This window comes from Nelusetta ayraudi, unplaced genomic scaffold (genome assembly GCF_046127955.1).
Source record: "Nelusetta ayraudi isolate G7.1 ecotype Tasmania unplaced genomic scaffold, CSIRO-AGI_Nayr_v1 ptg000028l, whole genome shotgun sequence".
Lineage (NCBI taxonomy): Eukaryota > Metazoa > Chordata > Actinopteri > Tetraodontiformes > Monacanthidae > Nelusetta > Nelusetta ayraudi.
Window position 1 is genome coordinate 2,980,368 of NW_027466078.1, and position 64,633 is coordinate 3,045,000.

The following is a 64,633-nucleotide window of genomic DNA, read 5'->3' on the forward strand; positions in this document are numbered from 1 at the left end:
AAAAAAATACAAAATGAGATGAATGAAATATACTCAGAAGAGGTTAAAAAGAAACTGGTTTTCCTGAAACAGAGGCACTATGAGGCTGGAAGTAAGGCAATGAAACTGTTGTCATATAAACTGAGGAAACAACAGGCAGATGCCACAATTAAGAAGATAAGATGCCCCCAAACTAAAAAAAGAAAATCCAATTTGGACCAGACCAAATTAAACAAACTTTTGAAAATTATTGTAAGGAATTATATTCTGATCCAATTTTGGATAATGAAGAAGAGATGAGGAGTTTTCTGGACTCTTTAAATCTTCCCACAATCACACAGGAACAAAATAAAACCCTGACTGCGGACATCACGGAAAAAGAAGTCAAGGCAGCAATATCAAGACTCAAACCATGTAAGAGCCCAGGCTCAGACGGCTTCACTGCCGAGTGGTACAAGTCTTTCCAGGAACAGTTAACTCCAAGACTTTGCCAGTTATGTAATGGAGCACTTAAAGATGGGGAAATTCCCCCCTCATGGAAACAAGCCATAATCTCAGTAATCCCAAAGGAAGGTAAAGACTCATTAGATTGTAAACAATTTTGACCGATATCAGTGTTAAATATAGACTATAAAATTTATATGTCAATATTGGCCAGGAGAGTTGAAGGACTTTTGCCATCTCATATCCATTTGGACCAGACTGGATTTATCCACGAGAGACAGACCCAAGACAGTTTGAGAAGGACACTACATATTATGTGGCATATCCATGCCATTATTATTATTATGTTGAAAAAGATCTGCTATGCGACCAGTGGAAGACAAAGAATTCTTAATCTCAGTTCTAATATCTTCTACTTTTTGCTGGAAAAAATTCATGAAGTCATTGCTTGACAGACTGTGAGCGATCTCCGCCTCCCCTTCTCACTGTCTCCCCCACGAGGGCGTGGCGTTGCCCACGCGGCAGAGCGAGCGAAAGAGACGCTGTTTTACGCGTACGCACGCGCCCGCACACACACACACACACACACATACACACACACACACACACACACAGGGTTGTGTAGGGGATTTTTATTTTGTATTAAATACTGTTTTTCTGCCCAGCCGTGCTTTGGGGCGGAGGAACGTGTGCCGTGAGCAGGGTGTCGGCGTCGGGAGTAGCCCATTGCCGTAAGGGGGGGTGTTGGTTTTTGGTTTGAATATATAATTAAGTGGAAAATGTGGGGTTTATTTGTATTTAAGGGTTTGTATGTTTAGGGGGGGATTGTGTCTGTTTATTGAAGGGTGTATTTCTTTGTGTTATTGTTTTGTTTTGAAATGTTCATTATGGTCGATGTCACCACGGTTAGTGGGGTGGCCCAATTGGCCATATGCTGCTGCCCTCTATAAAGAGCGCTCATTTTGGTGTGGGAAGGGAGAGCTGACTAGTCTGTTGTGAGACTAGGGGAATGTGAAGCTGTCTCCTGCTGCTTTACTTATGGGGTTTTTTTGGGTTAAAAGAATAAATGTTATTTCTTCCTGCAATTGACGCTGCCTGCCTCCTCCTTCAACTCCACCACCTCAACCCGGTCGGTCCAGATCCCCTTTTTCGTGGGGAGGCCACTTTGCCCCTCCACACAGACCAATAGGGACACAAGGCTCAACACAATTATGGCTCCTCGTCAGCTTAGCAACTGTACTAAATAGAAATTCTGGGTTATTTTTGTTGGCATCAATAAGAGCAGAATAGTAGGAAGTTCTACTCATACGCAGGGCCTTTTATAGGACCTAAAGCATTCCTGCCAAGTTGTTAAGGATGAAGCTGTTTTTGACCAAAGCCAAATTCTCTCCAGCCTTCGCAAATTTTGTTTTAATTTGCGAATAGAGGAGTTAAACCAAGGGGCTGATCTATCCTGCTTTTTCAATCTTACTTTATAAGGGGCCAGATCATCCAATGTTGATTTTAAAATACCAGAAAAATGATCTGTCCAGGAGTCAAGATCAAAATCAGTCAAGTGGGTAGGGGGAGAGGCCGAAAGCATGCCTAAAGGTACAACAGCATCTAACAAAGCAGGAAGCCTCTCTGTAAATTTAGCAACAACAGAGTCCGAAATGTTTCTACTCATTATAGACTTTGCTTGGGGAATGTAATCAGCCAGTGATCAAAAAGTGGTCAGATAAAAGGTCATTTTGGGGAAAGATTGTTAACTGCTCTATACTAAGGCCAAAGGTGAGAACAAGATCTAAAGTATGATTATGCAACTTGGAGGAATCATAAGGGGTCCAAAATTGATTTAAATTGGGAAATCAGACTGTCACACTCAATGTCAACATGGATATTAAAATCTCCAATCACTATGATCTTATCTTTAGTCAATGCCAAATTAGACAAAAACTCTGAAAATTCATCTAAGAAAGAAGAATATGGACCAGGGGGACGGTAGACAACAATGAATTCAACGGAATCTGCCTGTCTATCAGGTGACAACAAAATAGACATACTTAAACTCTCAAATGAGCCACTAGCAAGTTGGAATTATAAATAGCTGCAACACCACCTCCTCGACCACTATCACGAGCTTTATGAGTATTAATATGACTTGGAGGAGTGACTTCATTAAGACTAAAATATTCATCTTGACGTAGCCATGTCTCTGTGAGGCCAAAAATATCAACATTATGTTCACTAATCAAATCATTAACTAAAATTGCTTTGGAATGTAGAGACCTAATGTTAAGAAGGCCACAGTTCACCATTTTATTTGTGGGAAACCCTGGGACATGGGACCAAGACCCACGCGTTAGGTCAATCCAGACCTATTTGCTGATATGCTGACCTTTGACCCCAGACAAACCGGAAGTGAGCTATTGTCACTTGTTTGGAACAAAGTCAAAATACAAGGCTCAGAAAGCGCAAGTCCGACGGGCTTGAAAATTCAGTATGACATAGACCGGACCTTCATTACAAAGAATGTAGACGCTGAAATGGACAAGTTCTAAGCTTATGTTTCCAAGGTTGCAAAGCTAGCGGAGCTAGCGGCCCGAGCGGAGCAAACTCTGCTCTTCCTAGTTGGGAGCCCTAACGCCTTTCTCTTTCTCTCCCTCTTTTTCAACACACACATAAATTGCTGCAGTTTCCTTTAGGAAAGTGCTACACAGACGTCATTCAAACATCCACGTCTTTGTCTCATCAAGGCCTATATTTTACATTTGACAGTCTTCCAAAAAAAAGAAAAGAAAATGGAGGTGAAAAATCTGCATCATGTGCATACACAGACTTATGATTAATAAGACTTCTTTCAGAGTCAGCAGATGTCGGGGGCATCAGCAGAGGACGGGGGTCAATTGCAGGCGTCGGCCTGCAAAACTGTTGCTGCGGGGGTCGGCGTCGGCCACGGCGGATCAGTCGCGCAAACGCTGCTTGCAGCTTTAGTTATTTTTGTTTTCATGTTTCTGTGCCAAGCCTGTAGGGGGCTGTATTGGGTCAGACCAGGCAGTCCATTTGAGCCAGGTGAACCTGGTAGCAGGTGTTGCTGCTGATTGGGTATCAAACAGTTTTCGACGGTGCCCTGTGTTTTGCATTGATCAGTTTTGGGTTCGCTATTTTTGTTACTGCAGGATTGAGTTTTGATCGTGATTAATGCTATACGATGGGATGAGTTATTGTCGTGATATATGGAAATAAACCCACACAGTATTGTAAAATTTAACTCCCGTTCCCTGATATTTCTTTGCGTATCGGGCGCACATCTTCACACTTCCACACGTAGCAACGGCAGTAGTGGCTCAACAAAGGGGCTTTGGCCACTGCAAGCAGACAGGCTCATAGACGGGACTCATCTTAAATGTCTTTTTTTTTTATTACAGCACACGTGTGAACACAGTCCTACGGAAAGCCTATTTGGACTGAACAGGCTTTGGCATGGGAGTAAATTTTGCAAAATTCTGTATTTTATTGTCTAATTTATGAAGGCAGATGACAGAGAGGCACACAACACAATGACACAATGACAGTCGAGACAGAAATGAAGAGACTCCTGCAGCGCTGAGGTCATTTCTCCTCTCTTGGCTTTGGTTTCACACTGAACTGCAATTTCCTGTCATGATGTCATATTTAAAACAAAAAAACTCTTACGATATCACGCGAAGACGGCAGCTGAATGTCTTCAGGCAGAGATGCTCTCCAGGCTTCCCGCTTTCAGAAAGCTGAACTGATCTCCTCTGTTTTCCATGTTTAAACACCTCAGAGACTCCAGAGAAAAGCTGCCACTCACAAACATCAGAGATCTTTTTTCTCTCAACTTGATCTTCAAAGTTAGCATAGTGATGGCTGTCGGCAGCACAGCGGTGGAGGAGCGAGACGGAAGAACCTTTGGAAGCCAGAGGGTGAAGATGTGTGTGAGTGTGTTTGCCACACTCATCATCTCTGTTACAGGTAAGAGCTGAAAAATTGCCAAAGACTTTTTCACAAATGATGGTGTCCAAGTTGAGAAGGAGGAGGTTTGCTTTCTAACATCCTGAGTTCAGTACAGTCTAGAAATGCTTCCGCTTCCTTTATTCTTGCAGTTGCAGAGCCTCAGTTTGTTACCGTCAGGAACGGAGACAAAGTTACTTTACCCAGTCAACAGCTTTCAAGCTGTAGGAGAATTAACTGGCTGTTTGCTGGGAGTTCTAAGAAGGCGATCTTCCTGGTTAAAAACGGGGAGGTTTCCCAACAACATGGAAAAGAATATGGCCAACTGTCTCTCACCAGTGACTGTTCTCTGGACATAATGAAGATCACTGAGAAGCTTGCTGGACAGTTCAACTGCAGATGGAGTGATTCACAGCAAGATCTAGCGACCATTAATCTGTCAGTTGTTACCAGTGAGTATTTACATCTAATCTAAAGTGTGTGTGTGTGTGTGTGTGTGTGTGTGTGTGTGTGTGTGTGTGTGTGTGTGTGTGTGTGGCTGTTCTTCATACAGCCAGACATTGGCAGCAGCAGCTCCAGGACACAGTTTCTATCATTCTGTTCCACGTTTTGATTGGCTCTCAGCAACAAAGTCAAGCTGCTGTTGATTTGAATGAAGATGTTTTGAAGAAGTTGTAATTGTCTTCCATTGTTTTGAGTTCATTGCATGAACAGTCTGTTGGTTCCATGTTTAACTTCCCTTCCTTCTTCTGTTCAGATTTTCTCCTGAAGCTTCTTCACTGAGGAATATTTGACCTTTGTTCCCTGGAAACAAGGCTGTTTGTCTCTTTTGTCTGCAGGGATGAACTTTGTGACCATGTTGTTGTTTTTCTCCTCCATCTTCACCAGTGACCAGAACTGAGAACCATCAGTTGTCCTGCTATGTGACATCACAAGGTTCCTGTATATACAAAGTGAGGTGGCTGTATGATGGAAAACCTTATTCACAACCTGAACCCAGGTATAGATGCCAACACACTGTAGCAATGTACGAAGACTGTGAGGAGCCACTCCAGGAGGAGCTCTTCTCCTGTGAGGTGCGGAGGACTGATTCTCCTGATGATGTGCAGCTGTTTCCTCTCATCCGTCAGACTGAAGGTCAGACTGGGACCAGTATCATCACACCTGTTGCCATGAAAGGAGAAACTGATTTTTAAAATCTTTTTGCCCAGGCCATGATGCAACAACACCAACACTGACCACCAGGTGGCCTAGTGCCACTGGGAGCACTGGGAACACTGGTGGGAACTCTGAGGAGCCTCAGCCTGGAGGTGATTCAGCCACCTGTGGTGGATCTTGTTTCTTCAGCCTCTGGAGGATTCACCTCTGAAACAAGTCAAGTTTCAAACAAAGGATGTTTTTTTTCTTGTTCCAGGCTGGTGGCGCCACCTTGTGGCAGTTTTGGTTGTGGTCGTTGTCATGTGCATCCTGGTGGACTTTATACTTTGGGAGAGAGCCAAAGGTGGGAGCATCTTTTCCACTCATCAAACTTTGTTCTGAGGAGAACTTTGCATTCAGAAGCTGAGATTTGACTGTCTGTGTCTCCGTCTGAAGGCAAGAAGAAACTTCAGGAGGAGAACACAGTGAGTGAAGATTGTGTGTTTGCACAATTTGGACTTCAAGTCACTTGATTTGTGTCATTTAAAAACATACTGTTCTTTGAGTTGTTAACACTGGTAAAAACAACACAAACTGACAAGAGCTGAGTCATCTAAAAATAGAATATCACTGACAGCACAGGGTGAGGACACACATACACACATACACACACACACACACTAACACACACACACACACACACACACACAGGAAGCACTAACTCACAGCTGTGTGTGGTTGGATGTAGGTGGAGCTGGCGGTCAGCTACACCAAGAGAGGAGCCAAAGTCAGAGTGAGAAACACACAATAGAAACACACAATTTAATTCTAATTATTATGACCATGATGATTATGATCATCCTCTGACCTCCAACCCAGGTGCAGGTGACAGACGGTGAAGATGGAGGTGAAGCTGCGCCCTCTGGTGGAGCAGCTGATGAGTCCACCCTCTACTGCAACGTCAACACGTTGGATGGATAAAAAGCCTCCACAGAAGGACAGTGGAGACTAAAGGCAGACTCACTCTGCTGATTGAACTCCACCAACACAACTGACTTGGCAAGCATGAACTATAGTGTCCAGTCAGCATTGTCAGAGCCATGTTTATTCGGGACTGAGCCCCAGAGCAGTTCTTCGCCAGGGTGAAGAGTTGATTGTTTTTTCGTATCTTTTTTCTGCATTGTTATTATTATTATTATTATTATTATTATTATTATTATTATTATTATTAACAATTTTCAAACCTCATTTTCACCCCCTTAACATATACCAAAATCACGATAAATTCCTAAGCAGGTAGAATCTGGTGTACATTTTAAGAAAATGAAGACAACGTGGCAAAATCCGTCTCTCTAGCGCCCCCTAGAGGCATCCAAAATTAGAAATGGCCCTAGCTTCCACTAGGAAGGTCGTAAAAACATGGGGAAAAATATCACACGTTCGTCTCTTCAAGCCCGACATTTCGTACGATCTAACATTTTTGCCCAACAAACAGAAAGTGAGTTATTATCACTTTTTTAAAAATGTCTTGCAATGCGTAGAAATTATTTCCTTCTCGGAAGGTCGTAGAGACATGGGACCAAGACCCACACGTTCAGGCAATCCAGACCTATTTTCTGATATGCTGACCTTTGACCCCAGACAAACCGGAAGTGTGCTATTGTCACTTGTTTGGAACAAAGTCAAAATACAAGGCTCAGAAAGCGCAAGTCTGACGGGCTTGAAAATTCAGTATGACATAGACTGAACCTTCATGACAAAAAGTTCCTTATTTCGTTTTGATTACTCAAACTGTTTTTGTGCAACGGCCCTCCAAAGTCGACGCACTTTGAAAATTGACCAAGAATTTCTCAAAATCCCGCCGCAAAAATTAAAAAGCCTCTAGCGCCCTCTAGGAAGGTCAAAACGACACGGGACAAAGACCCACGCATTCCTTGGATAGAGACCTACATTGTAAAACGCTGGCCTTTGACCCCTGACAAACCACAAGTGAGCTATTTTTACTTGTTTGAAATCATCCAGGACTTCCGGTGACCACAGAGACAAGATGGCAGACTAACCCCGACGCTCTCCCCGAGACACAGAATACTAGTGATGTGTCGGTCGCGAACGAAACGGCTCTAAGAGCCGGCTCTTTTACACGAACGACGGAGCCGGCTCCTGATTGGGAGCCGGCTCCCGTCGGACGTTTTTTTTTTTTCTTTTTGTTTTACACATTTTAATTTATATTTTGTTGTGTGAGTTTCCGTAAGCTTATGTTGTTTGACTTTAAATTTGTTTAGTAGTAAAAAACTAAAAGTTTAAAATTGTTATATAGATAATAGTTATTTAAGTTCATTTGTAAATAATTAAACATTTGTTTTTTGCACTTTCTATCTTAGTTTTTATCACTCTGTAGAGTGTATAAATAAAGGTGTGTTTATATTATATACATTGAACATAGTCCATGTTTCTTTTTTTACATGAGTAATTCATATTGGGTGGCCGTGGAGAGCGACGACAACGCTAATGCTAGCTCACCTAGCTCGGCCGGACTCCACACGGCTGAAGCAAGCTTCCTAGTCGATATACACAATGAGATCGAGACTATAGGCTCCGATGTAAAGGACGAGCTGCAGTCATTCCGGTCTGAATTGAGAGGTGACGTGAGGAGGGAGATGACGGATGAACTCCGAGACAAGTTTAACCAGGCTCTGGGAGACATTAGAGGCGACTTGAAAAACACATCCACCCGAGTCGAGGAAGCTGAGAAGCGCGTGGCCGAGCTGGAGGAGTGCAATCAGGACCTGGAGGATTCGCTCCAAAAAATACAGCATAAACAAGAACACAAAAGATGACGGATTTAGAAGCTCGGAATACCAGAAGGTGAGGAAGAAAATAATATGATGAACTTTGTGGCCAAATAACTGAAGTCAGAGCTGGACGTCCCCAACGAGCTCGACCTGAAAATACAGCACTGTCACAGAGCTCTGGGTCCTTGACCACCACAGAGAGCCCCTGTTAATAATAATTAACTTCCGGGAGTACACAACTAAAGATCTGATCCTGTCGTCTGCTTGGAAGAAGAAGGAGATCTTTTACATAGGTGAAAGAGTTTATTTTGATCACGACTATCCGACAGAGACAGTTATGAAAAGAAGAGCGTATGCAGGAATAAGGAAGGTGCTTAAAGAGAAGGGCGTGCGGTTCCATACCCCCCACCTGCTAAGCTTAAGGTGTTTTTGGACGGAGGAGCCAGGATTTACAACGACGCAAGAGAAGCCGCAGATGACCTGCGGAAAAGAGGATTTCCCATCGATCAAGATGAACCTGGCCCTGCTAAATCTCGTACCACGGCGTGGGAGCTGGTCGGGAACAAACATCGTCCAGGAGCATCACACCTGGAGCAGATGCAGAAGCTCAGTATCTACCGCCACGATCCTCCGGAGTCCTGACTCTTAAGTCAGGGTCCTAATTTGTCTGAACTCCTACAGTTTAATCAGGTGAATTGATAATATGTTAATGACTTAAAACAGAATTATATTGGGGGAGGGTTTGTTTTTGTTTTTTCTCCTCTTTTCCCCACGTGCCTCACGTTGCCTATAAAACTGACTTTTAGCTTGGGATAAGATGGCTTGATTATAATGGGGGAGTGGACTGGTGGAAAGACTGCCATGATAAGGTACTGTCATGCCAATTGAAGTATCTTTTATAACTTCAAAGAGGGGCCCTTTTGTTGAATCAGGCTTTCCCCTCAATCCTGGAGCTTCCCTAACAGTGGAAGTCTATTTCTTGTGTCTGTATTGTTCTTATTGTAGTTATCTCTACCCATGTTCAAGGTTAAATGTTTTTTTTTTTGTGTTCACTGCAGTTCAGAGCAGAAATGGAGATGTCACATTAACCCAATCTGTAACCTGTAAAACAAACCTTAGTAATGGTACTGGTGACTAATACTTTGAAAGTGGTCTCCTTCAATATGAATGGAATACTTCATCCAATTAAGAGCGCTAAAATATTGTCAAAACTGAAAAAGGAGGGTACTCATGTGGCATTCCTTCAGGAAACACATTTATCTGAAGTTGAACATGCAAAAGTGAAAAGGGCTGGCTTTAAATATGTATTTTAGTCATCCTATAAATCAGGACATAAAAGAGGGTCAGCCATCCTCGTTTCAAACCAGGTTCAATATGAACATATTTTAGAGGTGAAAGACAAAGAGGGTCGATATGTAATGATAACAGGAAGGATTGATGGGCTGATGGTGACTCTCTTTAGCATATATTCTCCACCTGGAAGTGATTGGACATTTTATAAAAAAAGTTATTTGATTTGATGTCTACTGAAGCTCAGGGTGTGCTTATATGCGGAGGAGATATGAATATAAGATTATCAAAAATGGAATCCTCCACCTCTAATTTAGGAAGTAATAAACTTATGGTTAAGAAAATAAACTCAATAATGAAGGAAATCGGCATAATAGATGTTTGGAGGGAGCTTAATCCGACAGGCCGTGACGATACTTATTTTTCTGCACCTCAATCGACTTATTCAAGGATTGACTACTTCTTTACATTTAAGAGAGAACGTTGTAGAATCAGGTCATGTGATATTGGAACCATTGATTTGTCTGATCACTCACCAATAGTAATGACAATTAAAATTAGCAATAACCCAAAAACTACATTATGGAAACTGAACTCGAGTTTACTGAATAACCCCCAGTTAAAAACAGACCTAGGAAAAGAAATAGAGGACTATTTCAATGAAAACAACAATGGAGAAGTGTGGGAAAATAATTTCTATTTCATCTTTGCTAAAAATAAAAAAAAAAGCGGGGCGACAGGAGAAGCTTAGTTCCTTGCAGACTAAACTCAAGGAATTACAAAAAAACCATTAAAGTAGATCAGGGACTAACAAGGATGTAACAATTAAAAAAAATACAAAATGAGATGAATGAAATATACTCAGAAGAGGTTAAAAAGAAACTGGTTTTCCTGAAACAGAGGCACTATGAGGCTGGAAGTAAGGCAATGAAACTGTTGTCATATAAACTGAGGAAACAACAGGCAGATGCCACAATTAAGAAGATAAGATGCCCCCAAACTAAAAAAAGAAAATCCAATTTGGACCAGACCAAATTAAACAAACTTTTGAAAATTATTGTAAGGAATTATATTCTGATCCAATTTTGGATAATGAAGAAGAGATGAGGAGTTTTCTGGACTCTTTAAATCTTCCCACAATCACACAGGAACAAAATAAAACCCTGACTGCGGACATCACGGAAAAAGAAGTCAAGGCAGCAATATCAAGACTCAAACCATGTAAGAGCCCAGGCTCAGACGGCTTCACTGCCGAGTGGTACAAGTCTTTCCAGGAACAGTTAACTCCAAGACTTTGCCAGTTATGTAATGGAGCACTTAAAGATGGGGAAATTCCCCCCTCATGGAAACAAGCCATAATCTCAGTAATCCCAAAGGAAGGTAAAGACTCATTAGATTGTAAACAATTTTGACCGATATCAGTGTTAAATATAGACTATAAAATTTATATGTCAATATTGGCCAGGAGAGTTGAAGGACTTTTGCCATCTCATATCCATTTGGACCAGACTGGATTTATCCACGAGAGACAGACCCAAGACAGTTTGAGAAGGACACTACATATTATGTGGCATATCCATGCCATTATTATTATTATGTTGAAAAAGATCTGCTATGCGACCAGTGGAAGACAAAGAATTCTTAATCTCAGTTCTAATATCTTCTACTTTTTGCTGGAAAAAATTCATGAAGTCATTGCTTGACAGACTGTGAGCGATCTCCGCCTCCCCTTCTCACTGTCTCCCCCACGAGGACGCGGCGGCGTGGCGTTGCCCACGCGGCAGAGCGAGCGAAAGAGACGCTGTTTTACGCGTACGCACGCGCCCGCACACACACACACACACACATACACATACACACACACACACACACACACACACACACACACACACACAGGGTTGTGTAGGGGATTTTTATTTTGTATTTAATACTGTTTTTCTGCCCAGCCGTGCTTTGGGGCGGTGGAACGTGTGCCGTGAGCAGGGTGTCGGCGTCGGGAGTAGCCCATTGCCGTAAGGGGGGGTGTTGGTTTTTGGTTTGAATATATAATTAAGTGGAAAATGTGGGGTTTATTTGTATTTAAGGGTTTGTATGTTTAGGGGGGGATTGTGTCTGTTTATTGAAGGGTGTATTTCTTTGTGTTATTGTTTTGTTTTGAAATGTTCATTATGGTCGATGTCACCACGGTTAGTGGGGTGGCCCAATTGGCCATATGCTGCTGCCCTCTATAAAGAGCGCTCATTTTGGTGTGGGAAGGGAGAGCTGACTAGTCTGTTGTGAGACTAGGGGAATGTGAAGCTGTCTCCTGCTGCTTTACTTATGAGTTTTTTTTGGGTTAAAAGAATAAATGTTATTTCTTCCTGCAATTGACGCTGCCTGCCTCCTCCTTCAACTCCACCACCTCAACCCGGTCGGTCCAGATCCCCTTTTTCGTGGGGAGGCCACTTTGCCCCTCCACACAGACCAATAGGGACACAAGGCTCAACACAATTATGGCTCCTCGTCAGCTTAGCAACTGTACTAAATAGAAATTCTGGGTTATTTTTGTTGGCATCAATAAGAGCAGAATAGTAGGAAGTTCTACTCATACGCAGGGCCTTTTATAGGACCTAAAGCATTCCTGCCAAGTTGTGAAGGATGAAGCTGTTTTTGACCAAAGCCAAATTCTCTCCAGCCTTCGCAAATTTTGTTTTAATTTGCGAATAGAGGAGTTAAACCAAGGGGCTGATCTATCCTGCTTTTTCATTCTTACTTTATAAGGGGCCAGATCATCCAATGTTGATTTTAAAATACCAGAAAAATGATCTGTCCAGGAGTCAAGATCAAAATCAGTCAAGTGGGTAGGGGGAGAGGCCGAAAGCATGTCTAACGGTACAACAGCATCTAACAAAGCAGGAAGCCTCTCTGTAAATTTAGCAACAACAGAGTCCGAAATGTTTCTACTCATTATAGACTTTGCTTGGGGAATGTAATCAGCCAGTGATCAAAAAGTGGTCAGATAAAAGGTCATTTTGGGGAAAGATTGTTAACTGCTCTATACTAAGGCCAAAGGTGAGAACAAGATCTAAAGTATGATTATGCTTTTGAGTGGGGACATTCACAACTTGGAGGAATCATAAGGGGTCCAAAATTGATTTAAATTGGGAAATCAGACTGTCACACTCAATGTCAACATGGATATTAAAATCTCCAATCACTATGATCTTATCTTTAGTCAATGCCAAATTAGACAAAAACTCTGAAAATTCATCTAAGAAAGAAGAATATGGACCAGGGGGACGGTAGACAACAATGAATTCAACGGAATCTGCCTGTCTATCAGGTGACAACAAAATAGACATACTTAAACTCTCAAATGAGCCACTAGTAAGTTGGAATTATAAATAGCTGCAACACCACCTCCTCGACCACTATCACGAGCTTTATGAGTATTAATATGACTTGGAGGAGTGACTTCATTAAGACTAAAATATTCATCTTGACGTAGCCATGTCTCTGTGAGGCCAAAAATATCAACATTATGTTCACTAATCAAATCATTAACTAAAATTGCTTTAGAATGTAGAGACCTAATGTTAAGAAGGCCACAGTTCACCATTTTATTTGTGGGAAACCCTGGGACATGGGACCAAGACCCACGCGTTAGGTCAATCCAGACCTATTTGCTGATATGCTGACCTTTGACCCCAGACAAACCGGAAGTGAGCTATTGTCACTTGTTTGGAACAAAGTCAAAATACAAGGCTCAGAAAGCGCAAGTCCGACGGGCTTGAAAATTCAGTATGACATAGACCGGACCTTCATTACAAAGAATGTAGACGCTGAAATGGACAAGTTCTCAGCTTATGTTTCCAAGGTTGCAATGCTAGCGGAGCTAGCGGCCCGAGCGGAGCAAACTCTGCTCTTCCTAGTTGGGAGCCCTAACGCCTTTCTCTTTCTCTCCCTCTTTTTCAACACACACATAAATTGCTGCAGTTTCCTTTAGGAAAGTGCTACACAGACGTCATTCAAACATCCACGTCTTTGTCTCATCAAGGCCTATATTTTACATTTGACAGTCTTCCAAAAAAAAGAAAAGAAAATGGAGGTGAAAAATCTGCATCATGTGCATACACAGACTTATGATTAATAAGACTTCTTTCAGAGTCAGCAGATGTCGGGGGCATCAGCAGAGGACGGGGGTCAATTGCAGGCGTCGGCCTGCAAAACTGTTGCTGCGGGGGTCGGCGTCGGCCACGGCGGCTCAGTCGCGCAAACGCTGCTTGCAGCTTTAGTTATTTTTGTTTTCATGTTTCTGTGCCAAGCCTGTAGGGGGCTGTATTGGGTCAGACCAGGCAGTCCATTTGAGCCAGGTGAACCTGGTAGCAGGTGTTGCTGCTGATTGGGTATCAAACAGTTTTCGACGGTGCCCTGTGTTTTGCATTGATCAGTTTTGGGTTCGCTATTTTTGTTACTGCAGGATTGAGTTTTGATCGTGATTAATGCTATACGATGGGATGAGTTATTGTCGTGATATATGGAAATAAACCCACACAGTATTGTAAAATTTAACTCCCGTTCCCTGATATTTCTTTGCGTATCGGGCGCACATCTTCACACTTCCACACGTAGCAACGGCAGTAGTGGCTCAACAAAGGGGCTTTGGCCACTGCAAGCAGACAGGCTCATAGACGGGACTCATCTTAAATGTCTTTTTTTTTTATTACAGCACACGTGTGAACACAGTCCTACGGAAAGCCTATTTGGACTGAACAGGCTTTGGCATGGGAGTAAATTTTGCAAAATTCTGTATTTTATTGTCTAATTTATGAAGGCAGATGACAGAGAGGCACACAACACAATGACACAATGACAGTCGAGACAGAAATGAAGAGACTCCTGCAGCGCTGAGGTCATTTCTCCTCTCTTGGCTTTGGTTTCACACTGAACTGCAATTTCCTGTCATGATGTCATATTTAAAACAAAAAAACTCTTACGATATCACGCGAAGACGGCAGCTGAATGTCTTCAGGCAGAGATGCTCTCCAGGCTTCCCGCTTTCAGAAAGCTGAACTGATCTCCTCTGTTTTCCATGTTTAAACACCTCAGAGACTCCAGAGAAAAGCTGCCACTCACAAACATCAGAGATCTTTTTTCTCTCAACTTGATCTTCAAAGTTAGCATAGTGATGGCTGTCGGCAGCACAGGGGTGGAGGAGCGAGACGGAAGAACCTTTGGAAGCCAGAGGGTGAAGATGTGTGTGAGTGTGTTTGCCACACTCATCATCTCTGTTACAGGTAAGAGCTGAAAAATTGCCAAAGACTTTTTCACAAATGATGGTGTCCAAGTTGAGAAGGAGGAGGTTTGCTTTCTAACATCCTGAGTTCAGTACAGTCTAGAAATGCTTCCGCTTCCTTTATTCTTGCAGTTGCAGAGCCTCAGTTTGTTACCGTCAGGAACGGAGACAAAGTTACTTTACCCAGTCAACAGCTTTCAAGCTGTAGGAGAATTAACTGGCTGTTTGCTGGGAGTTCTAAGAAGGCGATCTTCCTGGTTAAAAACGGGGAGGTTTCCCAACAACATGGAAAAGAATATGGCCAACTGTCTCTCACCAGTGACTGTTCTCTGGACATAATGAAGATCACTGAGAAGCTTGCTGGACAGTTCAACTGCAGATGGAGTGATTCACAGCAAGATCTAGCGACCATTAATCTGTCAGTTGTTACCAGTGAGTATTTACATCTAATCTAAAGTGTGTGTGTGTGTGTGTGTGTGTGTGTGTGTGTGTGTGTGTGTGTGTGTGTGTGTGTGGCTGTTCTTCATACAGCCAGACATTGGCAGCAGCAGCTCCAGGACACAGTTTCTATCATTCTGTTCCACGTTTTGATTGGCTCTCAGCAACAAAGTCAAGCTGCTGTTGATTTGAATGAAGATGTTTTGAAGAAGTTGTAATTGTCTTCCATTGTTTTGAGTTTATTGCATGAACAGTCTGTTGGTTCCATGTTTAACTTCCCTTCCTTCTTCTGTTCAGATTTTCTCCTGAAGCTTCTTCACTGAGGAATGTTTGACCTTTGTTCCCTGGAAACAAGGCTGTTTGTCTCTTTTGTCTGCAGGGATGAACTTTGTGACCATGTTGTTGTTTTTCTCCTCCATCTTCACCAGTGACCAGAACTGAGAACCATCAGTTGTCCTGCTATGTGACATCACAAGATTCCTGTATATACAAAGTGAGGTGGCTGTATGATGGAAAACCTTATTCACAACCTGAACCCAGGTATAGATGCCAACACACTGTAGCAATGTACGAAGACTGTGAGGAGCCACTCCAGGAGGAGCTCTTCTCTTGTGAGGTGCGGAGGACTGATTCTCCTGATGATGTGCAGCTGTTTCCTCTCATCCGTCAGACTGAAGGTCAGACTGGGACCAGTATCATCACACCTGTTGCCATGAAAGGAGAAACTGATTTTTAAAATCTTTTTGCCCAGGCCATGATGCAACAACACCAACACTGACCACCAGGTGGCCTAGTGCCACTGGGAGCACTGGGAACACTGGTGGGAACTCTGAGGAGCCTCAGCCTGGAGGTGATTCAGCCACCTGTGGTGGATCTTGTTTCTTCAGCCTCTGGAGGATTCACCTCTGAAACAAGTCAAGTTTCAAACAAAGGATGTTTTTTTTCTTGTTCCAGGCTGGTGGCGCCACCTTGTGGCAGTTTTGGTTGTGGTCGTTGTCATGTGCATCCTGGTGGACTTTATACTTTGGGAGAGAGCCAAAGGTGGGAGCATCTTTTCCACTCATCAAACTTTGTTCTGAGGAGAACTTTGCATTCAGAAGCTGAGATTTGACTGTCTGTGTCTCCGTCTGAAGGCAAGAAGAAACTTCAGGAGGAGAACACAGTGAGTGAAGATTGTGTGTTTGCACAATTTGGACTTCAAGTCACTTGATTTGTGTCATTTAAAAACATACTGTTCTTTGAGTTGTTAACACTGGTAAAAACAACACAAACTGACAAGAGCTGAGTCATCTAAAAATAGAATATCACTGACAGCACAGGGTGAGGACAAACACACACACACACACACACACACAGGAATCACTAACTCGCAGCTGTGTGTGGTTGGATGTAGGTGGAGCTGGCGGTCAGCTACACCAAGAGAGGAGCCAAAGTCAGAGTGAGAAACACACAATAGAAACACACAATTTAATTCTAATTATTATGACCATGATGATTATGATCATCCTCTGACCTCCAACCCAGGTGCAGGTGACAGACGGTGAAGATGGAGGTGAAGCTGCGCCCTCTGGTGGAGCAGCTGATGAGTCCACCCTCTACTGCAACGTCAACACGTTGGATGGATAAAAAGCCTCCACAGAAGGACAGTGGAGACTAAAGGCAGACTCACTCTGCTGATTGAACTCCACCAACACAACTGACTTGGCAAGCATGAACTATAGTGTCCAGTCAGCATTGTCAGAGCCATGTTTATTCGGGACTGAGCCCCAGAGCAGTTCTTCGCCAGGGCGAAGAGTTGATTGTTTTTTCGTATCTTTTTTCTGCATTGTTATTATTATTATTATTATTATTATTATTAACAATTTTCAAACCTCATTTTCACCCCCTTAACATATACCAAAATCACGATAAATTCCTAAGCAGGTAGAATCTGGTGTACATTTTAAGAAAATGAAGACAACGTGGCAAAATCCGTCTCTCTAGCGCCCCCTAGAGGCATCCAAAATTAGAAATGGCCCTAGCTTCCACTAGGAAGGTCGTAAAAACATGGGGAAAAATATCACACGTTCGTCTCTTCAAGCCCGACATTTCGTACGCTCTAACATTTTTGCCCAACAAACAGAAAGTGAGTTATTATCACTTTTTTAAAAATGTCTTGCAATGCGTAGAAATTATTTCCTTCTCGGAAGGTCGTAGAGACATGGGACCAAGACCCACACGTTCAGGCAATCCAGACCTATTTTCTGATATGCTGACCTTTGACCCCAGACAAACCGGAAGTGTGCTATTGTCACTTGTTTGGAACAAAGTCAAAATACAAGGCTCAGAAAGCGCAAGTCTGACGGGCTTGAAAATTCAGTATGACATAGACTGAACCTTCATTACAAAAAGTTCCTTATTTCGTTTTGATTACTCAAACTGTTTTTGTGCAACGGCCCTCCAAAGTCGACGCACTTTGAAAATTGACCAAGAATTTCTCAAAATCCCGCCGCAAAAATTAAAAAGCCTCTAGCGCCCTCTAGGAAGGTCGAAACGACACGGGACAAAGACCCACGCATTCCTTGGATAGAGACCTACATTGTAAAACGCTGGCCTTTGACCCCTGACAAACCACAAGTGAGCTATTTTTACTTGTTTGAAATCATCCAGGACTTCCGGTGACCACAGAGACAAGATGGCAGACTAACCCCGACGCTCTCCCCGAGACACAGAATACTAGTGATGTGTCGGTCGCGAACGAAACGGCTCTAAGAGCCGGCTCTTTTACACGAACGACGGAGCCGGCTCCTGATTGGGAGCCGGCTCCCGTCGGACGTTTTTTTTTTTTCTTTTTCTTTTTCTTTTTTTCTCTCTCTCTCTCTCTCTCCATGCCGCATTTGATTGCCGCGACGGGTGCGATATTATGATTTAGCGCACGTTACGCTCAACGTCATCCCGTGCGGCAGGTAAAAAAGGTGGTGTTATCCGCCGGGTCGCTTGCCGGGTCGTTTGACCCTTTTTGTCGTGCAACAGCGCGGCTCGGTGAGCAGATTCCACCGCCACCAAATGCACCACGTTTTTTGGCCAGTGGAATTGGGGCTTATGTGTGGCATCGTCTTCGTGTCGGCGCTGAGCAGAGGGTACACAAAGGCGATAGGAGGGACGCAGACTCATGACGAGAAAGAAAAAGAGCAGGCCTTACACATGTGATGGCACGGAGACTCTGACAAAACAGGGCAGATAATTACAGAGAGAAGAAACAGGATCAGCCCCTCAAAGCTGAGGCACTTGGTTTTTCTCAATGTCAATCTTCACTAAAGGACAAAACTGTTATCTGAATGCTGATTTTTTTTCTTTTTGTTTTACACATTTTAATTTATATTTTGTTGTGTGAGTTTCCGTAAGCTTATGTTGTTTGACTTTAAATTTGTTTAGTAGTAAAAAACTAAAAGTTTAAAATTGTTATATAGATAATAGTTATTTAAGTTCATTTGTAAATAGTTAAACATTTGTTTTTTGCACTTTCTATCTTAGTTTTTATCACTCTGTAGAGTGTATAAATAAAGGTGTGTTTATGTTATATACATTGAACATAGTCCATGTTTCTTTTTTTACATTAGTAATTCATATTCCGCATAATCTTTTATTACTGTTGGTAATAAATTATTTTAGGTACCAAAAACATTTGAAGAGCCGTTTGGGAGCCGAAAGAGACGGCTCTTTTTAGTGAGCCGAGCCAAAAGAGCTGGTTCTCTAAAAAGAGCCGGAATGCCCATCACTCCAGAATACATCCCCAGATTTCAAGTATTCTAATACGGTAATTTAGTAAATATGAATAAGGAGGGGGATAAAACCAGCAGAGCTAAAAGCAAAAAGAATACAAGATCCCAAAAATCTGAGAAAGTGGCCGTGGAGAGCGACGACAACGCTAATGCTAGCTCACCTAGCTTGGCCGGACTCCACACGGCTGAAGCAAGCTTCCTAGTCGATATACACAATGAGATCGAGACTATAGGCTCCGATGTAAAGGACGAGCTGCAGTCATTCCGGTCTGAATTGAGAGGTGACGTGAGGAGGGAGATGACGGATGAACTCCGAGACAAGTTTAACCAGGCTCTGGGAGACATTAGAGGCGACTTGAAAAACACATCCACCCGAGTCCAGGAAGCTGAGAAGCGCGTGGCCGAGCTGGAGGAGCGCAATCAGGACCTGGAGGATTCGCTCCGAAAAATACAGCATAAACAAGAACACAAAAGATGACGGATTTAGAAGCTCGGAATACCAGAAGGTGAGGAAGAAAATAATATGATGAACTTTGTGGCCAAATAACTGAAGTCAGAGCTGGACGTCCCCAACGAGCTCGACCTGAAAATACACCACTGTCACAGAGCTCTGGGTCCTTGACCACCACAGAGAGCCCCTGTTAATAATAATTAACTTCCGGGAGTACACAACTAAAGATCTGATCCTGTCGTCTGCTTGGAAGAAGAAGGAGATCTTTTACATAGGCGAAAGAGTTTATTTTGATCACGACTATCCGACAGAGACAGTTATGAAAAGAAGAGCGTATGCAGGAATAAGGAAGGTGCTTAAAGAGAAGGGCGTGCGGTTCCATACCCCCCACCTGCTAAGCTTAAGGTGTTTTTGGACGGAGGAGCCAGGATTTACAACGACGCAAGAGAAGCCGCAGATGACCTGCGGAAAAGAGGATTTCCCATCGATCAAGATGAACCTGGCCCTGCTAAATCTCGTACCACGGCGTGGGAGCTGGTCGGGAACAAACATCGTCCAGGAGCATCACACCTGGAGCAGATGCAGAAGCTCAGTATCTACCGCCACGATCCTCCGGAGTCCTGACTCTTAAGTCAGGGTCCTAATTTGTCTGACCTCCTACAGTTTAATCAGGTGAATTGATAATATGTTAATGACTTAAAACAGAATTATATTGGGGGAGGGTTTGTTTTTGTTTTTTCTCCTCTTTTCCCCACGTGCCTCACGTTGCCTATAAAACTGACTTTTAGCTTGGGATAAGATGGCTTGATTATAATGGGGGAGTGGACTGGTGGAAAGACTGCCATGATAAGGTACTGTCATGCCAATTGAAGTATCTTTTATAACTTCAAAGAGGGGCCCTTTTGTTGAATCAGGCTTTCCCCTCAATCCTGGAGCTTCCCTAACAGTGGAAGTCTATTTCTTGTGTCTGTATTGTTCTTATTGTAGTTATCTCTACCCATGTTCAAGGTTTTTTGTTTTTGTTTTTTTGTGTTCACTGCAGTTCAGAGCAGAAATGGAGATGTCACATTAACCCAATCTGTAACCTGTAAAACAAACCTTAGTAATGGTACTGGTGACTAATACTTTGAAAGTGGTCTCCTTCAATATGAATGGAATACTTCATCCAATTAAGAGCGCTAAAATATTGTCAAAACTGAAAAAGGAGGGTACTCATGTGGCATTCCTTCAGGAAACACATTTATCTGAAGTTGAACATGCAAAAGTGAAAAGGGCTGGCTTTAAATATGTATTTTAGTCATCCTCCTCCATCAGCCATCCTCGTTTCAAACCAGGTTCAATATGAACATATTTTAGAGGTGAAAGACAAAGAGGGTCGATATGTAATGATAACAGGAAGGATTGATGGGCTGATGGTGACTCTCTTTAGCATATATTCTCCACCTGGAAGTGATTGGACATTTTATAAAAAAAGTTATTTGATTTGATGTCTACTGAAGCTCAGGGTGTGCTTATATGCGGAGGAGATATGAATATAAGATTATCAAAAATGGAATCCTCCACCTCTAATTTAGGAAGTAATAAACTTATGGTTAAGAAAATAAACTCAATAATGAAGGAAATCGGCATAATAGATGTTTGGAGGGAGCTTAATCCGACAGGCCGTGACGATACTTATTTTTCTGCACCTCAATCGACTTATTCAAGGATTGACTACTTCTTTACATTTAAGAGAGAACGTTGTAGAATCAGGTCATGTGATATTGGAACCATTGATTTGTCTGATCACTCACCAATAGTAATGACAATTAAAATTAGCAATAACCCAAAAACTACATTATGGAAACTGAACTCGAGTTTACTGAATAATCCCCAGTTAAAAGCAGACCTAGGAAAAGAAATAGAGGACTATTTCAATGAAAACAACAATGGAGAAGTGTGGGAAAATAATTTCTATTTCATCTTTGTTAAAAATAAAAAAAAAAAAAGTGAGGCGACAGGAGAAGCTTAGTTCCTTGCAGACTAAACTCAAGGAATTACAAAAAAACCATTAAAGTAGATCAGGGACTAACAAGGATGTAACAATTAAAAAAAAATACAAAATGAGATGAATGAAATATACTCAGAAGAGGTTAAAAAGAAACTGGTTTTCCTGAAACAGAGGCACTATGAGGCTGGAAGTAAGGCAATGAAACTGTTGTCATATAAACTGAGGAAACAACAGGCAGATGCCACAATTAAGAAGATAAGATGCCCCCAAACTAAAAAAGAAAATCCAATTTGGACCAGACCAAATTAAACAAACTTTTGAAAATTATTGTAAGGAATTATATTCTGATCCAAATTTGGATAATGAAGAAGAGATGACGAGTTTTCTGGACTCTTTAAATCTTCCCACAATCACACAGGAACAAAATAAAACCCTGACTGCGGACATCACGGAAAAAGAAGTCAAGGCAGCAATATCAAGACTCAAACCATGTAAGAGCCCAGGCTCAGACGGCTTCACTGCCGAGTGGTACAAGTCTTTCCAGGAACAGTTAACTCCAAGACTTTGCCAGTTATGTAATGGAGCACTTAAAGATGGGGAAATTCCCCCCTCATGGAAACAAGCCATAATCTCAGTAATCCCAAAGGAAGGTAAAGACTCATTAGATTGTAAACAATTTTGACCGATATCAGTGTTAAATATAGACTATAAAATTTATATGTCAATATTGGCCAGGAGAGTTGAAGGACTTTTGCCATCTCATATCCATTTGGACCAGACTGGATTTATCCACGAGAGACAGACCCAAGACAGTTTGAGAAGGACACTACATATTATGTGGCATATCCATGCCATTATTATTATTATGTTGAAAAAGATCTGCTATGCGACCAGTGGAAGACAAAGAATTCTTAATCTCAGTTCTAATATCTTCTACTTTTTGCTGGAAAAAATTCATGAAGTCATTGCTTGACAGACTGTGAGCGATCTCCGCCTCCCCTTCTCACTGTCTCCCCCACGAGGACGCGGCGGCGTGGCGTTGCCCACGCGGCAGAGCGAGCGAAAGAGACGCTGTTTTACGCGTACGCACGCGCCCGCACACACACACACACACACATACACACACACACACACACACACAGGGTTGTGTAGGGGATTTTTATTTTGTATTTAATACTGTTTTTCTGCCCAGCCGTGCTTTGGGGCGGAGGAACGTGTGCCGTGAGCAGGGTGTCGGCGTCGGGAGTAGCCCATTGCCGTAAGGGGGGGTGTTGGTTTTTGGTTTGAATATATAATTAAGTGGAAAATGTGGGGTTTATTTGTATTTAAGGGTTTGTATGTTTAGGGGGGGATTGTGTTCTGTTTATTGAAGGGTGTATTTCTTTGTGTTATTGTTTTGTTTTGAAATGTTCATTATGGTCGATGTCACCACGGTTAGTGGGGTGGCCCAATTGGCCATATGCTGCTGCCCTCTATAAAGAGCGCTCATTTTGGTGTGGGAAGGGAGAGCTGACTAGTCTGTTGTGAGACTAGGGGAATGTGAAGTTGTCTCCTGCTGCTTTACTTATGGGTTTTTTTGGGGTTAAAAGAATAAATGTCATTTCTTCCTGCAATTGATGCTGCCTGCCTCCTCCTTCAACTCCACCACCTCAACCCGGTCGGTCCAGATCCCCTTTTTCGTGGGGAGGCCACTTTGCCCCTCCACACAGACCAATAGGGACACAAGGCTCAACACAATTAGGGCTCCTCGTCAGCTTAGCAACTGTACTAAATAGAAATTCTGGGTTATTTTTGTTGGCATCAATAAGAGCAGAATAGTAGGAAGTTCTACTCATACGCAGGGCCTTTTATAGGACCTAAAGCAATCCTGCCAAGTTGTGAAGGATGAAGCTGTTTTTGACCAAAGCCAAATTCTCTCCAGCCTTCGCAAATTTTGTTTTAATTTGCGAATAGAGGAGTTAAACCAAGGGGCTGATCTATCCTGCTTTTTCATTCTTACTTTATAAGGGGCCAGATCATCCAATGTTGATTTTAAAATACCAGAAAAATGATCTGTCCAGGAGTCAAGATCAAAATCAGTCAAGTGGGTAGGGGGAGAGGCCGAAAGCATGCCTAAAGGTACAACAGCATCTAACAAAGCAGGAAGCCTCTCTGTAAATTTAGCAACAACAGAGTCCGAAATGTTTCTACTCATTATAGACTTTGCTTGGGGAATGTAATCAGCCAGTGATCAAAAAGTGGTCAGATAAAAGGTCATTTTGGGGAAAGATTGTTAACTGCTCTATACTAAGGCCAAAGGTGAGAACAAGATCTAAAGTATGATTATGCTTTTGAGTGGGGACATTCACAACTTGGAGGAATCATAAGGGGTCCAAAATTGATTTAAATTGGGAAATCAGACTGTCACACTCAATGTCAACATGGATATTAAAATCTCCAATCACTATGATCTTGTCTTTAGTCAATGCTAAAGTAGACAAAAACTCTGAAAATTCATCTAAGAAAGAAGAATATGGACCAGGGGGACGGTAGACAACAATGAATTCAACGGAATCTGCCTGTCTATCAGGTGACAACAAAATAGACATACTTAAACTCTCAAATGAGCCACTAGTAAGTTGGAATTATAAATAGCTGCAACACCACCTCCTCGACCACTATCACGAGCTTTATGAGTATTAATATGACTTGGAGGAGTGACTTCATGAAGACTAAAATATTCATCTTGACGTAGCCATGTCTCTGTGAGGCCAAAAATATCAACATTTTGTTCACTAATCAAATCATTAACTAAAATTGCTTTAGAATGTAGAGACCTAATGTTAAGAAGGCCACAGTTCACCATTTTATTTGTGGGAAACCCTGGGACATGGGACCAAGACCCACGCGTTAGGTCAATCCAGACCTATTTGCTGATATGCTGACCTTTGACCCCAGACAAACCGGAAGTGAGCTATTGTCACTTGTTTGGAACAAAGTCAAAATACAAGGCTCAGAAAGCGCAAGTCCGACGGGCTTGAAAATTCAGTATGACATAGACCGGACCTTCATTACAAAGAATGTAGACGCTGAAATGGACAAGTTCTCAGCTTATGTTTCCAAGGTTGCAAAGCTAGCGGAGCTAGCGGCCCGAGCGGAGCAAACTCTGCTCTTCCTAGTTGGGAGCCCTAACGCCTTTCTCTTTCTCTCCCTCTTTTTCAACACACACATAAATTGCTGCAGTTTCCTTTAGGAAAGTGCTACACAGACGTCATTCAAACATCCACGTCTTTGTCTCATCAAGGCCTATATTTTACATTTGACAGTCTTCCAAAAAAAAGAAAAGAAAATGGAGGTGAAAAATCTGCATCATGTGCATACACAGACTTATGATTAATAAGACTTCTTTCAGAGTCAGCAGATGTCGGGGGCATCAGCAGAGGACGGGGGTCAATTGCAGGCATCGGCAAAGGTCGGGGGTCGGCGTCGGCCACGGCGGCTCAGTCGCGCAAACGCTGCTTGCAGCTTTAGTTATTTTTGTTTTCATGTTTCTGTGCCAAGCCTGTAGGGGGCTGTATTGGGTCAGACCAGGCAGTCCATTTGAGCCAGGTGAACCTAGTAGCAGGTGTTGCTGCTGATTGGGTATCAAACAGTTTTCGACGGTGCCCTGTGTTTTGCATTGATCAGTTTTGGGTTCGCTATTTTTGTTACTGCAGGATTGAGTTTTGATCGTGATTAATGCTATACGATGGGATGAGTTATTGTCGTGATATATGGAAATAAACCCACACAGTATTGTAAAATTTAACTCCCGTTCCCTGATATTTCTTTGCGTATTGGGCGCACATCTTCACACTTCCACACGTCGCAACGGCAGGAGTGGCTCAACAAAGGGGCTTTGGCCACTGCAAGCAGACAGGCTCATAGACGGGAGTCGTCTTAAACATCTTTTTTTTTTATTACAGCACACGTGTGAACACAGTCCTACGGAAAGCCTATTTGGACTGAACAGGCTTTGGCATGGGAGTAAATTTTGCAAAATTCTGTATTTTATTGTCTAATTTATGAAGGCAGATGACAGAGAGGCACACAACACAATGACACCTGCAGTTTAGTAGAATAGATAGTGGAGACAGAAATGAAGAGACTCCTGCAGCGCTGAGGTCATTTCTCCTCTCTTGGCTTTGGTTTCACACTGAACTGCAATTTCCTGTCATGATGTCATATTTAAAACAAAAAAACTCTTCCGATATCACGCCTCAGTTTCTCAGAAGACGGCAGCTGAATGTCTTCAGGCAGAGATGCTCTCCAGGCTTCCCGCTTTCAGAAAGCTGAACTGATCTCCTCTGTTTTCCATGTTTAAACACCTCAGAGACTCCAGAGAAAAGCTGCCACTCACAAACATCAGAGATCTTTTTTCTCTCAACTTGATCTTCAAAGTTAGCATCGTGATGGCTGTCGGCAGCACAGGGGTGGAGGAGCGAGACGTAAGAACCTTTGGAAGCCAGAGGGTGAAGACATTTTAGATTATGTTAGATTATGTTAGCACCTTTAGAGAAAGACTGCACACGGCAGTTGGGCTGGCTCGCGATGCTCTCTCTAGTGTACAAAGTGATATGAAAAAGCGCTTTGATAAAAAAGCCGTCTGCCGCTCCTTCAGTCCAGGTGAACAAGTTCTGGCCCTGTTGCCTCTAGTGGGATCTAGTCTGCAGGCAAAATTTTGTGGTCCTTATGAAATTGAGAAGAAACTAAGCGATACTGATTATGTGCTTAAAACACCAGACAGAAAGAAGAAGTCCCGGGTGTGTCACATCAACATGCTGAAGCCGTACATCACTCGTCAGGCTGCCGTTGTAAGTGAGCATACGGTAGCCCCGTTAACCTGTGTTCTTCCAGTAGCTGTAGTTCCAGCGTACTGTCCCAAGGAGGACGGACTGCGTGACCAGCTGGTTACGGCACCAACAGCCCGGCTGGAGAACTCTAAAATCTTGGGGCGGCTAGATGATTATTTATTCCATCTGAGTATGCCCGCACCAGGTGATGTATGTGCTCTAATTAATGAAAATGTACAGCTGTTTGGTGACAAACCCACCCAGACCACTGTCTTAAGACATGATATTGATGTTGGTGATAGCAAACCAATTAAACAGCACGCTTATAGGACCAATCCCACTAAGAGAGCCATAATGAGCAAGGAGGTAGAGTATCTCCTCCAAAATGGTTTTGCTATACCAAGTAGCAGCCCCTGGAGCTCTCCCTCTCTTTTAGTGCCAAAATCAGATCAAACTCCCAGGTTTTGCACTGACTACCGCAAATTGAATGCTCTGACTAAATCAGACTCGTTTCCTCTCCCCAGGTTAGATGACTGTGTCGATCGGGTGGGTTCTGCGAAATATGTCACCAAGCTTGACCTCTTAAAGGGATATTGGCAGGTGCCTCTCACATCCCGTGCATCTGAAATATCCGCTTTTGTTACCCCCGATCACTTCCTGCAGTACACAGTCATGCCGTTTGGACTCAAGAACGCTCCTGCTACTTTCCAACGACTCGTAAACACAGTACTCTCTGGTGTAAAAAATTGTGAAGCTTACCTAGATGATATTGTTGTGTATTCATCCACCTGGACAGAGCACATGAGTACTTTGCGGGAAGTTTTCATTCGCCTGAGGGAGGCTTCACTAACTCTAAACTTAGCTAAATGTGAGTTTGGGAAAGCAGTCGTCACATACCTGGGTAAAAAGGTGGGACAGGGAGAAGTACGCCCCCTAGCGGCCAAGGTGCAGGCCATCCTCGATTTCCCTATGCCAGTGACACGGCGGCAGCTCCGCCGCTTCCTAGGGATGTGCGGCTACTACCGCGGATTTTGCAAAAATTTTGCTAGCGTGGTTGCACCGCTGACAGATTTGACGAGTCCTTCCCAGAAATTTGTGTGGACTGATGTTTGCCAGGAATCTTTTGAAGCTGCAAAGATGTTACTCTGTAGCGCCCCCGTGTTGGCCGCACCCGACTTCACACGGCCATTTAAAATTGAAGTGGATGCTAGTATGCATGGTGCGGGTGCCATCCTGATACAAGAGGATCATGAGGAAGTTGATCACCCCGTCTGTTTTTTGTTTTTTTTTTAATTTGTAAGCACCAATTTCAGTACAGCACCACTGAAAAAGAGGCCCTAGCATTGTTGTGGGCCTTACAGCATTTTGAAGTTTATGTTGGATCTAGTTCCACCCCAGTTCGAGTGTTCACAGACCATAACCCACTTGTTTTCCTTTCACGTATGCGCAACCACAACAATCGCCTTATGCGGTGGTCTTTTATTTTACAAGGATTCAATATTGAGATTCACCACATAAAGGGGGGTGATAATATTGTGGCTGATGCCTTATCCAGGGTTGGTGACAGCTTAGCTTGAAGGTATGTGTTGGGATTAAACATTTCTGGTAGGGGAGGAAATGTTTGATCTTAGGTGGGGGGGTGTTATGTAAATGTATACATATGATATATGTTGTATAGTTTTGGGTTTGCATTGTCAGTTCCTTTTGTCTGCTGTGTGTCCTTTTGGGCACTAGATGGCGCAGTAGATCCTGTGTTCCCTTTTTTTTGGCTTGTTTTCAGGTGCGGAAAGATGATTGGCTGGTGCCCATATTTAAGGAGGAGGACTTCAACACCTCGTTCTCTTTGTTCTTCTCCCAGCTCCCAACCAGAGGTCATGTGCCGCAGCAGCAGCATTCTGTGTTCAGCCATCAACTCTGTTTTGTAATCTATTTCAGTTCCCTTTGTGTCCACGTAGCCCGTAGGGGAGGGAAGCCATTTGTGTTGTGACCTTTTTCTCCTGTGTTTTGGTTAAGGAGGTTAGTTTGACTGTCATTTATTTGATTATTGTTTTCTTCATAGGTAAAATCCCTAACAGAGCCATTTTCTTTGTTGTTTTGGCCATGCCCTCCCTGACGCCAATGCAATGATGGTGATGTTTAATAAAAACCATCCTGTGGACGAAACGCCTTGTCTAATTTGAGAGCTGGGAGAAGGGGGGGAGCCTTTATGTTGTGTCCTGGTTCCCCCTAGGCCGGGGCATAACAGCTAGCAGACGGCTGTAGTGTGCCGGTGAGGTGTTCAGGAAACACTGTAAAAAGAACGGACAGGTGAGGCACTACACACCTATGCTAATAAGCCATAATATAATTTAAATACTAAAATGTCCGCACCTGATCCTCTTAAAACTCGGGCACACAAAGCGGCTGGCCAGTGTCCCGTTGACCACAATGGACCACTAAACGAAGGTTTAAAAAAAAAAAAAAAAACGAAATGAAGCAACTGAGAGCTAAAATGACATGCAAACAATGCAGCCGTGTACCCACCCGCAACGAACGCAGCAGAGCAACCAGAAGGCCGGGAAAACTGAAGCAGCCTCCGGGTCCGGAAGCAAGAGGGTGAGGGAGGGGCGCAGCCTACTTTTACGCCCTTGTCCTCTGCAGTGATAGGCTAATGAGCAGAGTAGGAGACCTCGTCAGCGACAGTGATACTGTCACATTGTGAATGTAAAAATAGAAACAAAAAAAGGAAACAAATGACATTTATAGAAATCTATGTAGTATTCATCATGTGAGGCAATGCAAATAAAGAAAAATATATATAATGATCCCAAATAACGATGCCACCCTAAAGTTGTCCAGGTTATCGGGAACTGTTATTGCCGACAGAAGGGTGTCGCTAAATGACTGCAGACCACATTAGGCTACAATTGAGTTCCTTACTTTTATTTTATCTCACCGCGTACGCATCATTTTGATTTATCTTGTCAGAGAGAGACATATATACGTATAATGTCTCGCTGGGCAGCAACTTTTTTGTGAAGGCAGCGCGCAGGGACGAACGTCCGCGTTTGCCTAATACAGTAGAAACGAGGCAGCCAGCCAGGCACGGAAGAAAACTTTACATGGCAACGCTGCTGTAAGTTTCACTCATTGAGAAATGTTTCTCTGCTTGCATCAAGCCCTGTCGATGTACCGCCCTGAAAGCCATTTACCCCACACACATTTTTTTTTATTTATTTGGCTTTCACAGTTAACAGAGTGATGGCCGTTGGCAGCACAGGGGTGGAGGAGCACTGCAACTTCCTGTCATGATGTTATCTTTAAAACAATGAAAAAACATCCAATGTCACGCCTCAGTTTCTCAGAAGACGGCAGCTCGACGTCTTCAGGCAGAGATGCTCTCCAGGCTGCCCGCTTTCAGAAAGCTGAACTGATCTCCTCTGTTTTCCATGTTTAAACACCTCAGAGACTCCAGAGAAAAGCTGCCACTCACAAACATCGGAGATCTTTTTTCTCTCAACTCGGTCTTCAAAGTTAGCATAGTGATGGCTGTCGGCAGCACAGGGGTGGAGGAGCGAGACGGAAGAACCTTCGGAAGCCAGAGGGTGAAGATGTGTGTGAGTGTGTTTGCCACACTCATCATCTCTGTTACAGGTAAGAGCTGAAAAATTGCCAAAGACTTTTTCACAAATGATGGTGTCCAAGTTGAGAAGGAGGAGGTTTGCTTTCTAACATCCTGAGTTCAGTACAGTCTAGAAATGCTTCCACTTCCTTTATTCTTGCAGTTGCAGAGCCTCAGTTTGTTGCCGTCAGGAACGGAGACAAAGTTACTTTACCCTGTGGACAACAGCTTCCCAGCTGTAGGAGTATTAACTGGCTGTTTGCTTGGAGGTCGTACCAGACGAAGATCCTCCTGGTTAAAAACGGGGAGGTTTCCCAACAATTTGTAGAAGAATATGGCCAACTGTCTCTCACCAGTGACTGTTCTCTGGACATAATGAAGATCACTGAGGAGCTTGCTGGACAGTTCAACTGCAGATGGAGTGATTCACAGCAAGATCTAGCGACCATTAATCTGTCAGTTGTTACCAGTGAGTATTTACATCTAATCTATAGTGTGTGTGTGTGTGTGGCTGTTCTTCATACAGCCAGACATTGGCAGCAGCAGCTCCAGGACACAGTTTCTATCATTCTGTTCCACGTTTTGATTGGCTCTCAGCAACAAAGTCAAGCTGCTGTTGATTTGAATGAAGATGTTTTGAAGAAGTTGTAATTGTCTTCCATTGTTTTGAGTTTATTGCATGAACAGTCTGTTGGTTCCATGTTTAACTTTCCTTCCTTCTTCTGTTCAGATTTTCTCCTGAAGCTTCTTCACTGAGGAATATTTGACCTTTGTTCCCTGGAAACAAGGCTGTTTGTCTCTTTTGTCTGCAGGGATGAACTTTGTGACCATGTTGTTGTTTTTCTCCTCCATCTTCACCAGTGACCAGAACTGAGAACCTTCAGTTGTCCTGCTATGTGACATCACTTGGTTCCTGTAGATGCAAAGTGAGGTGGCTGTATGATGGAAAACCTTATTCACAACCTGAACCCGGGTATAGATGCCAACACACTGTAGCATTGTGCAAAGACTGTGAGGAGCCACTCCAGGAGGAGCTCTTCTCCTGTGAGGTGCGGAGTGATTATCCTGATGATGTGCAGCTGTTTCCTTTCATCCGTCAGACTGAAGGTCAGACTGGGACCAGTATCATCACACCTGTTGCCATGAAAGGAGAAACTGATTTTTAAAATCTTTTTGCCCAGGCCATGATGCAACAACACCAACACTGACCACCAGGTGGCCTAGTGCCACTGGGAGCACTGGGAACACTGGTGGGAACTCTGAGGAGCCTCAGCCTGGAGGTGATTCAGCCACCTGTGGTGGATCTTGTTTCTTCAGCCTCTGGAGGATTCACCTCTGAAACAAGTCAAGTTTCAAACAAAGGATGTTTTTTTTCTTGTTCCAGGCTGGTGGCGCCACCTTGTGGCAGTTTTGGTTGTGGTCGTTGTCATGTGCATCCTGGTGGACTTTATACTTTGGGAGAGAGCCAAAGGTGGGAGCATCTTTTCCACTCATCAAACTTTGTTCTGAGGAGAACTTTGCATTCAGAAGCTGAGATTTGACTGTCTGTGTCTCCGTCTGAAGGCAAGAAGAAACTTCAGGAGGAGAACACAGTGAGTGAAGATTGTGTGTTTGCACAATTTGGACTTCAAGTCACTTGATTTGTGTCATTTAAAAACATACTGTTCTTTGAGTTGTTAACACTGGTAAAAACAACACAAACTGACAAGAGCTGAGTCATCTAAAAATAGAATATCACTGACAGCACAGGGTGAGGACAAACACACACACACACACACACACACACAGGAAGCACTAACTCGCAGCTGTGTGTGGTTGGATGTAGGTGGAGCTGGCGGTCAGCTACACCAAGAGAGGAGCCAAAGTCAGAGTGAGAAACACACAATAGAAACACACAATTTAATTCTAATTATTATGACCATGATGATTATGATCATCCTCTGACCTCCAACCCAGGTGCAGGTGACAGACGGTGAAGATGGAGGTGAAGCTGCGCCCTCTGGTGGAGCAGCTGATGAGTCCACCCTCTACTGCAACGTCAACACGTTGGATGGATAAAAAGCCTCCACAGAAGGACAGTGGAGACTAAAGGCAGACTCACTCTGCTGATTGAACTCCACCAACGCAACTGACTTGGCAAGCATGAACTATAGTGTCCAGTCAGCATTGTCAGAGCCATGTTTATTCGGGACTGAGCCCCAGAGCAGTTCTTCGCCAGGGCGAAGAGTTGATTGTTTTTTCGTATCTTTTTTCTGCATTGTTATCATTATTATTATTATTATTATTAACAATTTTCAAACCTCATTTTCACCCCCTTAACATATACCAAAATCACAAAAATTCCTAAGCAGGTAGAATCTGGTGTACATTTTAAGAAAATGAAGACAACATGGCAAAATCTGTCTCTCTAGCGCCCCCTAGAGGCATCCAAAATTAGAAATGGCCCTAGCTTCCACTAGGAAGGTCGTAAAAACATGGGGGAAAATATCACACGTTCGTCTCTTCAAGCCCGACATTTCGTACGCTCTAACATTTTTGCCCAACAAACAGAAAGTGAGTTATTATCACTTTTTTAAAAATGTCTTGCAATGCGTAGAAATTATTTCCTTCTCGGAAGGTCGTAGAGACATGGGACCAAGACCCACACGTGCAGGCAATCCAGACCTATTTTCTGATATGCTGACCTTTGACCCCAGACAAACCGGAAGTGTGCTATTGTCACTTGTTTGGAATAAAGTCAAAATACAAGGCTCAGAAAGCGCAAGTCTGACGGGCTTGAAAATTCAGTATGACATAGACTGAACCTTCATTACAAAAAGTTCCTTATTTCGTTTTGATTACTCAAACTGTTTTTGTGCAACGGCCCTCCAAAGTCGACGCACTTTGAAAAATGACCAAGAATTTCTCAAAATCCCGCCGCAAAAATTAAAAAGCCTCTAGCGCCCTCTAGGAAGGTCGAAACGACACGGGACAAAGACCCACGCATTCCTTGGATAGAGACCTACATTGTAAAACGCTGGCCTTTGACCCCTGACAAACCACAAGTGAGCTATTTTTACTTGTTTGAAATCATCCAGGACTTCCGGTGACCACAGAGACAAGATGGCAGACTAACCCCGACGCTCTCCCCGAGACACAGAATACTAGTGATGTGTCGGTCGCGAACGAAACGTCTCTAAGAGCCGGCTCTTTTACACGAACGACGGAGCCGGCTCCTGATTGGGAGCCGGCTCCCGTCGGACGTTTTTTTTTTTTCTTTTTCTTTTTCTTTTTTTCTCTCTCTCTCTCTCTCTCCATGCCGCATTTGATTGCCGCGACGGGTGCGATATTATGATTTAGCGCACGTTACGCTCAACGTCATCCCGTGCGGCAGGTAAAAAAGGTGGTGTTATCCGCCGGGTCGCTTGCCAGGTCGTTTGACCCTGTTTCGTTTGACGACAACGTGGACTTCCGGTTAAGGAGCAGGACGCTGCTCGAGTGGCGACTGTTGCAGCAGCTATCTTTTTTAGTATTTATTCTTCTTTCTACTTATTTTCTTATTTATTTGTTCGTCTGGTCTTATTTTGTTAAGTATAAGGACCATGGATACCAAACTGGCTACGATAGCACTGGTGTTTCTACTCGTTCTGGTTACGAGCGTGCTCGGGGATCCCATGTGTAACCATGGCCGCATTGTTTACACCCGGGACCAGCTGTTAGCATCCCGTGGCATGTCGATGCTAACCGGTGCGAGGCCTGATCTTCCCCGCGAACTGAAGAGAAGGAAACGGGGACGACGTGCCGGTGCAGCACTGCGAGCTAAGAAGAGACGCTACAGACCTGTCCTTCCATCCATCGTTATGGGGAATGTAAGATCTTTGACCAACAAGATGGATGAGCTAGCGGCGCTGACCCGGCACCAGAGGGAATTTCGGGAGAGTAGCATCATGCTGTTTACAGAGACATGGCTAACGGAGCTAACACCGGACACGAACGTCACGCTGGACGGATTTCATCTTCTACGGACGGACAGGACAAAGGAGAGCGGAAAAAGGAAAGGAGGTGGGCTGGCAGTGTTTGTCAACGATAGATGGTGTAACCCTGGGCACATCACTGTTAAGAAGAAACTCTGCAGTAAGGACATTGAGCTGTTAGCGGTTAGCATGAGGCCATACTATCTGCCAAGGGAATTCTCGCATGTTATCGCGATAGCTGCGTATGTTCCCCCCTCTGCTACCGCTGAAGCGGCCTGTGACGTCATCCACTCCACCGTGAGCAGGCTGCAGACACAGCACCCTGATGCCCTTCTTCTCATCTCTGGGGACTTTAACCATGTCTCTCTGTCCTCCACTCTGCCCACATTTACCCAGTATGTCACATGCTGCACCAGGGACAATAAAACACTGGATTTACTGTATGCTAACACCAAGGGGGCATACAGCTCATCACCTCTCCCCCCCCTGGGAAGATCTGACCACAACCTGGTACGTCTCCTGCCTGTGTACAAACCTCTTGTCCGCAGACAGCCAGTGGTCACACGCACTGTTAAGAGATGGTCTGAGGAGTCTGTGGAGGCTCTGAAAGACTGTTTCGACACAACGGTGTGGGAAGAACTCAGTGACTCTCATGGGGAGGACATTGACAGCCTCACTGACTGCATTACGGACTATATTAACTTCTGTGTGGATAACATCGTACACACCAAGACTGTACGGTGTTTCCCAAACAACAAACCCTGGATTACACCCGACATAAAGGCTCTGCTTAAGGAGAAGAAGAGGGCCTTTTTGTCGGGCAACAAAGAGGAGCTAAAGACTGTGCAGAGGGAGCTGAGGAGGAAGATCAGGGAGGGCAAAAACAGATACAAGATGAAGATGGAGGAACAGCTGCAGCAGAACAACGTCTGCGGAGTCTGGAAGGGCCTGAAATCCATCACTGGTTACAAGGAACCTGCCACCCAGTCTGAGGGGGATCTAAAGTGGGTGAACGACCTGAACACTTTCTTTAACAGATTTGACCAGTCACCCACCCCACCCCCTGTCCAGTTACCACTGCTGCAACCCCCACTACCTACTGTAACTGTGACTGGCCCTCCCCCCACCTCAACTGACCCCTGTTCAACAACACTCTGCATCCAGACCCCCTGTGCTCCCCTGTTCCTCTCAACTAGCCAGGTGAGGACACAGCTGAGAAGGTGCAAGGCAAGGAAGGCTGCAGGTCCAGATGGCATAAGCTCAAGGCTCCTCAAATCCTGTGCAGAGGAACTGTGCGGGATAGTGGGACACATCTTCAACTTGAGCCTGAGACTGGGGAAGGTACCAGAGCTGTGGAAGACATCCTGCTTGGTACCAGTGCCAAAGACCCCTCACCCAAAGGACTTCAACAGCTATAGGCCGGTGGCGCTGACATCGCAGCTGATGAAGACCCTGGAGAGGCTGGTTCTTGGTCATTTGAGACCCCTGGTAAGACCATCGATGGATCCACTGCAGTTCGCCTACCAACCTGGCATCGGGGTGGATGACGCTGTCATCTACCTCCTTCAGAGAGCCCTCTCTCACCTGGACACGGCTGGGGCTACTGTGAGGATCATGTTCTTTGATTTCTCCAGCGCCTTCAACACCATCCAGCCGCTGCTTCTGAGGGGCAAGTTGGAGCACTCTGGAGTGGACGACCTCCTCACGGCCTGGATCCTGGACTATCTCACTGATCGTCCGCAGTACGTGAGGGCTCAGAGGTGTCAGTCGGACACTATCATCTGCAGCACGGGGGTCCCTCAGGGTACGGTTCTGGCCCCGTTCCTGTTCACTCTCTACACTGCAGACTTCACCCACAACTCAGCGAAGTGCCATCTGCAAAAGTTCTCTGACGACTCTGCCATTGTTGGCCTCATCACCCATGGGGACGACACGGAGTACAGAGAACTGACCCAGGATTTTGCAGTCTGGTGCCAGAGAAACCACCTCCAGCTCAACGCAGGAAAGACCAAGGAGCTGGTGGTGGATTTCAAAAGACGCAAGCTCCCCCCCCCCACACCGGTAAACATCCAGGGAGTGGACATTGAGATTGTGGAATCTTACAAGTACCTGGGTATCCACTTGAACAATAAACTGGACTGGTCACTCAACTCTACTGCACTCTACAAGAAGGGACAAAGCAGACTCTTTCTGCTCAGGAGACTCAGGTCTTTTGGAGTGGAGGGGGCTCTTCTTAAGTCCTTCTTTGACTCTGTGGTGGCATCAGCCATCTTCTTTGGAGTAGTCTGCTGGGGAAGCAGCATCTCTGCTGCTGACAGGAAGAGACTGAACAAGCTGGTGAAGAAGGCCAGCTCTGTCCTGGGCTGCCCGCTGGACCCTGTGGAGGTGGTGGCTGACAGGAGGATGATAGCTAAACTATCTTCTCTGATGGACAACACGTCCCACCCCCTGCAGGGGACCCTAACAACACTGGAAAGCTCGTTCAGTGACAGACTTCTTCACCCGCGGTGCCTCACGGAGAGATACCGCAGGTCCTTTCTTCCGGCAGTGGTCAGACTCTATAATCAACACCAATAACCTCCCCAAACCGGACTAAATGCAATAACCCTCCATCTATTTATAACGTGCAATAATTACTCAGCTGCGCATATTTTTCACTGTTTTTCTCTGTACAGGCTCTTGTTTATTTACTTTTTTACTTTATACTGTTTTGCACTATTTTAGGTTATTAGGTTATTTTTATACGCTCTGTTCACTTTATTCTTGTTTGCCCTATCTTCAGAGAGCGACGTGAGGAGGGAGATGACGGATGAACTCCGAGACAAGTTTAACCAGGCTCTGGGAGACATTAGAGGCGACTTGAAAAACACATCCACCCGAGTCGAGGAAGCTGAGAAGCGCGTGGCCGAGCTGGAGGAGCGCAATCAGGACCTGGAGGATTCGCTCCGAAAAATACAGCATAAACAAGAACACAAAAGATGACGGATTTAGAAGCTCGGAATACCAGAAGGTGAGGAAGAAAATAATATGATGAACTTTGTGGCCAAATAACTGAAGTCAGAGCTGGACGTCCCCAACGAGCTCGACCTGAAAATACAGCACTGTCACAGAGCTCTGGGTCCTTGACCACCACAGAGAGCCCCTGTTAATAATAATTAACTTCCGGGAGTACACAACTAAAGATCTGATCCTGTCGTCTGCTTGGAAGAAGAAGGAGATCTTTTACATAGGCGAAAGAGTTTATTTTGATCACGACTATCCGACAGAGATAGTTGTGAAAAGAAGAGCGTATGCAGGAATAAGGAAGGTGCTTAAAGAGAAGGGCGTGCGGTTCCATACCCCCCACCTGCTAAGCTTAAGGTGTTTTTGGACGGAGGAGCCAGGATTTACAACGACGCAAGAGAAGCCGCAGATGACCTGCGGAAAAGAGGATTTCCCATCGATCAAGATGAACCTGGCCCTGCTAAATCTCGTACCACGGCGTGGGAGCTGGTCGGGAACAAACATCGTCCAGGAGCATCACACCTGGAGCAGATGCAGAAGCTCAGTATCTACCGCCACGATCCTCCGGAGTCCTGACTCTTAAGTCAGGGTCCTAATTTGTCTGACCTCCTACAGTTTAATCAGGTGAATTGATAATATGTTAATGACTTAAAACAGAATTATATTGGGGGAGGGTTTGTTTTTGTTTTTTCTCCTCTTTTCCCCACGTGCCTCACGTTGCCTATAAAACTGACTTTTAGCTTGGGATAAGATGGCTTGATTATAATGGGGGAGTGGACTGGTGGAAAGACTGCCATGATAAGGTACTGTCATGCCAATTGAAGTATCTTTTATAACTTCAAAGAGGGGCCCTTTTGTTGAATCAGGCTTTCCCCTCAATCCTGGAGCTTCCCTAACAGTGGAAGTCTATTTCTTGTGTCTGTATTGTTCTTATTGTAGTTATCTCTACCCATGTTCAAGGTTAAATGTTTTTTTTTTGTGTTCACTGCAGTTCAGAGCAGAAATGGAGATGTCACATTAACCCAATCTGTAACCTGTAAAACAAACCTTAGTAATGGTACTGGTGACTAATACTTTGAAAGTGGTCTCCTTCAATATGAATGGAATACTTCATCCAATTAAGAGCGCTAAAATATTGTCAAAACTGAAAAAGGAGGGTACTCATGTGGCATTCCTTCAGGAAACACATTTATCTGAAGTTGAACATGCAAAAGTGAAAAGGGCTGGCTTTAAATATGTATTTTAGTCATCCTATAAATCAGGACATAAAAGAGGGTCAGCCATCCTCGTTTCAAACCAGGTTCAATATGAACATATTTTAGAGGTGAAAGACAAAGAGGGTCGATATGTAATGATAACAGGAAGGATTGATGGGCTGATGGTGACTCTCTTTAGCATATATTCTCCACCTGGAAGTGATTGGACATTTTATAAAAAAAGTTATTTGATTTGATGTCTACTGAAGCTCAGGGTGTGCTTATATGCGGAGGAGATATGAATATAAGATTATCAAAAATGGAATATTCCACCTCTAATTTAGGAAGTAATAAACTTATGGTTAAGAAAATAAACTCAATAATGAAGGAAATCGGCATAATAGATGTTTGGAGGGAGCTTAATCCGACAGGCCGTGACGATACTTATTTTTCTGCACCTCAATCGACTTATTCAAGGATTGACTACTTCTTTACATTTAAGAGAGAACGTTGTAGAATCAGGTCATGTGATATTGGAACCATTGATTTGTCTGATCACTCACCAATAGTAATGACAATTAAAATTAGCAATAACCCAAAAACTACATTATGGAAACTGAACTCGAGTTTACTGAATAACCCCCAGTTAAAAACAGACCTAGGAAAAGAAATAGAGGACTATTTCAATGAAAACAACAATGGAGAAGTGTGGGAAAATAATTTCTATTTCATCTTTGCTAAAAATAAAAAAAAAAAGCGGGGCGACAGGAGAAGCTTAGTTCCTTGCAGACTAAACTCAAGGAATTACAAAAAAACCATTAAAGTAGATCAGGGACTAACAAGGATGTAACAATTAAAAAAAAATACAAAATGAGATGAATGAAATATACTCAGAAGAGGTTAAAAAGAAACTGGTTTTCCTGAAACAGAGGCACTATGAGGCTGGAAGTAAGGCAATGAAACTGTTGTCATATAAACTGAGGAAACAACAGGCAGATGCCACAATTAAGAAGATAAGATGCCCCCAAACTAAAAAAAGAAAATCCAATTTGGACCAGACCAAATTAAACAAACTTTTGAAAATTATTGTAAGGAATTATATTCTGATCCAAATTTGGATAATGAAGAAGAGATGAGGAGTTTTCTGGACTCTTTAAATCTTCCCACAATCACACAGGAACAAAATAAAACCCTGACTGCGGACATCACGGAAAAAGAAGTCAAGGCAGCAATATCAAGACTCAAACCATGTAAGAGCCCAGGCTCAGACGGCTTCACTGCCGAGTGGTACAAGTCTTTCCAGGAACAGTTAACTCCAAGACTTTGCCAGTTATGTAATGGAGCACTTAAAGATGGGGAAATTCCCCCCTCATGGAAACAAGCCATAATCTCAGTAATCCCAAAGGAAGGTAAAGACTCATTAGATTGTAAACAATTTTGACCGATATCAGTGTTAAATATAGACTATAAAATTTATATGTCAATATTGGCCAGGAGAGTTGAAGGACTTTTGCCATCTCATATCCATTTGGACCAGACTGGATTTATTCACGAGAGACAGACCCAAGACAGTTTGAGAAGGACACTACATATTATGTGGCATATCCATGCCATTATTATTATTATGTTGAAAAAGATCTGCTATGCGACCAGTGGAAGACAAAGAATTCTTAATCTCAGTTCTAATATCTTCTACTTTTTGCTGGAAAAAATTCATGAAGTCATTGCTTGACAGACTGTGAGCGATCTCCGCCTCCCCTTCTCACTGTCTCCCCCACGAGGACGCGGCGGCGTGGCGTTGCCCACGCGGCAGAGCGAGCGAAAGAGACGCTGTTTTACGCGTACGCACGCGCCCGCACACACACACACACACACACACACATACACACACACACACACACACACACACACACACAGGGTTGTGTAGGGGATTTTTATTTTGTATTTAATACTGTTTTTCTGCCCAGCCGTGCTTTGGGGCGGAGGAACGTGTGCCGTGAGCAGGGTGTCGGCGTCGGGAGTAGCCCATTGCCGTAAGGGGGGGTGTTGGTTTTTGGTTTGAATATATAATTAAGTGGAAAATGTGGGGTTTATTTGTATTTAAGGGTTTGTATGTTTAGGGGGGGATTGTGTTCTGTTTATTGAAGGGTGTATTTCTTTGTGTTATTGTTTTGTTTTGAAATGTTCATTATGGTCGATGTCACCACGGTTAGTGGGGTGGCCCAATTGGCCATATGCTGCTGCCCTCTATAAAGAGCGCTCATTTTGGTGTGGGAAGGGAGAGCTGACTAGTCTGTTGTGAGACTAGGGGAATGTGAAGCTGTCTCCTGCTGCTTTACTTATGGGTTTTTTTGGGGTTAAAAGAATAAATGTTATTTCTTCCTGCAATTGATGCTGCCTGCCTCCTCCTTCAACTCCACCACCTCAACCCGGTCGGTCCAGATCCCCTTTTTCGTGGGGAGGCCACTTTGCCCCTCCACACAGACCAATAGGGACACAAGGCTCAACACAATTAGGGCTCCTCGTCAGCTTAGCAACTGTACTAAATAGAAATTCTGGGTTATTTTTGTTGGCATCAATAAGAGCAGAATAGTAGGAAGTTCTACTCATACGCAGGGCCTTTTATAGGACCTAAAGCAATCCTGCCAAGTTGTGAAGGATGAAGCTGTTTTTGACCAAAGCCAAATTCTCTCCAGCCTTCGCAAATTTTGTTTTAATTTGCGAATAGAGGAGTTAAACCAAGGGGCTGATCTATCCTGCTTTTTCATTCTTACTTTATAAGGGGCCAGATCATCCAATGTTGATTTTAAAATACCAGAAAAATGATCTGTCCAGGAGTCAAGATCAAAATCAGTCAAGTGGGTAGGGGGAGAGGCCGAAAGCATGCCTAAAGGTACAACAGCAGCTATTTGCTGATATGCTGACCTTTGACCCCAGACAAACCGGAAGTGAGCTATTGTCACTTGTTTGGAACAAAGTCAAAATACAAGGCTCAGAAAGCGCAAGTCCGACGGGCTTGAAAATTCAGTATGACATAGACCGGACCTTCATTACAAAGAATGTAGACGCTGAAATGGACAAGTTCTCAGCTTATGTTTCCAAGGTTGCAAAGCTAGCGGAGCTAGCGGCCCGAGCGGAGCAAACTCTGCTCTTCCTAGTTGGGAGCCCTAACGCCTTTCTCTTTCTCTCCCTCTTTTTCAACACACACATAAATTGCTGCAGTTTCCTTTAGGAAAGTGCTACACAGACGTCATTCAAACATCCACGTCTTTGTCTCATCAAGGCCTATATTTTACATTTGACAGTCTTCCAAAAAAAAGAAAAGAAAATGGAGGTGAAAAATCTGCATCATGTGCATACACAGACTTATGATTAATAAGACTTCTTTCAGAGTCAGCAGATGTCGGGGGCATCAGCAGAGGACGGGGGTCAATTGCAGGCATCGGCAAAGGTCGGGGGTCGGCGTCGGCCACGGCGGCTCAGTCGCGCAAACGCTGCTTGCAGCTTTAGTTATTTTTGTTTTCATGTTTCTGTGCCAAGCCTGTAGGGGGCTGTATTGGGTCAGACCAGGCAGTCCATTTGAGCCAGGTGAACCTAGTAGCAGGTGTTGCTGCTGATTGGGTATCAAACAGTTTTCGACGGTGCCCTGTGTTTTGCATTGATCAGTTTTGGGTTCGCTATTTTTGTTACTGCAGGATTGAGTTTTGATCGTGATTAATGCTATACGATGGGATGAGTTATTGTCGTGATATATGGAAATAAACCCACACAGTATTGTAAAATTTAACTCCCGTTCCCTGATATTTCTTTGCGTATTGGGCGCACATCTTCACACTTCCACACGTCGCAACGGCAGGAGTGGCTCAACAAAGGGGCTTTGGCCACTGCAAGCAGACAGGCTCATAGACGGGACTCATCTTAAATGTCTTTTTTTTTTATTACAGCACACGTGTGAACACAGTCCTACGGAAAGCCTATTTGGACTGAACAGGCTTTGGCATGGGAGTAAATTTTGCAAAATTCTGTATTTTATTGTCTAATTTATGAAGGCAGATGACAGAGAGGCACACAACACAATGACACCTGCAGTTTAGTAGAATAGATAGTGGAGACAGAAATGAAGAGACTCCTGCAGCGCTGAGGTCATTTCTCCTCTCTTGGCTTTGGTTTCACACTGAACTGCAATTTCCTGTCATGATGTCATATTTAAAACAAAAAAACTCTTCCGATATCACGCCTCAGTTTCTCAGAAGACGGCAGCTGAATGTCTTCAGGCAGAGATGCTCTCCAGGCTGCCCGCTTTCAGAAAGCTGAACTGATCTCCTCTGTTTTCCATGTTTAAACACCTCAGAGACTCCAGAGAAAAGCTGCCACTCACAAACATCAGAGATCTTTTTTCTCTCAACTTGATCTTCAAAGTTAGCATCGTGATGGCTGTCGGCAGCACAGGGGTGGAGGAGCGAGACGTAAGAACCTTTGGAAGCCAGAGGGTGAAGACATTTTAGATTATGTTAGATTATGTTAGCACCTTTAGAGAAAGACTGCACACGGCAGTTGGGCTGGCTCGCGATGCTCTCTCTAGTGTACAAAGTGATATGAAAAAGCGCTTTGATAAAAAAGCCGTCTGCCGCTCCTTCAGTCCAGGTGAACAAGTTCTGGCCCTGTTGCCTCTAGTGGGATCTAGTCTGCAGGCAAAATTTTGTGGTCCTTATGAAATTGAGAAGAAACTAAGCGATACTGATTATGTGCTTAAAACACCAGACAGAAAGAAGAAGTCCCGGGTGTGTCACATCAACATGCTGAAGCCGTACATCACTCGTCAGGCTGCCGTTGTAAGTGAGCATACGGTAGCCCCGTTAACCTGTGTTCTTCCAGTAGCTGTAGTTCCAGCGTACTGTCCCAAGGAGGACGGACTGCGTGACCAGCTGGTTACGGCACCAACAGCCCGGCTGGAGAACTCTAAAATCTTGGGGCGGCTAGATGATTATTTATTCCATCTGAGTATGCCCGCACCAGGTGATGTATGTGCTCTAATTAATGAAAATGTACAGCTGTTTGGTGACAAACCCACCCAGACCACTGTCTTAAGACATGATATTGATGTTGGTGATAGCAAACCAATTAAACAGCACGCTTATAGGACCAATCCCACTAAGAGAGCCATAATGAGCAAGGAGGTAGAGTATCTCCTCCAAAATGGTTTTGCTATACCAAGTAGCAGCCCCTGGAGCTCTCCCTCTCTTTTAGTGCCAAAATCAGATCAAACTCCCAGGTTTTGCACTGACTACCGCAAATTGAATGCTCTGACTAAATCAGACTCGTTTCCTCTCCCCAGGTTAGATGACTGTGTCGATCGGGTGGGTTCTGCGAAATATGTCACCAAGCTTGACCTCTTAAAGGGATATTGGCAGGTGCCTCTCACATCCCGTGCATCTGAAATATCCGCTTTTGTTACCCCCGATCACTTCCTGCAGTACACAGTCATGCCGTTTGGACTCAAGAACGCTCCTGCTACTTTCCAACGACTCGTAAACACAGTACTCTCTGGTGTAAAAAATTGTGAAGCTTACCTAGATGATATTGTTGTGTATTCATCCACCTGGACAGAGCACATGAGTACTTTGCGGGAAGTTTTCATTCGCCTGAGGGAGGCTTCACTAACTCTAAACTTAGCTAAATGTGAGTTTGGGAAAGCAGTCGTCACATACCTGGGTAAAAAGGTGGGACAGGGAGAAGTACGCCCCCTAGCGGCCAAGGTGCAGGCCATCCTCGATTTCCCTATGCCAGTGACACGGCGGCAGCTCCGCCGCTTCCTAGGGATGTGCGGCTACTACCGCGGATTTTGCAAAAATTTTGCTAGCGTGGTTGCACCGCTGACAGATTTGACGAGTCCTTCCCAGAAATTTGTGTGGACTGATGTTTGCCAGGAATCTTTTGAAGCTGCAAAGATGTTACTCTGTAGCGCCCCCGTGTTGGCCGCACCCGACTTCACACGGCCATTTAAAATTGAAGTGGATGCTAGTATGCATGGTGCGGGTGCCATCCTGATACAAGAGGATCATGAGGAAGTTGATCACCCCGTCTGTTTTTTGTTTTTTTTTTAATTTGTAAGCACCAATTTCAGTACAGCACCATTGAAAAAGAGGCCCTAGCATTGTTGTGGGCCTTACAGCATTTTGAAGTTTATGTTGGATCTAGTTCCACCCCAGTTCGAGTGTTCACAGACCATAACCCACTTGTTTTCCTTTCACGTATGCGCAACCACAACAATCGCCTTATGCGGTGGTCTTTAATTTTACAAGGATTCAATATTGAGATTCACCACATAAAGGGGGGTGATAATATTGTGGCTGATGCCTTATCCAGGGTTGGTGACAGCTTAGCTTGAAGGTATGTGTTGGGATTAAACATTTCTGGTAGGGGAGGAAATGTTTGATCTTAGGTGGGGGGGTGTTATGTAAATGTATACATATGATATATGTTGTATAGTTTTGGGTTTGCATTGTCAGTTCCTTTTGTCTGCTGTGTGTCCTTTTGGGCACTAGATGGCGCAGTAGATCCTGTGTTCCCTTTTTTTTGGCTTGTTTTCAGGTGCGGAAAGATGATTGGCTGGTGCCCATATTTAAGGAGGAGGACTTCAACACCTCGTTCTCTTTGTTCTTCTCCCAGCTCCCAACCAGAGGTCATGTGCCGCAGCAGCAGCATTCTGTGTTCAGCCATCAACTCTGTTTTGTAATCTATTTCAGTTCCCTTTGTGTCCACGTAGCCCGTAGGGGAGGGAAGCCATTTGTGTTGTGACCTTTTTCTCCTGTGTTTTAGTTAAGGAGGTTAGTTTGACTGTCATTTATTTGATTATTGTTTTCTTCATAGGTAAAATCCCTAACAGAGCCATTTTCTTTGTTGTTTTGGCCATGCCCTCCCTGACGCCAATGCAATGATGGTGATGTTTAATAAAAACCATCCTGTGGACGAAACGCCTTGTCTAATTTGAGAGCTGGGAGAAGGGGGGGAGCCTTTATGTTGTGTCCTGGTTCCCCCTAGGCCGGGGCATAACAGCTAGCAGACGGCTGTAGTGTGCCGGTGAGGTGTTCAGGAAACACTGTAAAAAGAACGGACAGGTGAGGCACTACACACCTATGCTAATAAGCCATAATATAATTTAAATACTAAAATGTCCGCACCTGATCCTCTTAAAACTCGGGCACACAAAGCGGCTGGCCAGTGTCCCGTTGACCACAATGGACCACTAAACGAAGGTTTAAAAAAAAAAAAAAAACGAAATGAAGCAACTGAGAGCTAAAATGACATGCAAACAATGCAGCCGTGTACCCACCCGCAACGAACGCAGCAGAGCAACCAGAAGGCCGGGAAAACTGAAGCAGCCTCCGGGTCCGGAAGCAAGAGGGTGAGGGAGGGGCGCAGCCTACTTTTACGCCCTTGTCCTCTGCAGTGATAGGCTAATGAGCAGAGTAGGAGACCTCGTCAGCGACAGTGATACTGTCACATTGTGAATGTAAAAATAGAAACAAAAAAAGGAAACAAATGACATTTATAGAAATCTATGTAGTATTCATCATGTGAGGCAATGCAAATAAAGAAAAATATATATAATGATCCCAAATAACGATGCCACCCTAAAGTTGTCCAGGTTATCGGGAACTGTTATTGCCGACAGAAGGGTGTCGCTAAATGACTGCAGACCACATTAGGCTACAATTGAGTTCCTTACTTTTATTTTATCTCACCGCGTACGCATCATTTTGATTTATCTTGTCAGAGAGAGACATATATACGTATAATGTCTCGCTGGGCAGCAACTTTTTTGTGAAGGCAGCGCGCAGGGACGAACGTCCGCGTTTGCCTAATACAGTAGAAACGAGGCAGCCAGCCAGGCACGGAAGAAAACTTTACATGGCAACGCTGCTGTAACTTTCACTCATTGAGAAATGTTTCTCTGCTTGCATCAAGCCCTGTCGATGTCCCGCCCTGAAAGCCATTTACCCCACACACATTTTTTTTTATTTATTTGGCTTTCACAGTTAACAGAGTGATGGCCGTTGGCAGCACAGGGGTGGAGGAGCACTGCAACTTCCTGTCATGATGTTATCTTTAAAACAATGAAAAAACATCCAATGTCACGCCTCAGTTTCTCAGAAGACGGCAGCTCGACGTCTTCAGGCAGAGATGCTCTCCAGGCTGCCCGCTTTCAGAAAGCTGAACTGATCTCCTCTGTTTTCCATGTTTAAACACCTCAGAGACTCCAGAGAAAAGCTGCCACTCACAAACATCGGAGATCTTTTTTCTCTCAACTCGGTCTTCAAAGTTAGCAGAGTGATGGCTGTCGGCAGCACAGGGGTGGAGGAGCGAGACGGAAGAACCTTCGGAAGCCAGAGGGTGAAGATGTGCGTGAGTGTGTTTGCCACACTCATCATCTATGTTACAGGTAAGAGCTGAAAAATTGCCAAAGACTTTTTCACAAATGATGGTGTCCAAGTTGAGAAGGAGGAGGTTTGCTTTCTAACATCCTGAGTTCAGTACAGTCTAGAAATGCTTCCACTTCCTTTATTCTTGCAGTTGCAGAGCCTCAGTTTGTTGCCGTCAGGAACAGAGACAAAGTTACTTTACCCTGTGGACAACAGCTTCCCAGCTGTAGGAGTATTAACTGGCTGTTTGCTTGGAGGTCGTACCAGACGAAGATCCTCCTGGTTAAAAACGGGGAGGTTTCCCAACAATTTGTAGAAAAATATGGCCAACTGTCTCTCACCAGTGACTGTTCTCTGGACATAATGAAGATCACTGAGGAGCTTGCTGGACAGTTCAACTGCAGATGGAGTGATTCACAGCAAGATCTAGCGACCATTAATCTGTCAGTTGTTACCAGTGAGTATTTACATCTAATCTATAGTGTGTGTGTGTGTGTGGCTGTTCTTCATACAGCCAGACATTGGCAGCAGCAGCTCCAGGACACAGTTTCTATCATTCTGTTCCACGTTTTGATTGGCTCTCAGCAACAAAGTCAAGCTGCTGTTGATTTGAATGAAGATGTTTTGAAGAAGTTGTAATTGTCTTCCATTGTTTTGAGTTTATTGCATGAACAGTCTGTTGGTTCCATGTTTAACTTTCCTTCCTTCTTCTGTTCAGATTTTCTCCTGAAGCTTCTTCACTGAGGAATATTTGACCTTTGTTCCCTGGAAACAAGGCTGTTTGTCTCTTTTGTCTGCAGGGATGAACTTTGTGACCATGTTGTTGTTTTTCTCCTCCATCTTCACCAGTGACCAGAACTGAGAACCTTCAGTTGTCCTGCTATGTGACATCACAAGATTCCTGTATATACAAAGTGAGGTGGCTGTATGATGGAAAACCTTATTCACAACTTGAACCCGGGTATAGATGCCAACACACTGTAGCATTTTGTAAAGACTGTGAGGAGCCACTCCAGGAGGAGCTCTTCTCCTGTGAGGTGCGGAGTGATTATCCTGATGATGTGCAGCTGTTTCCTCTCATCCGTCAGACTGAAGGTCAGACTGGGACCAGTATCATCACACCTGTTGCCATGAAAGGAGAAACTGATTTTTAAAATCTTTTTGCCCAGGCCATGATGCAACAACACCAACACTGACCACCAGGTGGCCTAGTGCCACTGGGAGCACTGGGAACACTGGTGGGAACTCTGAAGAGCCTCAGCCTGGAGGTGATTCAGCCACCTGTGGTGGATCTTGTTTCTTCAGCCTCTGGAGGATTCACCTCTGAAACAAGTCAAGTTTCAAACAAAGGTTGTTTTTTTTTTCTTGTTCCAGGCTGGTGGCGCCACCTTGTGGCAGTTTTGGTTGTGGTCGTTGTCATGTGCATCCTGGTGGACTTTATACGGGAGAGAGCCAAAGGTGGGAGCATCTTTTCCACTCATCAAACTTTGTTCTGAAGAGAACTTTGCATTCAGAAGCTGAGATTTGACTGTCTGTGTCTCCGTCTGAAGGCAAGAAGAAACTTCAGGAGGAGAACACAGTGAGTGAAGATTGTGTGTTTGCACAATTTGGACTTCAAGTCACTTGATTTGTGTCATTTAAAAACATACTGTTCTTTGAGTTGTTAACACTGGTAAAAACAACACAAACTGACAAGAGCTGAGTCATCTAAAAATAGAATATCACTGACAGCACAGGGTGAGGACACACACACACACACACACACACAGGAAGCACTAACTCGCAGCTGTGTGTGGTTGGATGTAGGTGGAGCTGGCGGTCAGCTACACCAAGAGAGGAGCCAAAGTCAGAGTGAGAAACACACAATAGAAACACACAATTTAATTCTAATTATTATGACCATGATGATTATGATCATCCTCTGAGCTCCAACCCAGGTGCAGGTGACAGACGGTGAAGATGGAGGTGAAGCTGCGCCCTCTGGTGGAGCAGCTGATGAGTCCACCCTCTACTGCAACGTCAACACGTTGGATGGATAAAAAGCCTCCACAGAAGGACAGTGGAGACTAAAGGCAGACTCACTCTGCTGATTGAACTCCACCAACGCAACTGACTTGGCAAGCATGAACTATAGTGTCCAGTCAGCATTGTCAGAGCCATGTTTATTCGGGACTGAGCCCCAGAGCAGTTCTTCGCCAGGGCGAAGAGTTGATTGTTTTTTCGTATCTTTTTTCTGCATTGTTATCATTATTATTATTATTATTATTAACAATTTTCAAACCTCATTTTCACCCCCTTAACATATACCAAAATCACGATAAATTCCTAAGCAGGTAGAATCTGGTGTACATTTTAAGAAAATGAAGACAACGTGGCAAAATCCGTCTCTCTAGCGCCCCCTAGAGGCATCCAAAATTAGAAATGGCCCTAGCTTCCACTAGGAAAATCGTAAAAACATGGGGAAAAATTCCACGCATTTGTCTCTTCAAGCCTGACATTTCGTATGCCCTAACTTTTTACACCCGACAAACAGGAAGTGAGCTATTTCCACTTTTTCACAAATTTCTTTCCGCACGCAAAAAATTATTTCCTTCTTGGAAGGTCGTAGAGACATGGGACCAAGACCCACGCGTTCGGGCAATCCAGACCTATTTGCTGATATGCTGACCTTTGACCCCAGACAAACCGGAATTGCGCTATTATCACTTGGTTAAAAATCTGCATAATTTGCATGCACAGACTTATGGTTAATTAGACTTTTTTCAGAGTCAGCAGATGTCGCTGGCCATCGAGGGTGTCGTCAGGTGTCGCCGTGTGTTGGCGGCGTATCTTGGTAGAGATCAGGGATCATCCGGGGTCGGCGTCAGCCACGGCAGCTCAGTCCCACAAACGCTGTCTAAATCTGTCTGTACAACTCCTTTGTTTGATCACCGTTATGTTTGATACATGCTCACTGCCATAAGCACTGTAAGGGGCCAACATTGTCTCATGTTGCTGCACAGTTGACGTTGACCCTCATCCTAAGGGCTGACCTCTCAGTTACCTCTCCTCGTGGTCCACCAGAGGAGGCTGTAAATGTGTCAGCTTGTGCTGATTCTCTGTGTTTTGTTTTCCTCTCTTCTTCTCCTCCCCTTTCCTTATCTCTTCCCCTCCCGGTCCAAGGTATAAGAGACCTTCATCTTCCTTGTCTCTTTGCACTTGCACTTGCATTCATTTTGAGCTCTTGCACTTGTTGCATCTGTTCTGTTGTTTGTACTGCGCTTGTGCCTCGGAGCTCCGATCATTTATTCTTGTTCATTAAAATTACTTATTTACTCGGTATTTCTGCATCGGTATCTTTGTCCTTTTCCACAACATGTCAAACCCCTTGTCTGCAATGAGACTGTAAAAATAAAATAGCAATCAGAACAAATACATTTGAAAGCTTTAATATTCACTCCAGTCATTGAGGTGGATGTCCATCTGTACAGGTAAACCATTGACTAGTCATTGTAATAATGTGTTCTAGTTTTGTTGTTATTGATGGATTGATTGATTGATTGATTAATACTTTATTAATCCCGAAGGAAATTTCGCACTTTGCTCCACATACTCATGCATACATTCAACTCATGCATACATTCACAGCAAGATAAAACAGATTTAAAAAAAAAGAAAGAAATAAAAAATAAAAAATAAATACAAAGTGCAGAGTGACGCAGTGTAAGTGACCTAAAAAATAACAGCAGCAGCAGCGACAACAACATCAGCGTGCCACCTCCCCAGGGGTCCTGTCTCTCCCCCCCCCCCCTCCCGAGTGTTGCATTGTACCCCCTGATGGCACGGGGCACAAAAGAGGACCTGAATCTCTCGGTGGAAGAGTTCAGTGACAGCAATCTGCCACTAGAGGAGCTCCCCCGCCGAGAGAAGGTGGCATGCAGAGGGTGACTGGGGTTCTCCTGGATCGTTCTGAACCTGGACCTAGTCCTCTGCTCCAGCACCATCCCCACGGACTCCAGGCTCAAGCCAATCACAAAACCAGCTCTCCGGATGATTCTGTCCAACTTCTTGATGTCCTTTTTCTTTGCGCTGCCCCCCGCCCCCAGCACACAACAGCATAGAAAAGAGCACTGGACACGACGGACTGATAAAACATGTGGAGGAGCTTGGAGCAGACACTGAAGGAGGCCAGCCTCCTTAGGAAGTACAACCGACTCTGTCCCTTCTTGTGCACACAGTCCAGGTTGTAGGACCAGTCTAGCTTGTTGAATCCCGCGAGATGTAACCGCCACGGGCATCCAGATTCGGATATCCGTCCCTGTCTCATGAATGCCCCCAGCAATTTCTAAAATACTAGATTTAACTTTACCTGGAGGAATAGATGTTGCTTTGTCAAGAAACACTCTTCATGTAACCCCTAAAGTAAAGGAGGCACGGAGGTGTTAGGTTTTGAGGTGCTGTACTTATCAAATATCTTTAAAGAAACAGATAATGTCTGGAATACATTTCCCAAGTTTGTAATCCTTTTTTTTTTCTTAAATTGAAATGTAACTACAAAATTTAAAATCTACCGGTTAAACTGTCCAACTCTCATGAACAGGCTTTACTTACCTGGAAACTGATTGAAGCAGACTTCCTCACTGACTAATCTCTACATCTGCAATAATGAAAATGTTCTCTCTAAAAACTAAAAACAAGTTGTTATTTCACAGGAAGTGGTTTGATGGTGGGATGATACATGTTAGACAGTTCGTTAATGATGGAAGGGGAATTACTCGCTTATCTTGAATTTATGAATACATTTCGGTTTCCAGTTCCTCCCAAAGAATATGCAGTAGCGTTTGGTGCAATACCACCACCAGGGGGAGCATGGTGCTATAATTTGCGTTTTTCTACGGCAGGAACAATTAACGGTCACATTTTTGTTGGAGAAATTGACATAACAAAGAAAAAATGCTCAAATAAATATTTTACAAACTGTATTAAACCACATATTTACTCTAGGACAATCATTTGGAACTCATTGTATGGAGGAATTACCTGGCAGAAAGCATGAATGCTTGGTGAGAAGTTAAAGAAATTTCATTTTAAATATTACATAAGATTTTTCCAACACAAAAAACTGGAAAGATTAAAATATTGAAATTGATTTACTGTTTTGAATGTTGCGGTACTGAGGAGAAAACAACTTATCATTTGTTTTATGAATGTGCATTCTCAAAAGCATTCTGGACTGATGTGCAGCATTACATAAGGACAGTAACAAGACAAACAATTACTTTAAGGACACTCGCATTTATTTTGAAAAGGATTTGGAAGATGATATACTTTTCTTTGTACAAGTAATTCTAATTCCTGGAAAATTTAACATCCACAAGAAATAAATGGGCAGATTCCATTCCAACCAAATACTGCATCAATACGCTCTTACAGTTGTGTACAATTGTGTTCTTGTTTTGTTGTTGTCTTGTTTTTTGCCTTTTTTTTTTTTTGGTGGGTTGTTTTCTTTCTTTCGATGTATGTCTGCATTTGAGAACAAATATCTGAAATAAATAAATAAATAAATAAATCCATCTGACTTCTGGAGCAAAGTCAGCAGAAACCACTGCACTCACTTCCGGGTCCGCGCCTCCAAAATAAAATCCAAAGCTCCAAAGATATGCCCAAAAAATGTTATATGATATATTCATCTTACATTTTATACAACACAATGTCCTGTGCGGGAACCGATTTCTTTCTGTTACAACTATGAAGAACAAAAATCAAAAAACGGCTGTAAAATAAATAAATAAATAAATAAATGACGTCACATTCGACTCGGTGTCTTTCGTTTTATGACTTGTGGGATTTTTATTCAGGAGCGTGATAACAAAGTCCTCCAGCAGGGGCAGCAAGGCCATCGTCGCAACGGGCTGCGATTGAAACCAAACGGCTCTGTCATCATCATCATCAGTAGTAGCAGTAGTAGTAGCAGTAGTAGTAGTAGTAGCAGTAGTAGTAGTAGTTGTATCAAACTAAAAAGTTTTGTGAATATGTTTTTGGACTAAATCAATTGAACGAGTCTCTGGGAGTCTTTGTGAGTCTTTGTGACCGTCGCCGAGCTGCTGCTGTGTGTTTGTAGTTGTTCTGTGTGGAAACAGGCGGGCGGCAGCTGGGCGGAGCTACACCACATCTGGATGAGAAACATCTGGAACTTCCCCCCCATTCCTCCCGGCCCCTCCTCCACCTCCTCCTGCTGCCGAGGCTCCGGGCTGTCCGTCGGTCGGTCACTCGGACAGAAGATGTGTTGGAGCGGACTGCTCGTCCTCCTGTGGACCGGTGAGTGCTGCTTCTTCTGCTGTCCGTGTGTGTGTGTGTGTGTGTGTGTGTGTGCGCGTGTGAGTGTGTGTGTGTGTGTGTGTGTGTGTGTGTGTGTGTGTGTGTGCTGTTGCTGCAGAAGTCGTGAGGTCCTCCTGAATCCTGGGAACAACTACTTTTGAGGGAACCTCCTGGTTCTGTTCTGTTCTATTCCGTCCTTTCCCTGTTTTGGACAAAAACTGTTGTACAAAATGGGGCTCAGACCCTCTGACGGGGGCTGCTGGTCAGGGGGTTCTCAGCCCCTCCCCGTCCTTCTCCTCCACCACCTTCACCTTGATGGTGCATCTCCAAGAGGTGAAGCTCCTCCTCCTCCTTCTTCTGCTAATATGCTAAGCTAAGCAAAGATAAACTAAACGGTTAGCCCCAGTCGGACCTTCACTGCGCTTCTTCCCATCCCTGGACCTGCTGCTGAGCCACTGTGGTGCTGAGGAACCACAAACATCTGGTTGGATTGCTGATAGAAGGCTAGCAGGCGAAGCTACTGCTACCATTCACACGAGTTGCATCTTAGAGCTACAAAACAATCACACACACACACACACACACACACACACACAGATTATTATCTCATGTCCAACAAAGAGTGACTGTGACACACATACATTCACAAACACATCATGGTCCATCTGAAGACACTGGAGCAAAGACAGACTGGCACGAGAGAAAGTGTGCGTGTGTGTGTGTGTGTGTGTGTGTGTGTGTGTGTCAGGGTTAATGAGGACAGTGTGGTCACACACACGCGCACACATAATGAGTCACAGTCACAGTTTGTTCTGTTGGTGAATCTAAATCTCAACATCTTGGACTGTGTGTTTGTGTGTGTGTGTGTGTGTGTGTGTGTGTGTGTGTGTGTGTGTGTGTGTGTGTGTGTGTGTGTGTGTGTGTGTGTGTGTGTGCGTGCATGTGTCTGTGTGTTTAAAACAGCCCCAGTGTTCTGATAGTGGGAGCCTCCTTCAAGCTGCTCAGATTTCCCATGAAGCGCTGGGGGCGGAGCTTTGGAGACCAACTTGGCTCTGAACACAGCCCCGCTCTGACACACACACACACACACACTGAGTGATCCTAATTAAAGTTTACTTTTTCCTTTTCTCTGGTGGGAATAAACATCTGGAAATCACTCCATGTCTCTCTCTCTCTCTCTCTCTCTCACTCTCTGTCTCCCTCACCCACACACTCTCACTCAGTCTCTCTCTCTTGTGCCGTCACTCTCTCTTGCCCTCATACACTTTCTTTCTCTCTCTCTCTGTGATAACTGTAATTTTTGTGTCATCTGGGTCTGATCGCTGGTGTTGTTGTGATGTGGCACAGCATCAAACACACAGCATCAAACACACGCACACACACACACAGTGCAAAGAAATACAGAACTAAACTGTATCAACACAGTATTTTTACTGTGTTGATACACAGATAGTAGTTGTGTTATGTTGTGTTGAATTGGCCTTCAGCTGTTGTTTCTGCACCAACAGGCTAAATGCTATACCGCTAGTTGAGGAGGTGCAAGGGCCTCATGGGGACACAGTAAAAATGTGTTGTACAGCTAGCTAATATCTGTCAGAGCTCACTAGAGAGCTCAGACGCCCTGTGAATGGTCACATGACCTCCTCTCTAGTCGTGTCTATGGTCAGATTTCGTAGCTCTGTCTCCCCCTGCAGGGCTCCCCCTGGTAGTCGACTCCTTCAGCCACCTGAACTCCAACCTGTGTAAGTGGTGTGACGCCTCCAGTCCACTGTGCCGAGATGGCGTCTGCTTCAGCAACTGCTCGCTGTCGTCCTTCTGCACGGTCGCCGAGGAGATCTGCGTTGCCATCTGGTGAGCGGGACAGGAAGTGGCGCTAGGTCGCTTCGAGCTACTTGTGCTAACAACAAAAAAACACACAGAGTCTGAGGAGCTCTGTACTTTTTCTCTGCTTGTTTGGAGATCATATCACCACTTTTCTCACGACATGTTAGCCCCGCCTACTCCTCCCAGAACTTCCTGTTTATCTAGTTTTGGCTGTTAGTTGTTTCATTAGTTGGTTTGGTTGTTTTAGCTCCTCTGATGGTGGTCAGCAACAGCGGAAGCGACTCACTGCCCTGAACCAAGATGGCCGCCAGGACCTTCAGTGAGGTGTTGACTTCCCGTTCTCTTCTCCAGGAGGAAGACCAACGACACCGTGACGGTGCACACCATGTGTCATGACCCTGCCCTGCCGTTGGAGGGCATCACACCTGGCTTGCTGCTCAACTTCAGTGCCTCCAGAAAGTGTCACATGACCCCGCAGCAGCCGGTGGCGGTGGTGGCGGACACAGCCGTGATGGTCTGTGGCTGCCACGGAGAGGACGAGTGTAACGACCAGCTGATCTTCCAGCAAGGAGCCAATGGTGAGGAGTTGGGGGAGTGGGTTGAGTGGAGGGGGGGGGGGGGGGGGAGGGGGCTGGGCAGTCAAGTGGGAGGGCTTGGGAGGGTAGCCAACACCACCTCCATGAGTAGCCCCCATGAAGTAGCCATCACCTCCCTGAGTAGTTCCCAGGAAGTAGCCACCACCTTGCTGGGTAGCCCCCAGGAAGTAGCCACCACCTCCCTGAGTTGGGGCGAGTGGGGAGAAGTGAGTGGGGGGTTGATGGATGGTGATGGTTCCTCAGTCAGAAGCTCTGGTTCTCCTCAGGGTTCTCCAGGCTCCTCAGCAGAGATGTGGTCCCAGTGGTTCTACTCAGCCTGCTGCCCCCCCTGTTGGTGGCCTTGGTCACTGCAGCCGCCTTCTACTTCTACCGCATGCAGCGCTCGGGCAAGCCGGACCCCCCCGCTCGGCCCCGCTGGCCCCCCAAACAGGCCCTGGATCCGTCCTACAAGGCTCTGGGGCTTCCAAGGACCCAGACCGACCAATCCCAGGCTGGCGACGGGACGGAACTCCTGCCCATCAAGCTGGAGGCCCTGGTGGGGAGGGGCCGCTTTGCCGAGGTGTGGCGGGGCCGCCTGCTGGGTAGCCGGGGGGCCGGAGCCCAGACTTGGACCACGGTGGCGGTGAAAGTCTTCCCGGCCGTGGAGGAGACCTCCTGGAGGAATGAGACCTCCGTCCTGTCCGACCCCGACCTGCAGCACGACAACATTGTCCGCTTCCTGGCTGCCGAGGAGAGGGGCCCACCTGGCCACGTCCACAGGAAGTACTGGCTGGTCCTGGCCTATCACGGCCTTGGCAACGTGCAGGACTTCCTCACCGCCAACACGCTGAGCTGGGAGGAGCTGGTGGCCCTGGGGGGCAGCGTGGCCCAGGGACTGGCTTATCTCCACAGCGACACCACAGCCAGCGGGGCAGCCAAGGTACGATAGTCCGGCTAGATCAGGACCAAGATCAGTTCAGGATCCATTCAGGATCCGTTCAGGACCAGTTCAGGATCAGGTTCAGCTCATGATCAGTTCAGGTCCTGAATCAGTTCAGGTTCAAGATCGGTTCAGGATCAGTTCAGTTCCAGGGTCAGTTCAGGATCAGGTCAGGATTAGTTCAGGTCCTGGATCAGTTCAAGATCAGCTCGGGACCAGTAAAGTTCAGTATCAGGTCATTATCCGTTAAGGTTCTGGATCATTTCAGGATTAGTTCATGTATAGTTCAGGTGCAGGATCAGTTCAGGATCCATTCAGGCCCTGGGTCAGTTCAGAATCAGTTCAGGTATAGTTCAGGTTCAGGATAAGGTCAGGATCTGTTCAGGTCCTAGATCAGTTCAGGTTCAGGATCAGCTCAGATTCAGGATCAGTTTGGTTTCAGGATTAGTTCCAGGATCAATTCACGATCAGGTCCAGGATCACCACCTGTCTGAGTTCTTGCTTGGCTGTGGTTCTGCAGGTTCCAGTGGCCCATCGGGACCTGAAGAGTAGCAACATTGTGGTCCAGAGTAGGACCAAGTGTGTGCTGTGTGACTTTGGTCTGGCCCTGAGGCTGGACGAGTCCCTCACGGTGGATGACTTCGCCAACAGTGGGCAGGTACGTGGTCCTGAGCTGTTCCTGGAGAACAGGAAGTGGTTTCCACCCTCCCACACAACTGGTGTGGTGTCACCATGTCCAGGTGGGAACTGCCCGCTACATGGCTCCTGAGGTCCTGGAGTCCCGGGTGAACCTGGAGGACCTGGAGGCATTCAAGCAGATGGACGTCTATTCCATGTCCCTGGTCCTCTGGGAGATGGCGTCACGCTGCAGGGCCATCGGAGGTACGGCTGCGAATCTACGGGTGTCCCACGATTTGATTATATATCGATTTTTTTGGTTTCAACTTGATTCTCGATTCAAAATTGTTTTTTTTTTTTTTTTTTCAAAACAATTCTCTATTCATTCAATGAATAGGAGCAGGATCTACCTGAGTCTGGTGACATGAAAGCAGAGCAGTAGATTTTTGTAAAAAAAAATTTTATAATTGTATATAATTGTAGAGGACAATGTTTTATCAACTGATTGTAACAATGTAAACAAACAAATGTAAATCCAAGACAACAATACGTTGTCTGATTTATTCATGCTTGCAAAAATTTTAACCAGACCAAAACATTTAAACACTTGACCGAATCTGACACTCAGTTACTTCTCCCTCACTAACCAGAACAATAAATCACATCAATAGAATACACTTGGTAGCTAGCTGCCAGTCTTTGCCAGAACTTGCCACTTCTTAAACACTACCATAAATTATTGGGGGGGGGGATCCAAATGACCTGATCGGAATGCCGATTTAGCATATTTTATTAGATTGGTGATCCACCGATATGCGTTCAAAATCAACAGGCCGATCTTATAAGAATAATACATCAATAACGTTATACATTTACAGTTCGCAATGTATAAATAAGAGGCGGATTTCTGCCCTCTGCTAGTCATCGCTGCCGTGCTCCGAACAGACGTGACTTATTGAAGTCGAAGGTTTCCGCCAGGCTCTCCATGTCTCGTGAGCTGGTATGCCCACTGTGTTCTTCAATTTGTAAAACAAACAAAACGAGAAAAGAAAAGCATGGATGCATCGAGAGAAAAGTCTGTATCTAATGGATTCAGTTTATTCAAGGTAAGAAAAAAGATTGGATTGTTAAAAAAAAAAAAAAAAAAAAAAAAAAAATCAGGATCAGCAATTACTCAATTACAATTGGGATCAGATCGGGACCAAAAAATGTGACCGGGACATCCCGATAATTATACAAAAATACTATGTCTTGATCAGTTGCTGGTGTTGTGTGCTTTCAAAGTCCATGGAGGATGTTGTATTTCTTTAGGCTGCTGTTCAATCAATCAATCAATCAATCAATCAATCAACTTTTATTTGTACAGCGCTAAATCACATCCAAAGACGTCTCAAAGCGCTTTGTACAGTCAGAGAAAAAGGAACCAACCGGGTCCCCAGAGCAAGCAAGCAAAGTGCGACAGTGGCAGGGAAAAACTCCCCTGTGGGAAGAAACCTAGAGCAGATCCAGACTCCAGAGGGCGCTCATCTGCCTATGACCAGTTGGGGTGAGAAGGAAATACAAAAAATGTAGAGACAGAGACAGAGAGAGAGAGATAGAAGTCGCCAGAGTGGCAGACAGGCCTGAGTGAGTTGCAGGGTTAAAGCTCTCACAATAAACAATAGATGGAGGTATATAAGAATAAGTAATTAAAATATGTCTATAAGTGGATGTTTTTGTATCATATACATCAAAACATTCTAGAATCTAGAATGTAGGCCCAAATGTTGAGTGGTGGGGTGGTACAGCCGCCGTCCGAGTCGAGTGTTCTGTTGGCGACCCGGTTTCTTTTTCTTCCCTCTCCTTTTTAGCAGAAACCTGCAACACAATAACGTGCTGCTTATTGCGCATTACCTACGGCAGCATAGACATTGCCGCGAGCCGGTGGAAGAAAATTATTTTTTTGAAAATGAGAATTGATAATGAATCGAACAAAGTGAGAATCGCGATTTTAATTCAAAACAATTTTTTTCCTACACACCCAATTGGAGGTATGAGCATCTTTAGGGCGGTCCCAGTGTCTGAGGTCACTGGGCTGATCTCCTTTCCTGGTCTTGTTCTTCTCTCCTGGTCTTGAGCTCCTTTCCTGGTCCTAATCTTGTCTCCTGGTCCTGGTTTTCTTGCCTGGTCTTGTTCTTCTCTCCTGGTCTTGAGCTCCTTTCCTGGTCCTGGTTTTCCCGCCTGGTCATGATCTTCTCTCTTAATCTCCTCCCCTGGTCTGACCCCCGTCCTGTCATTAAAGAGGTGAGAAGCTACGAGCCGGCCTTCGGCTCACAGGTGTGTGACCAGCCCTGTGTGGACTCCATGAGGGACCTGGTTCTGAGGGACCGAGGGCGGCCCGACCTCCCCGCAGCCTGGACACAGCACCAGGTGGGACCCTAGTGGCTCTGCGACCTTCTGGACCTTCTGGACCTTCTGGTCCTTCTGCTACGTCTGAGTCTCATGTGTCCGTCTGTATGTCCTGCAGGGCATGAGGGTCTTCTGCTCCACACTGGCTGAGTGCTGGGACCAGGACCCAGAGGCCCGGCTGACGGCCCCCTGCGTTGTGGAGCGGCTGGTCGCCCTGCAGGAGGAAGGCCCGGGGGCGGGGCCTGGAGAGGAAGCTGGTGGAGACATAGACTCGGAAACGACAGATAACGAGAAGGCCACACTCCCCTGCTCCTCCTCCTCCTCCTCCTTCTGCGCCTCCCAGGCCCCTCCCCCTCCTGATGCAGCGGTATCCCATGATCCTCCCGGTGTGACCGTCCCACCTCGGACTCAAGTTCCTGTTTGAATACGATTGGATTTCCTGGAGCAGGGTGCTGCTAGGCCCCTGTTAGTCGTCCTGCTAGCCACCTGCTACTAGACACCTGTTAGCTGCCTGGAAGCACCTCTGGGCAGGACCCAGAGGTGAGGGGGCGGGGCCTTGGACTTATGCCCCTCCCACTGAACCATCATGATTCCCGTCCCCTTTCGCGTGTTAATAACCGATGAACTGCATAAAGACACTAGAACCAACACCTGAGGGGAGGATGTTGGATCATTCTGATTGCTAATGCTAATGCTAATAAGTTGCATCCAGTCAACAAAGATCACTGGGACCGTGGGACCGGGTGTTCACTGGTGAGCAGGTGGGCTACAACGCCCCCTGCTGGGAGTTGCAGTATGATGTGTGAACCACCAGAGGGCGCTGCTCCAGTCGCAGGTCTGCAGGCAGAAAAACTCTTGTGGTTGCAGCCAGTCGCTGCAGCTGTTTGTGAAAAATAAAGAGACTTTTCACCGGCAGCTGGTTGAAACAGGTTCTTCTTCTTCTTCTTCTTCTTCTTCTTCTTCTTCTTCTTCTTCTTCTTCTTCTTCTTCTTTCCTGAACACTGGACGTCACTGCCTGATGACGTCAATATGTGAAACCAGTGATGTCATCAGAAAACTGCTTGGATGGGAGAAAACACACTCTTGCTGTGTCTCAATTCAGGGTCTGCATCCTTGAAGTACGCATTTTGAAAGGAAGTCGTGCAGTGCGTCATAGCACTGCGCAAAGGCTTGTCCCAATTCCCAAGGGGGCTTAGGACGCTCAAAATGCGTACTCGGAAATACGCACTCGTTTTAGCCGATTCCAAGGATGCACCGCTACTATCCTTCGCATGGTGTATCCCATGATGCTTTGAGTGCTGCTGCAAAGCATCGTAGGATGAAATTAGCGGCATGTACTGGTAACGACACAACATATAAATTTAAGTATTGAAGTTTCACATAAAGTATCCAGTTTTTAAACGTAGGATTTTACTTATTTGATCATCCAACGGCATTGTTAGATGGTGAACCAATGGTTAGCGTGATACTATAAAAGCGTCACTTCCGGGGTTGGCCAGCAGGAGGGAACGGCGGTGACGAAACGAGGAAATACGCTGCTACACCGTCCCGTGTGGTAGCCGGGGAGGCGGGGTTTGGTCCGTCCTTCTAGGCTGGGTCCTCGAAGAACGCTTCCTTCAGACGGAGGACACTTGGTCTGAAGGGTGCAGACCCTGAATTGAGACACAGCATCTGCCCAACACAGAACCCTGACTCAGAGCCACGTGAACACGTAGCGACTCAGTAGAAACATCTCATAAACGCGCTGGTTGCGCAAAGTCGTGAAGAATTCATGATTGTTGAAAATTCATCCCCACTCTTTGCGCAAACACCTGAAAATCACTGTCACTGGCTAGCTCCTGACAGCACAATGTAGCTGTCGCAGGAGTCAGTGTTAGCAATTATTATTATTATTCAGACAAGCTAGCTGTAGCAGGCTATCCAGCCGAGTAAGCAAGTAGAAAATGAAAGAATCAAGATGTGTTGGAAGTGTTATTCTGGAGTGCAGATGTACTACTGGTGAGCTAAAGCTATAGCTGGGGCTCAGCAGCAGCGCCATCTGCAGGGTAACTGGAGTCCTGCAGGTGTTCCAGCATCAGAGAAATCTCCACCAGACTTCTGACTTCTCCCCAATGTTGGGTTGAAGGGACCACTTTCCTTTTTTTCCCCCTTTTTTCATAACTAAAGTCTGGACCTCCCCACGGTGGTGATTTTCTCCTCGGAGGTTCTGGACCACAACAGAGACAGAGAACCAGCACAGGAGAAACAGCTCCTCATTGTAATGAAAGCCAGTAGAGCTCAAGTAAAACCGCGGTATACAAAACACGACGGAGGGAGGTTCCACAGTGTTTCTTCAGGAGGGTCGTTCTCCTCTCCGCTGCTCCTCGGGAGGTTCATGTGACGCTGGACGGGATGGAGGTGATCTGCTCGGACAACAGAGACTTCCTTTGACCGTCAAGAGTGTCTGGAACTAATCGCGTGACCTCTTCTCACAGCCTCCTGCTGCTGTGTGAGTGTGGGAACCAGCTTCAGGACTGGATAGAACCGGTCGGAGCACCTGAAGGTCTTCAATAGTTCAGAACAACAGAGCGTTCCTTATTCACTCATTATTCATTATTCTTTCCAGTTTAACAAAAAAAATAAAAAATCAACCCTCTGTACCGAACCATCGATCAGCTTCCTTAAATAGACCCCCGCTATAGAGCTCCGATTCACCGACTCGCCATGACAAACGACAGCGGCGCACTTTACCCCGTCTGAGGTGGAGATCCTCACGGAGGCTCATGAGGGGATTAAAGAACAAAATACAGAAGAAAGGCAACGCCGCCACAGTTATGAAACAGAGAGAAAAGCGCGGCAAAGTATCGCAGACCGTCTGAATGTGTGAGCGGTGCACAAATACAAACTCGCTCCTCCGCATGTGTGTGTGTGTGTGTGTGTGTGTGTGTGTGTGTGTGTGTGTGTGTGTGTGCGCCAGCTCCCCGGAAGGCCAGGGGTTCTGCCAGGCCGGCTTCAGCGTGGACTTCCTGAAGGTCTGGTGGACGCGCACAAGTAGTGGCTAGCGCTGCCGCCTCACAGCAAGAAGGTCGTGGGTTCGATTCTTGGGGTCCTGGGACCTGGGACCTTTCTGTGTGGAGTTTGCATGTTCTCCCCGTGTCTGCGTGGGTTCTCTCCGGGTTCTCCGGCTTCCTCCCACACTCCAAAAACATGCATGTGAGGTCAATTGAACATTCTAAATTGTCCGTAGGTGTGCCTGTGAGTGTGAATGGTTGTCTGTCTCTATGTGGCCCTGCGATGAACTGGCGACTTGTCCAGGGTGTCACCCTGCCTTCACCCTAAGACAGCTGGGAGAGGCTCCAGCAGACCCCCGTGACCCTGAATAGGAATAAGCGGGTATAGAAGATGAATGAATGGATGAACATCCTGCAGAATGGTAGCCCTAACAAATATCTAAGATGCACATTTAAGTGCACAATGTATGCAGAAGGTGCCTGCTCATATTGTCTGTTCTGTTTTAGCATCATTTGGTGCCCACGCAAGATTTCATTTGTGTAACAGGACCCAGACGCTGTGTATGGAGAGAGCCATCCTGGCAACATAGTGAGTGTCAATGGAAGGAAATTCCCATGATGCAAAATTGTCACTGTGCTAATTGTCACGGGTAAACAGAACTCATACGTTATCAGACCACTGTATGCCCAGCATCTACAGCAGCAAATGCAAGTGGCTGATTTGGGCATCCAATACAAGAAGAAGAAAGAATGAAGACCTCTAGATAAAAACAAACAAACTTGAATTAGAGCTGAGTCATGCTTTCAGTGCACACTGTATGCTGACTGGAACACAAATGTAATAATAATTATTCTCCTTTCCTCTCCCAGCTCCAAGAACATGACACATCTTAAAAGAAACAAAGGTCAATTGAATTATGATGGTGCCTGTTTGAGTCATATATGTATGCACCTTTCGGCATTAAGAGATGACACTAGGCACTGAAATTGAGAAAGTTTTTTTTTTATCTGTAATCCTATTTTAGTGCTATGATTGGTTGGAAGTTGAAACCCTGGCATCATTCATAAGGTTAGAAGAAATGCACTTAATGAACCTCTCAGAAATATGAAAACACTTTATGGTGATAAAAAGTGAGAAGAGGGAACAGTTGAAACATCTACTCTTCTCTTATCTACTCTTTAAAGAAGTAAACTAACCATTTGCAGCTTGGGAAGTGTAAATAAAAACCTCAATAAAATGTGACAAGGTGCAAAGGGCCCGGGCGGACTTCAAACCCAAGACTCTTAGGTCATAGTCATGCGTGCTAACCATTCGGCCAATTTGTACAACCGGATCACGGATAAATTCATCCAGGATAACCAAGATATCCCGGCTTAATCCCTTATCCTAGTTTTGTGGGCCCCTGGAGCGCAGGCTGACGTCAACAGACGATCTTTGCAGCGAGCGGCTCATCTTCTCGGCTGACGATCTTTGGCTCGCTGGTTCTCCCCGCACAGCTGATCCGCAGCAACAAACCAGGATCTGGGGGCGAACAGCGAATCTCCAGCCGGCCGGTGTTTCAGTCTTCACGTCCCCGGGTCTCCTCGGACCTCTTGCGGTCCCAGCTCGGTTTTACAGCGGGATGCCGGCATGTCCTGACCCGGCCTGCAAGCGATGAATGGCGGCGGTGCGAATAGCACCGGGCCGCTGCTGCTTCAGCTGACTGCGGGTCGCCGAGCCTCGCTCGCCGGGCCGGTGGAAGGATGGAGCCGCGGCTGAGCGGGGACGGCAGGCCGTCCGCATCCCGGTCCGGCTCCTGGTTCCTCGGTTCGGCCCTCCTGCTCTCCGCCCTGGTCGTCACCGTCAGCTGCCACGGGACGTGCAGGCACCGAGTGCCCGCCCCCAGCGAGGTGAACCTCGGTAGCTAGCGGAGTTAGCACAGCGGCTAGCAGGTAGCAGTCGGCTGGATGAGAGCTCTTTAAATCAACGGTTCTGTCCCGTGACCCGGATTGAAAATCCACAAGTTTCCACTCAGCGAGACCTCGAAAGTGATGTTTGAAACCGAGCAGCTGCGGGACCTTGTGACGTCAAGCCGCAGCGGCGATATAATTTCACGATACTGAGATGTTGACAGTAATCCGCTCAAGGCGATTTGTGCTAGCATGTCAGTATTAGCCGAGCTAACGTCATTTAGCATGTCAGGATTAGCCTGTGCAAGTTTAAAGGGAACTTCAGCGTCTTTTACAAGAAATCACCGAATCACTCAATCTGATCAGTAGTAATAATAATAATAATAATAATAATAATAATAATAATAATAATAATAAACATTTACCCTGGTTTCCCCAGCAACTGACCAAAGGGCATTTCCGGGTAGAATTCTTCACAATAAAAGTTTGTCGGTACCCTCAGTAAATAAGCATTAAACTACACAAGTTAACACACAATCTCACCACAGAACACTGGACACCTCCAGGTCCTCCTGCCGGAGTATTATTATTATTATTATTATTATTATTATTA

General features: G+C 45.0%; 6 protein-coding genes across 28 annotated transcripts in view; all 6 read left to right on the forward strand.

The window, feature by feature from the left end:
- Nucleotides 1-4,258: 4,258 nt before the first annotated feature.
- On the forward strand, nucleotides 4,259-6,658 carry LOC142891120 (uncharacterized). Of its 3 annotated transcripts, none has more exons than XM_076030483.1 (8): nucleotides 4,259-4,398; nucleotides 4,717-4,829; nucleotides 5,266-5,514; nucleotides 5,589-5,687; nucleotides 5,792-5,878; nucleotides 5,971-5,999; nucleotides 6,263-6,307; nucleotides 6,394-6,655. In XM_076030483.1, the coding sequence occupies exons 2-8, from the start codon at nucleotides 4,736-4,738 to the stop codon at nucleotides 6,493-6,495; spliced, it is 705 nt and encodes a 234-aa protein (XP_075886598.1). In that variant the 5' UTR covers nucleotides 4,259-4,398; nucleotides 4,717-4,735; the 3' UTR covers nucleotides 6,496-6,655. The 3 variants fall into 3 exon arrangements, with proteins under 3 accessions (XP_075886598.1, XP_075886597.1, XP_075886596.1); XM_076030481.1 differs by having other exon boundaries at nucleotides 4,275-4,398; nucleotides 4,530-4,829; nucleotides 6,394-6,658; XM_076030482.1 differs by lacking the exon at nucleotides 4,717-4,829 and having other exon boundaries at nucleotides 4,269-4,398; nucleotides 6,394-6,658.
- Nucleotides 6,659-14,619: 7,961 nt separating this feature from the next.
- On the forward strand, nucleotides 14,620-17,110 carry LOC142891122 (uncharacterized). Of its 6 annotated transcripts, none has more exons than XM_076030492.1 (8): nucleotides 14,621-14,872; nucleotides 15,004-15,303; nucleotides 15,738-15,986; nucleotides 16,061-16,159; nucleotides 16,264-16,350; nucleotides 16,443-16,471; nucleotides 16,703-16,741; nucleotides 16,834-17,109. In XM_076030492.1, exons 1-8 carry the CDS (start codon nucleotides 14,668-14,670, stop codon nucleotides 16,933-16,935), a joined length of 1,110 nt encoding a protein of 369 aa, XP_075886607.1. In that variant the 5' UTR covers nucleotides 14,621-14,667; the 3' UTR covers nucleotides 16,936-17,109. The 6 variants fall into 6 exon arrangements, with proteins under 6 accessions (XP_075886609.1, XP_075886607.1, XP_075886608.1 ...); XM_076030493.1 differs by having other exon boundaries at nucleotides 14,623-14,872; nucleotides 16,061-16,119; nucleotides 16,263-16,350; nucleotides 16,703-16,747; nucleotides 16,834-17,108; XM_076030491.1 differs by having other exon boundaries at nucleotides 14,632-14,872; nucleotides 16,703-16,747; nucleotides 16,834-17,103.
- A 12,521-nt stretch (nucleotides 17,111-29,631) lies between these two features.
- On the forward strand, nucleotides 29,632-32,115 carry LOC142891121 (uncharacterized). 4 transcript variants are annotated; one of them, XM_076030485.1, is made up of 8 exons: nucleotides 29,632-29,955; nucleotides 30,087-30,392; nucleotides 30,785-31,030; nucleotides 31,105-31,203; nucleotides 31,308-31,394; nucleotides 31,487-31,515; nucleotides 31,749-31,787; nucleotides 31,880-32,113. In XM_076030485.1, exons 1-8 carry the CDS (start codon nucleotides 29,751-29,753, stop codon nucleotides 31,979-31,981), a joined length of 1,113 nt encoding a protein of 370 aa, XP_075886600.1. In that variant the 5' UTR covers nucleotides 29,632-29,750; the 3' UTR covers nucleotides 31,982-32,113. The 4 variants fall into 4 exon arrangements, with proteins under 4 accessions (XP_075886600.1, XP_075886605.1, XP_075886601.1 ...); XM_076030486.1 differs by having other exon boundaries at nucleotides 29,633-29,955; nucleotides 31,105-31,163; nucleotides 31,307-31,394; nucleotides 31,749-31,793; nucleotides 31,880-32,103; XM_076030484.1 differs by having other exon boundaries at nucleotides 29,634-29,955; nucleotides 31,749-31,793; nucleotides 31,880-32,070.
- A 14,068-nt stretch (nucleotides 32,116-46,183) lies between these two features.
- Nucleotides 46,184-49,798, forward strand: LOC142891123 (uncharacterized). Of its 4 annotated transcripts, none has more exons than XM_076030500.1 (7): nucleotides 46,184-46,518; nucleotides 46,650-46,955; nucleotides 47,348-47,593; nucleotides 47,668-47,766; nucleotides 47,873-48,077; nucleotides 48,305-48,343; nucleotides 48,436-49,798. In XM_076030500.1, the coding sequence occupies exons 1-5, from the start codon at nucleotides 46,314-46,316 to the stop codon at nucleotides 47,992-47,994; spliced, it is 978 nt and encodes a 325-aa protein (XP_075886615.1). In that variant the 5' UTR covers nucleotides 46,184-46,313; the 3' UTR covers nucleotides 47,995-48,077; nucleotides 48,305-48,343; nucleotides 48,436-49,798. The 4 variants fall into 4 exon arrangements, with proteins under 4 accessions (XP_075886615.1, XP_075886613.1, XP_075886612.1 ...); XM_076030498.1 differs by having other exon boundaries at nucleotides 48,230-48,349; nucleotides 48,436-49,791; XM_076030497.1 differs by having other exon boundaries at nucleotides 48,305-48,349; nucleotides 48,436-49,783.
- Nucleotides 49,799-52,428: 2,630 nt separating this feature from the next.
- On the forward strand, nucleotides 52,429-60,066 carry LOC142891124 (TGF-beta receptor type-2-like). Of its 2 annotated transcripts, none has more exons than XM_076030502.1 (8): nucleotides 52,429-52,795; nucleotides 54,472-54,646; nucleotides 54,971-55,197; nucleotides 55,482-56,134; nucleotides 56,655-56,792; nucleotides 56,875-57,016; nucleotides 59,034-59,161; nucleotides 59,259-60,066. In XM_076030502.1, exons 1-8 carry the CDS (start codon nucleotides 52,654-52,656, stop codon nucleotides 59,562-59,564), a joined length of 1,911 nt encoding a protein of 636 aa, XP_075886617.1. In that variant the 5' UTR covers nucleotides 52,429-52,653; the 3' UTR covers nucleotides 59,565-60,066. The 2 variants fall into 2 exon arrangements, with proteins under 2 accessions (XP_075886617.1, XP_075886618.1); XM_076030503.1 differs by having other exon boundaries at nucleotides 52,430-52,795; nucleotides 54,490-54,646.
- Nucleotides 60,067-63,608: 3,542 nt separating this feature from the next.
- lmln (leishmanolysin-like (metallopeptidase M8 family)) overlaps nucleotides 63,609-64,633 on the forward strand; it is a 9,390-nt gene continuing 8,365 nt past the window's right edge. For 8 of the 9 annotated variants that reach the window (XM_076030505.1, XM_076030506.1, XM_076030504.1 and 5 more), the window contains exon 1: nucleotides 63,610-64,020. In XM_076030505.1, the coding sequence (XP_075886620.1) occupies nucleotides 63,874-64,020 (147 nt within the window). In that variant the 5' untranslated portion in view covers nucleotides 63,610-63,873. Of the gene's footprint in view, nucleotides 64,021-64,633 lie in introns of all 9 variants that reach the window. The other variant, XM_076030512.1, reaches the window with a different exon arrangement.

Bases quoted from the DNA above. Each gene is read 5' to 3' on its own strand.
- LOC142891123 (XM_076030500.1), top strand. From the start codon at position 46,314: ATGTTTAAACACCTCAGAGACTCCAGAGAAAAGCTGCCACTCACAAAC. The intron at 47,594-47,667 runs GTCAGACTGGGA...CTTTTTGCCCAG, and splicing joins TCTCATCCGTCAGACTGAAG to GCCATGATGCAACAACACCA. The intron at 47,767-47,872 runs GTGATTCAGCCA...TTCTTGTTCCAG, and splicing joins TGAAGAGCCTCAGCCTGGAG to GCTGGTGGCGCCACCTTGTG.
- LOC142891121 (XM_076030484.1), top strand. From the start codon at position 29,751: ATGTTTAAACACCTCAGAGACTCCAGAGAAAAGCTGCCACTCACAAAC. The intron at 31,395-31,486 runs GTGGGAGCATCT...CTCCGTCTGAAG, and splicing joins ACTTTGGGAGAGAGCCAAAG to GCAAGAAGAAACTTCAGGAG. The intron at 31,516-31,748 runs GTGAGTGAAGAT...GGTTGGATGTAG, and splicing joins AACTTCAGGAGGAGAACACA to GTGGAGCTGGCGGTCAGCTA.
- LOC142891122 (XM_076030491.1), top strand. From the start codon at position 14,668: ATGTTTAAACACCTCAGAGACTCCAGAGAAAAGCTGCCACTCACAAAC. The intron at 15,304-15,737 runs GTGAGTATTTAC...CATCTTCACCAG, and splicing joins TAATCTGTCAGTTGTTACCA to TGACCAGAACTGAGAACCAT. The intron at 16,160-16,263 runs GTGATTCAGCCA...TTCTTGTTCCAG, and splicing joins TGAGGAGCCTCAGCCTGGAG to GCTGGTGGCGCCACCTTGTG.
- LOC142891124 (XM_076030502.1), top strand. From the start codon at position 52,654: ATGAGAAACATCTGGAACTTCCCCCCCATTCCTCCCGGCCCCTCCTCC. The intron at 56,793-56,874 runs GTACGTGGTCCT...CACCATGTCCAG, and splicing joins ACTTCGCCAACAGTGGGCAG to GTGGGAACTGCCCGCTACAT. The intron at 57,017-59,033 runs GTACGGCTGCGA...CTGTCATTAAAG, and splicing joins ACGCTGCAGGGCCATCGGAG to AGGTGAGAAGCTACGAGCCG.
- LOC142891120 (XM_076030481.1), top strand. From the start codon at position 4,290: ATGGCTGTCGGCAGCACAGCGGTGGAGGAGCGAGACGGAAGAACCTTT. The intron at 5,515-5,588 runs GTCAGACTGGGA...CTTTTTGCCCAG, and splicing joins TCTCATCCGTCAGACTGAAG to GCCATGATGCAACAACACCA. The intron at 5,879-5,970 runs GTGGGAGCATCT...CTCCGTCTGAAG, and splicing joins ACTTTGGGAGAGAGCCAAAG to GCAAGAAGAAACTTCAGGAG.